The following is a 71577-nucleotide window of genomic DNA, read 5'->3' on the forward strand; positions in this document are numbered from 1 at the left end:
CAGAGATAACTCATTATGTGGAAAAAACGACATAACTTTAGAGTTTTTATTGAACGATGCAATGTATATTTTCCATTGAGTAACGCCGCAGGCTATATAAAGCATCTACATTGGAAATAAGAAGTTGGTGTTGAGAGCAAGCATAAAAGAATGAAACTTACTCTCTTTTCATTATTTAAAAACTCTGGGGAAATAGGTAAGTGACTAAATAAAGAGTCTTACTTGATTCATTAACAATATATTGTTTGGGGAAAATCGTTTAATTAAAATACCGCAAAGGTAGTCCTCTAAATAAACCATTTTAAACAGCAGACAACAGGTCAATACATTGCATTTCATCCAACGTACATCAAGCTAAACCCATATAAATTAATTAATTTATAGACGGCCGGACAGACAGATAGAACTTTTGCAATATTAATGTGTATTGCATATTCAATTTCAAACCCTAATCATCTTACTGGATGCTCCGTTTAATCCATGGAAACGGAAATAAGTAGCATATGCAGATCATAAATGTGAATTAAATTCCAGGCGCAATTCTGCTTACGCAAACCTTTTGGCCACCCACCTTGATCCGCACTTGTTGATTTTGGGTTTCTCACAGTAAAGAAACGGCGACATCTTGTGGTAGAATAAAGAATAATCAGAACAGAGTAGCTCACCGCTTTTTATTGGTTCACGCTAAAAAAAAAAAATCCGAAGAATGGGACAGAATGTTTCGTTAATATGAAGGAAAAAATGTCTACCTTATAGGATTTTTTCCTGGTTTTTTTAGGCTTAGTGACTATATTGATGTTGTTTAGAGTTGATGGAAATGTCTTCTGTAAAATTAAGGGATATGGCTTCTGTTCTATTAAAAGTATAATGATTAATTAAGTAGCTATCTTGTAGGCTATGAGAAATGTATTTGTGGAATACATTTCATTTTATCAGCTTCCAAATCTCGGTCTGTTTTTTAAGATTTTGTTACTCAGGAAACATCATAACTATTTTTAATACAATGAACCAAGATTTATCTTCATCCAGGGTTTTAAATCAGGTTTTAAACTAAGCCTTCTTTTCAGTGCCTCCAGATAGTTCAGGTCACTGCATGTAGACTTTCATGCAAACACACTGTAGCAGATGCACAAAATGTTGACATCCAACAAAAATAATTAACCGTTTATTAAAATGTCCTAATGTTCTAAAATGATTGATAAATGTCAGATTGCAATATTTTGTCACACTATAAAAGTGTTTTTAACTTGTAAACAACATTTATTGGGGTATTTTGTTATTTGAGATTAAGGAAATATAGTCGTCCTATATGTATATAATAAAATAAAATAAAGTATAATATAATAACAGTTTTTCTCATTCCAAATTTCACATTTTTAAAAAATGCATCCCATTTGTTATAGTGCAGAAGAGAAGTAAAGATTTAGTCTGGGAAGAGGCATAAGCCAAAATAAGCATGAATAATAAATATATTAGGCCTAGAATTATAGGTAGTGCTTGATTATTATTTACCATAATAATAATAATAATTAAAGGTATTCAAATGCTCTTAAAGTGTTCTCTCTTGTTGTGTGTCAGTCGTACTTGCCACTGTCCTTGGTGCTGAAGTCATGGATAAACAAGGATAATATCATCTTCACAGGTCTCACTGAAATAACAGGATTAAGACTTTTAGTACTTTTAGTACATGTTTCATTACTGATTCATTTTGCAGCATCCACATTTATTAAATTCAACTGGACTGAGATGGATAAAGGCACCTTGATTCACAATTTATCAAATTTAAAAAGTCCAACCCGTCGCTGTTGACGGTATATTCACACGCTTCTTTTAAAGTCTTAAAAAGCCCAAATCGCCTTATATATCACTGAGACGATTATAACGACAATGTTTTCAAAAACTTGCACTTATTAAATCCGTTTACAAAAGCCCATAAACCCCAAAGATGCATGAGTACATTAGGATAGTCTACATAAGTAGGCCTATACATTAAAGGTTTTATTTATTTAAACTCATAGTCTTTTGGGGCGACACGGTGGCTTAGTGGTTAGCACTGTCACTTCACAGCAAGAAGGTCGCTGGTTCGACTCCCGGCTGGGTCAGTTGGCGTTTCTGTCTGGAGTTTGCATGTTCTCCCCGTGATCACGTGGGTTTCCTCCGGGTGCTGCGGTTTCCCCCACAGTCCAAAGACATGCGCTAGTCTGACATTGCATCGCTGAGTGATGCAATCTCAGCTTGCATCATATAGGCTGCATCCAGATACTATTGGCCATAGTGTATGTGTGTAAATGTGTGTATGGGTGTCTCCCACTACTGGGTTGCAGCTGAAAGGGCATTCACTCCTTAAAACAAATGCTGGATAAGGTTGGCGGTTCATTCCACTGTGGCGATCCCTGATGAATAAAGGGACTAAGCCGATTGAAATGAATGAATTTGATGACTTTTGCGTCCATTCTGTTATTTTTATTTTATTTTCCTTTTTGATTATACTCTTTGAGATATTGTAGCACCCCATCACATGACACCCTGTGTAGAATGGTGGCAGCACATCTCTCCATACAGACTTTTATTTAGCACACAGGTGTTGTGGGTGGTTTCCCATTTGCGTGGTTTAAGAATAGTTCTGATTTTTCCAACAGTGTTGGGTTTCATTGGTGTCACGTAGGCACAATGGATTTTTCTGACTGACCCACTGATGATGAGTCACAGAGAGAGCCTGCTTTAGGTCACTTTGAAAAAAAGGAAGTGAAAATGTGCACGCAAGTCAGCATCGCGCTTTTCATCCGTGTCCTTAATCTAATAACACCGATTAACTTCTTTAATTTAAAAAACCCCGTCTGTAACGATCTGCATAGACCTCCTGAAATGTATTTTTACTTACCACAAACAACTATTGGTTGTTCCCACGCGCAATGAAACTGTCACTATCGGTTTGTTACACAAAAAGCACGCGTTCATCATCCTATTCAATCTAGCCTGTGCATCATATTTTGGAGGGTAATGAGAAGTAACTCATAAAAGCGACTCAGAGTTGTGGACTGACAGGCAGTGCATGTGTTGTGGTAAACATAGGAAGTAAACTGTTTCCTCTCCTATAAAGAGATCTGTGTGCGATTATAACTGTGCAAAAATATTTCCTTTTTATGCGTGGGGGTTGCCGAAACTTTAAAATTATAGGGTAGATCCGGTATTGGTTGGCAAGAATAAATAATTCATTCATTCATTCATTCATTCATTCATTCATTCATTCATGTAAACCGTACTTTGATGTTGTTATAATAATAATAATAATAATAATAATAATAATAATAATTATTATTATTATTATTATTAACCTATTATTATTATTATTATTATTATTATTAGCCTATTATTATTATTATTATTATTATTATTATTATTATTATTATTATTATTATTATTATTATTATTATTATTATTATTATTATTATTATTATTAACCTATTATTATTATTATTATTATTATTATTATTATTATTATTATTATTATTATTAGCCTATTATTATTATTATCATTACTATTATTATTATTATTAGTCTATTTTTATTAGCCTATTATTATTATTATTATTATTATTATTATTATTATTATTATTATTATTATAGTTTGTAATATAGTTTTATATCATTTCTAAGAATAGCTATAGCTCTTTCAGAACATATTTCAGTGTTCAACATTTTATTAACCGTTTAGGTGTCATTAACCAAGTTTACAAAAGGACGTGAAATACGCCGAATGGGTGGGGCTACTCATGCGCTAAGCTTATAGAAGTGTAGTAACTCATCTGTGAAGTGTGAATGAAGAGGCGCACAGGGAAGGTAGGCAGATGTTTATAAATTTACTTTTAGAAATAAACGCTTTTATGTGAATTTCAAGGCACAGAAATCTGCATTTTAAGTTCTTAGGCACAATTACTATACTATAATTAGGCTACTATGTTTTCTGTGTAGTGTATTTTGATTAACTTTATTATCCAAAATATTAAGAGAATAAAACAATGGCAATGCAACTTTTAATTTAACTTATTGTATTGATGACAGCAGTGGATCTAAAATATCAGTCTTATTGTTGAAAAAAATGTACATTTTAACATTATATGTTGACGGTCCTTTATAATGTAATCAATATTAGTGTTTTATAATGTTAAACATTAAACAAAGCACTTATAATAAGGTTGCACTTATAATATTTAATATATTTACAATATTTAACTTACATATATTTGTTAATGTTTAAAAAAAATATTTTTCTGCTCACCGTGGCTATATTCATTTTTTTTTAAATAACAGTAAGATTAAAAAGTATTATTTTAATTTAAAATGATTGTTTTTCTATTCCGTTATTTTAAAAAGTAATTCATTCCTGTGATTTAAATCTGAATTCTTATCATTATTTCTCCAGTCTTTGTTGTCACATAAAATATTAATGTTTGCAAACTTTTGACCATTGCTGTGAGTAAAATATAATTAATAATTGAAAAAGTGTTTCTATCAATCATTATTAAGCACTGAATCAAGAATGTTTAAAAAATAAAATCCCTTAAAAAATGATGTATTTACAGACATTTACAGACATACAATAATAATACAGACAATAATAATAATAATAATATTAATAATAATAATAATAATAATAATAATAATAATAATAATAATAATAATAATAATAATAATAATAATAATAACAATAATTAATGGCTGATGCAGTGGTGCAGTAGGTAGTGGTGTCACCTCACAGCAAGAAGGTCACTGGTTCGAGCCTCGGCTGGGTAGCTTGGTGTTTCTGTGTGGAGTTTGCATGTTCTCCCTGCATTCGCTTGGGTTTCCACCGGGTGCTCCGGTTTCCCCCACAGTCCAAAGACATGTGGTACAGGTGAATTGGGAAGACTAAAGTGTCCGTTGTGTATGAGTGTGAGTCTGAGTGTATGGATGTTTCCCAGAGATGGGTTGCGGCTGGAAGGGCATAAGTTGGCGGTTCATTCTGCTGTGGCGACCCCAGATTAATAAAGGGACTAAGCAAAAAGAAAATAAATGAATGAAATGATAATAATTAATATTAGAGTGATTTCTGAAGGATCATGTGACTCTGAGGACTGAAGTAGTGAAGCTGAAAATTCATCTTTAAATCACTGGAATAAATTATTAAATTAAATTATAAACTACTTTTGAACAGTTGTTTTATAGTGCAATAACATTTCACAATTTTACAATATTAACTGTATTTTTGATTAAATAAATCCAGCCTTAGTGTGCATGATAAGAAACACTTATATTAAAACATTTAAAAATCACACTGACCACAAACTTTTGACCGGTAGTGTATATCTATACATATGCATGTATGTATATATATTTATATATCCTTATATGTCCCTAACTGGTGCTGAAGGAAGAAAGGAGGTGGGGAATTATCCCACTGGCCCACAGTTGGTGCAGGGCAGAGTACCTGTAAAGGAGGGCCAGTTGCGATGGTCCCATCATATTTTGCATATTCTTTTCTGGGTGACCCAGCGACCACTTGGAAAGACAAGTTGGCGACCGAGGAAGAACGGTGACAGCAAGGAAAAACAGCTGACATTTGGGAAAGTCCAAAACTGGGGAGGCTTGGCAGACTGAAACACTACCTCTGTGAGGAGGAACCCGTTGTTTACCGTTATGGAAAGGTATATAATTAGATAACCCCAGGGTCGAGCGAGAGCAGGGGAGAATGATCAACCCACAGGACAGACCAGTGTTATGACCACTCATGATGGACAATTGACTAGGGAACAGCCAAGCGATTTATCCCGGGTCTGCAGATGTGGGAGAATATGCAAAAATGAGAGGGGTCTGAAGATACATCAGTCAAAGATGAAGTGCTTGCAACCTGATCTTAATGTGCAACGCACAGGTTGAGACAGGGGAGAGGCAGGAGGCAAACCACAGTCCCCAGAATCTGCAGGCACATGATGAAGATGGGAACAGGAACAGAGGCATTGGTGTGTCAGAGGACACAAGGCACCAGGTAGTGGAGGGCACACAGGACATTATTCAACTGCAACAAGAGACATGTGTAGGAGTGGTCCGAAAGGAATAGGTGAACTGGCCGTCTGCAGTGGCAATTAAGGAGTGGGAAAAATTTGATCAAGATGTGGATAAGGTGCTGGAAGCAGCCCTGGCAGGAGATGTAGGAAAAAAGCTCAAGGCAATGGCTGCCATTATGTAGAGCATGGGAGCTGATCGCTTTGGAAAGAAAGAGTTGAAGGTGAAAGCAGGGATCCATCTAAAAGAAAATAGATATATGAAGGAAATATCAATGCTCAGAGGAGACCTGCGAAGAGTGAGGAAGGCATTTCGTGAAGCACCAGCAAATGAGATACCAGCGCTCTCAGAGATTCGTGACAACTTGAGGGAGCGCATTAAGACTGCGCAGAGCTGAGTGTCATCGCAGGGACATGCGGAAACTAATGAAGGCGTGGACAGAGTTTGTCAGGAACCCTTTCAAAAACTTGTCGAATATTCTGGGTGAAGTAAGATCAGGGCAGCTGGATGCAAAAAAAGGAGGAGGTGGAAGAGCATCTCCGACAGGCACATAGTGATCCTAGAATGGAGAAAGGGTTGGAGGAGATGGAGAAACTTATAAAACCAACAGCACCAAGTATCCCTTTTAGATCTGAGAAACTAAGCTGGCAAGAGGAACCAAGGAAGGCTAGAGCAAAATCAGCTCCAGGGCCGAATGACATTCCACACAAGGTGTATAAATGTTGTGAAAGGCTGAGGAGACAAATGTGGAAGCTAATGAGAGTGGCATGGAAGAAGGATTTTCTAGCTGATAGTTCGCTGGTGGCTGAGGGATGTTTCATCCCTAAGGAAGGAAATTCCGCAGGAATCAAGTAATTTCTAACTATTTCACTTCTTAAACGTCGAAGGAAAGATTTTTCTTGGGATTCTGGCAAAGAGATTAACATCTTTCATGATGGACAATGGATAGTTGGATACAATATTACCAGAGTAATCACCAAGATCATTGAAGATGCGAAAAAGAAATGTGGTGATCTGGCAGTTTTGTGGCTTGATTTAACAACCTACCATGTCCCAGAGCGATTTGTATAGGTCAGACCTTAATGATAAGGAAAGCTTGAGGTAAATGATTGTCCAAGTAGATACCTGGATGACATCTTTAGAGAAGAGTGGCCTACCTGGCAAATATAAGGCCTGGGGGTACCAGCATGGAGTACTTCCTAGACTGCTCTGGCCTCTACTTGTTTATGAGGTGCCTGTCTCTACAGTGGAAGGACTGGAAAGGAAGATGAACACTTATCTACGACGGTGGTTGGGTGTGCCAAGAAGCTTCTGCTCCATTTGTCTACATAGCACAGACTGCAAGCTACAGCTGCCAGGCAGACATTGCGGTTAGAGCAGGCCACAAATGGTCAGCTAATAAAGCACTATGGGGAGCTGAGGAACGACTGCAGCATGTTGAAATTGTTGGGAAAGTAGCGAAGGGAAGGCTTGGACTGGGCTGCTTCACTAGCACGAGCTGGAACAAAGCAGAGGAGGAAACTTAGCGAGTTAAAGCTGTTGGCATGGAAAAGCAGGGCAGCTGGACAAGATGGGAGGGCGTAAGAGAAAGGACCCTGTCATGGCAAGACATTTGGAGCATGGAAGGACAACGAATAAAGTTCCTGCTGTGTTCGGTCTATGATATTCTGCCGACTCCGTCAAACCTTCAAATCTGGGGGATGGTAGAGAGGCCAAGCTGCTCACTGTGTGGAAAGCAGGCAAATCTTGACCGTGTCCTATCAGCATGCCAGTCAAGTTTGGCAGACGGGAAATTCCAGTGGCAGCATGATAAAATCCTCTCTCAGTTGGAGGATGGATTGGAGCAGGCAAGGAAGAAGGTGAAACAACATTCTGATGGGCATTGCTTTATTCAGTTTATTAGGTCAGGAGAGAGGACTGCAGCAGGATGAAGGAGAGGAGGGGTTCTGACCTCACCAAAGGATTGGGAAATGCGGGCAGACCTTAAAAAGCAGCTTAAATACCCAGAGGAAAAGCACACACTAGCCTCAGACCAGATATTGTCCTCTGGTCTAGAGGCACCGAACAGGTGGTGCTTATAGAATTTACAATACCCTGGGAAGAAAGATTGGAGGAGCCCATGAATGCAAGCTCAAGAAATATCAAAGTCTTATACATGAGAGCCAGGAGAATAGATAGAAGGCCTGGAATTTACCAGTAGAGGTGGGTTGTTGGGGGTTTGCGAGGCAGTCACTCTGGAGAGCCCTCGGAGTGCTGGGAATTGAAGGAATGACCAAGAAACGGCTGGTAGGAAAGGTCACTGAAGAGGCAGAAGCAACATCTCGCTGGATTTGGCTACAAAGGGAGGTTCGGTGGAAAAGCAAACCTGTTGAAAGACAAACCATATCATAGAGTTGTGTGTGTGTGTGTGTGTGTGTGTGTGTGCGTGCGTGCGTGCGTGCGTGCGTGCGTGCGTGCGAGTGTGCGAGTGTGTGTGCGTGTGTGTGCGTGTGTGTGTGTGTGTGTGTGTGTGTTTGAAAGCCCTGCATTGATAATTATTTTACCCGCTATTGTTCTCAGTTCTGTTTCTGTAAGTTTTAATTGGCCAGTAATATGAAACCAGAAGTTGAACACATCCTTATTTAAAGAATGTCAGAACAATGTATGAATGTGTCTCAGTGTAATAATCTAATCAATAAAACAAAATAATTTAATTAATTTGTTTATTCATGATTTCCAGGATTTATTACTACTATTTTTCAGAAACCTATCAGTCACTAAAAACGTATTAGTGGTCATTCAGTACTGGTATGGTCTTATACACAAAAGGATCAGTATGTTACTTACTGTTTCCTTTTCATCATTTCAAAGGCAGTGTAAAACCTTGGTGGAGCTTGGGTTTTGAGCTTTGCAAAGGTGTGATGTCTGCTTTTATTTGCATAGTAAAAGAGATAAAACACACAGCTTAGTGAGAGATCACCTATAGTAGTCTGTGTGGAGTGTGGGTTTCAGAGTGATGTGGGTTTTTCTGCTGTCCACGCTTTTGAAAGATGAAAAAAAGAGACAGCCTAAAAATATCTGCTTGCTTCATTTAGCCACACATTTGTACAGCAGGAAACGATTGGGTCTCGTTTTCAGTCTGTCAGTGTTCAAAAAAGAGACTGACAGCATGTGTGAATGTGGCTGCAGTAAAGTGTCTGTTTTTTTCCTTTCACCAAAGGCAGGCGGTTCCACAGACAGTTTGAGGAAAAGAGCCTTCTGACGGTCAGGATTAGTCAAATATCTTCTGTCATCACTAGAGGAACAGAATTATTGAAGTTTCAGTGTTTCTCGTGTGAGCAGGAGTTTTATGCGTAGAAGGTAAGCTTGTGGGATGTGCTTTTACTAGCATGTATTTCAACATTATTTTTGTATGTGTAATCAAAGAATAAATTATTAATATATACTATTTTCAGTAGGACAAGAGCATTCTTACTAAAAATGGATGTTTAGAATAAGGAATTAAACAACAAAAGTGTGATTTACTAACATAACATTTTGTTAGTTTTAGTAATCCACAGGGAAGACGTATATAAAATTATGATCAAAGCTGTTTGTTTATGTCAGTTAACTTTCATGGTCTGAACTTCTCATTATTTGAGAGTTGAATTCACCTACAACTGCAAACACTGTAAAGAAATTCTTGTTGCCCTAGTCGTCCCAACTTACCTTAACCAAACGAACTAAAATATTAAGTTCAATTTTGTATAACTTAAAAAAATTTTACTGAAACCTGCTTAACTTATTAAAATATGTTACATAAAACAACATAAAGCAACATAAAACATTTGTCTTTACTCTTTGACATATATACATATACATACAGTACATACATTATATTTATATATATATATTGCTTTATAGTGTACTTTATATTTATTTAGATAATTCACCCAGTAATCTTCATTTTCTCAACAGTCAACCGGATTTCTAAACACGTTTGAGTGTCTTTCTTTTGTTGAACACAAAAAAAGATGTTTTGAAGAATGTTAGAAACCAGTAGCCAATAACTTCCAATATATTATGGTGGTCAATAGCTACTGGTTTCCAATATTCTTCAAAATATTTTCTTTTATGTTCAATAGCAGAAAGAAACTCAGACATGTTTAGAACAAGCAGAATCAGAGACAATCCTACGCTCTATGTGGCCCTACGAGGCCTTCTGTAACTTGCGGGGACCTAAGCACTGTGCAAAATCTGAGCGGAGAGCAAGTAAAAGATGGCAGAATTTTCATTTTTGGGTGAACTATCCTTAACTATCCCTTAATATATGGTAGTATATTGCTGTAGTGCTTTATATGCTTTACCAATTAAAATTTGGGAAGAAATCAAAAATGTATTAGCCATGTCATTAAATAACAATTTACTAATTACTGTAAAGTGTTTGACATACAGTAAATAACAAAAGAAATTGGAAGATTTTTCTTCTCTCTTTTAGAAGCTGCGTGTTTAGTTTGCTAGTTTTCGAGACTTTATGATTAGCTGTATTTTATGATTTGAATTTTGTATTGTATTATTGTATTATATTGTGCTGTTGTAGCCGAAATAAAACTAAAAATGTCGTAGGAAATTCTTTGAAAAATTTCTTGCTCTGTTAAAGATCATTTGGGAAATATTAAAATAAAAAAATATACACGGTTGATAATAACTTTGTCTTCAACTATATACTGTATATATACACTATGTACTATAACTATAACTATATATATATATATATAGTTATAGTTATAGTACATAGTGTATATATACAGTATATAGTTAAAGTCAAAGTTATTAGCATATATATACATATATATATATGTATATATATATATATATATATATATATATATATATATATATATATATATATATATATATATATATATATATATATATATATACACACATATGAAGAGTTCCAACTCTAAAACCTCTAAGTGCCATCTGAAATTTCTTCTAAAATTACTGAAATTAGCATTTTTCTCAGGCTGCTATGTCTTGATTCAGTAATTTCATTGTTATGGCAAAGAATAGGCTATTTTCATCGATAATAACATGAAAAAACTGAACATAAACATAAGAGCCAGAGGATAGCAGATATATATATATATGTACAGTTGAAGTCAGAATTATTATTAGTCCTCCTGAATTATTAGCCCCTCTATATATTTTTTCCTCATTTTCTGTTTAACGGAAAGAAGATTTTTTTTCAACACATTTCTAAATAATTGTTTTAATAGCTAATTTATAAATAACTGATTTATTTTATCTTTGCCGTGATGATGGTACATAATATTTTACTAGATATTTATATTACTGTAGTACTTTAGTATAAATTTCGCATTTAAAAGTTTAATTTAAAAGTTAGGAACAAAGTTGGAAACAAACCAAAAAAGTATTAGTCATGTCATTAAATAACAATTTACTAATTACTATAAAGGCTTTGACATAAATAACAAAAGAAATTAGATGATTTTTCTTCTCTCATTTAGAAGCTCCGTATTTATTTTGCTAGTTTTCGTATTTTATGACTTGTATTTCTGAGAATTAAATTTCTCATTGTTTTGTCCCTGCAATCTGTGACATGCAACACAATAATGGTTGAGAAGGTGTGTGTTTTAGTTGTATAAATAAGAATATACAACTCAATGTAGCACATCATTTATGAGAAATAACAACATTTCTCTCGTGCAACATAAAACCCCAGAGGTTTTCACCCTTTTGAGTTCTGCTTCCTGTGCCGAGAACTGTGGGGGTCTTTTCTTCATCCGTGTTGTGCTTTCTAAATCGAAATTGATCTTAACTGCAGGAAATCTCAATGTAGGTGATGGCAGAAAAGGTATATCTTGCTAAAGAGATAATATGATCAAGTTTGATCTAATGTCAGATATATAATTGCTTTTTTTTTTTTTTGCCTTTTTTTTTTTTGCATTGCAAAAGATGCCTTTTCACAGTAGACCTTGAATGTGTGTACACACTTACACAAGTGCATGTTCTCTTTTGTGTGCTTGCAGACATGAAGGAGCTTTCTAACTGACTCATCAATGTCATGTGGATTTTATCTGAGCTGTGAACCCCACCATGGAAGAAACATGTACTAAAAGCATTCTTTCTTCACACTTGTTGCGTCACACTTTTTGAGTTGCATTTTATCGGTTATGTCAGTTCAATGGGGTCAGTTTATGGAAATATTTCTTTCAGAGGCTTTGATTTTGATTTTAAAATGATAATAAAATCATAATATTATTAATATACGGTCATAATATTTAATATTTTTATATGTATATTATATTTAATTAATAATGACAGGATAAATTAATTTTGTCAAAAGGGGAAGTTGCATTATTTTATTTAAAATACGAAAAAGAATCTTGAAAAAGTGCATATATAAAGTTTATTGGCATTATGTTAAGCTGATTTCAACATTGATGATTGAACAGCCAGTTTGATTATACAGACATTTGTAGTATTAAAATGATTTGAAAAGATTGAAGTAATGATCCTGTAAAGTCAGCTTTTTTTATTTTATATTTTTATATATTTCAATACAAAGCAGTCATTTACATTACAACATTATTTCATATGATTGCAGATTTGAGTGTATTTTTGATTAAATAAACGCAGCCTTGGTGAGCATAGGATGATTTTTGATCAGTAGCGTGCTTCTTGTATTTATTTCTTCCTCTAAAATCAGCTAAATCAGCTATTGAACACACTTGTTCATGAACTGAATGTGTTGTGTGAACTGTTTTGCAGTCGGTGGTGTGTCACCAGTTGTGGTTTCTAGTCTCTACCACAATATCTACTCCATCCTCAGAGAACTGGACTGTAAACCCCAAGCGGGATGCGCCTCCAATAAAGGTGCTTGCTTTCTTCAAACTAAACTAAAATGTATTACAAATATATACTTATATATTAAATGTGTATATAGACCGTAGATATCATGTTTTTCATTATGTTCAATGAGATGGTTAATGGTACCTAAAATGAAGATTTTATTTCTCCAAAACCGTCCACTTTTGTAGTTGCCTTTGCAGCATTATTATTTTATTTTATTGTTATTGCAGATCTACATCATATGACAGCTTATGCTAATCACACCTACATATACTGTGGTTGAAGTCAGAATTATTAGCCCCCCTGAATTATTAGCCCCTTTGTGCATTTTTTCCCCCATTTTCTGTTTAACGGAGAGCGGATGTTTTTCAACACATTTCTAAAATATTTTTAATAACTTATTTCTAATAACTGATTTATTTTATCTTTTCCATGATGACAATAAATAATGTTTTACTACATATTTTTAAGACACTTCTTTACAGCTTAAAGTGACATTTAAAGGCTTTACTAGGCTAATTATGTTAACTAGGCAGGTTAGGGTAATTAGGCAAGTTATTTTAAAACGATTTGATTTGTTTTGTTCTGTAGACTTTGAAAAATATATATAGCTTAAAGGGGCTAATAATTTTGACCTTAAAATGGTTCATAAAAAATTAAAAACTGCTTTTATTCTAGCTGAAATAAAACAAATATAACTTTCTCCAGAAGATAAAATATTATCAGACATACTGTGAAAATTTCCTTGCTCTGTTAAACATCGTTTGAGAAATATTTAAAAAAGAAAAAATATAAAAGGGGGGCTAATAATTCTGACTTCAACTGTATATATATATATATATATATATATATAGAGAGAGAGAGAGAGAGAGAGAGAGAGAGAGAGAGAGAGAGAGAGAGAGAGAGAGAGAGAGAGAGAGAGAGAGAGAGAGTGTGTACTGTTCATTCATTTTCTTTTCGGCTTAGTCCCTTTATTAATCTGTGGTTGCCACAGCGGAATGAACCGCCAACTTATCCAGCATTTGTTTTATGCAGCGGATGCCCTTCCAGCTGCAACCCATCACTGGGAAACACATACACACTTATTCACACACACATACACTACGGACAATTTAGCCTACCCAATTCACCTGTACCGCATGTCTTTGGACTGTGGGGGAAACCGGAGCACCCGGAGGAAACCCACGCGAATGCAGGGAGAACATGCAAACTCCACACAGAAACACCAACTGACCCAGCCCAAGCTCGAACAAGCGACCTTCTTGCTGTGAGGCGACAGCACTACCTACTGTGCCACTGCCTCGCCTTGAGTGTACTGTAATAAGTAATGAAAAAATAGATGAAAAGCAATCATTTAAAGTTCATTTCTTTAAGTATACTTAATGCACATTTATAAGTATATTTTATGTACAAAAGTGTGATGTTATTTTTGTACTAGTGGTATACCTGTAAGTATACAATTTCAATAGTACCTGGGACTAAACTGACCCACTTTTTAGTTCATAAATGCACATTTTTAATTACAATTTAAGTGTCACAGCTGCAGATTTTAGTATGCAAATGGTCATTTGTACTGTAACTATTCTATAAACAAATGTGAAATATAAAATATAACTTGTTAAATACTTAAAGCACAGTTTATCGTTTAAGAGATTAATAATTATATTAGTCTTGTAGTTTTTATACTGCAAGTATAAAAGTTTTTCTAAATATGGTTGACCCAAAACATAAGGATTTACTCACTCTCCGGCCACCAAAGATGTTGATTATTAAAATAAACACGCTTAAGGTTATATATACGTACAATCTAAAATGTGGTTTGAGAAGTCTTGGTTAATTTAGCATTGTGCAGCTACCTTTTTAACAAACAGAGAGTAGAAGATAGATGTAGAATAGAATAGCAAGTGCTATAGTTGAAGGATCGAGTGTTAACTTGTTTTTCAATGTAAACTTGTAGCTGAAAAAATATTTAATAGGCTATTGATTCAGTAGTAAACACAACTACAAGATAAATATAGTGAAAATACTTTTCTGTCCTTTTAAGTATATTTTGATTTTAAAAACTTGATTTCAAGTCAAGCAATACTGTAATTTTAAGTTCTTTAAAGAAATACATAAGAAGAACACATTTTTTTATTTTTACTCCATTTTGATAATGAATATTTTTATCCATTTCTCAGTGAATATAGGCAGTGTATTTTGGTGCATTTAAACAAAACAGATTAATTAAACAGATATTTATTAAAATAATGTTTTAGTCACCAAACATATTTAGAAATTGAAAGATAAAACAATTAAAGCAAGTAAAGTAAGCAAGCAAAATATTGCAAAAAAATACAACCCTCAAAATTTCAACTACTTTTTTTATTATTATTAAATTCTTTTTGCTTTTCTTGATTTTTCCTCTTTTTTTATTTGTATTTAATATTTTTCTATAACATACATTTGGGTGTACTAGTTTTTGGACTGTTATTGTAAGTTATTTTGTTAGATAAGCTCGAGATTTGGCTTCAGTACTGACTAATCTAATGTATATGTTATTCAAAATATGAATTTTAAAGAGATTTGTGAGGGGTGTACTTATATATGCTGAGCACTGTATATATTACCATATAAAATGATTCATAATGATTAAATGATTCATAAAATCTGATTTACTACAGTTTGCGGTAGTCAGTTTTCTGGTATTGATGTCATATTTTCATACCCAATAAAGCATGTTCTGAACTATTTTGCACTTAAGCATGCTGGAGAAGATGAAATGCAGAATATAGTAGAAAAGAGAGTCATTTTTCCACTTGTGTTCATTTGTTTGGAATGTCAGAAATCATTAACATACCAATTACTAAGCCACATTATTTTTCATTTGCACTAGATTACCAAAAAAATATGCATCTTTAGTCAAATGATTTATGGAATTGATTGAATTCTGATTTTAATTGTGTTAATTGTTTGTTTTATTATTGCATATATTTCAAAGCTGTCTCATCTGTTTTCCTATAGGCATGTTGAGATGGACTCTTCATAACCGGGTGGACAGAAATCCATCTATCAGTGTCCCTCTGGTCAGGGTTCTGATAAAAGAGCTTGAAAAGGTTTGATCCTCAAATATTTTTTATCCTGCTGTTCCAAACATGCAAAGATTTCACAATAAGAGTCACGGTCATGCTGTTTTTGCTGTGAATGATGAGCTGTTGAATCTTTCTCTCGTTTTCTCTGATTTTACTCCAGGCGGAGAGAATCGATTCCAAGATTCGCATCATTCCTTTACTTCACACACTTGTCTACACAGTCCTGCAGGTCTGACTTCCAGCTTTGTTTGTTTCCGTCTGTGAATGTTTTCTTTGTTTTGTTTTGCTATTGTTGTACAATCACTGATATGGAACACATCTGTAAAGCAGGTTCCCGTCACAGTTGTTATAGTAACCTTGTATCTAAAGGGGAAATCAACATTGGTTTGTTTTTCAGCCATGTGCAATGCATGTTTCTCATCAGGTTCTCTGCTTTATTTCAGTCTGTATTTATTCCTGAAGACCTCTATCGAAGAATATATTTATGCCTGAAACGTTTAGTTCTGTTACCTGCACCATACAGTGCAATCGCACTTGACTATGCAAGACAGATGAAAATGGAGCAAAGTGCACCAGGTAACACAGAAAAAAATAAATAAAAGCATTCGTGGTCATTGTTTTGTATGTCGTGTGATGAAAGGACTAGTGGTGAATAAACCTTTAATTGTTTCGGCCACACTTTACAATAAGGTTTCATTAGGTAATGTACAGTATTTGCTAAGAATAACTTATAATGAACAATACACATATTGTACAGCGGTTATTAACCCTCGTTTGATTTCCTATTGCATTGGTAAAATGCTACTTCATGCTTGTTGACATTAGTTAATGCACTGAAAGTTTACATGAACTAACAATGAACAACTTTATTTCCATTAACTAACATTAACAAACAGTGAAATAAATGCATTGCTCACTGTTTGTTCATGTTAGTAAATAAATGACCTAACATTAACTTATAAAGCTTATTGAAAAATGTTACCGTTAATTCTGTATACCTAAAAATAGTTGCCATCATATTTAGGACAATAATCAATTGATTATATATTACAAGTGAAGCGCCAACATACAATTTAACTGTCATTTAAAATCTTTATGCTTTGCCACTATCCTTCAAAACACTTGGTTTTATAATTTGTTTCTAAAGTAGTTTTTATTCATTTAAATTTATTCGTTTGTCAATTTGTTTACAAGTACATGTTGTTTTCTTTTGACTCATTAAAGGTCTCGTGAAGTGCTTTAAATTGTGCATTTTTATTTGATGTTTGACGTAATCTCAACTGAAAAATGAAGAATTTTTAAAAAGTAGTCAATAGCGTTTTGTTTAACATTCCATTTAGACAGAAGTGACAAACTGCAAGCTTTGCATGTTTATATTGGTTTTATATCTTCTAAACGCAAATTTTGTCAGTGCTTTGAAGCACATCAACTTATAAATTACTAACAGACTGAAACTAACATCTACATTTTTTTATTTTAATTTCATGGGACCTTTAATGAGAATTAAGAAACATTAAAGACATGTTTATATTTAGTAACAGTTTTCTAAAAAACAAACTTGATGCAGATGGATCTTCAGATTTTTTTTCTGGTGACATTTACAGTAATGTACATTTATTATCAGCGGTGGAAAGAGTATTGTAAAGCCTTACTCAAGTAAAATGTAGTGCAAGTAGAGTAAAAAAATCTGCTGTGAATATTACTCAAAGTATGAGTAAAAAGTATAAAAATGTTGTAAATATAAAAACAGTAAAAAGTATATCTTATATTAAAAAGAGTTATGAGTAGTACAGTAACAGTATTATACTGTGAAATGCCTTTACATGCAATTTGTGCGTATATGTGTGTGAAAACATACTTAAGTGAATTAAGTGATTGTCCATAAGGCCATTAGGCCATTTCAGACATCATACATAAGTCATCCAGTTAAAACAGTCTCTGGGACATTGCGTGTGATGCTTTTGGGCGTCTTCTTGGACACTTTTAATCCATTCAGATGGTTTGCTGCATTTATATAGCGCCCATGTCTTGAGGTTGTTCAGTATGATGTAATTAAGTTTCTATGTGTGATTTGATTGGACAGGAATCACAGGACTTTTTGTTCTACTTTAGCCAATCCCCATAGGCAAGAAAAAATTAAGTAGTCACTGCAGGTTGAAGGAAAGTAGTGGAGTAAAAGTACCAATACAGCACTAAACATGTACTCAAGGGAGAGTAAAAGTACAAGTTTTTAAAACTACTTGGCAAATTACAATTCCTGAGAAAACCTACTCAATTACAGTAGTTTGAGTTTTAATTTGTTACTTTACACCACTGCTTATTATACCTGATTAAATTTACTTCTAAAAGAAGTTTTTTACATTGGTGCATCATTTTTGGACATTTACTTCATTCGAAAGAAACAGCATGGGCTCAAACGTGCCCTTTTTGAAACTAGTTTCTTCATTTGTGCATTTCATTCTGTGGAAGTCCCATCATGTCACATTATTCAGGTGATGCTTTCAATTTCTTATTTCCAGGAATACTGTATCAGCGGAGAGTCATTGCTGAACACAACCTATGTAATGATCTTTATCCACTCCATGAGAAGTAAGTACAATATTTCTGTCACATTTTACACTATTCCACTTAATGATTTTAAATGACAGTGTATTAATTATTTTGATGCTTCATTGTGGTCCCTAAAATGAGTCTTTTAACATCTAATTAAATGATCATTGTCCTACATATGCTGCTTTCATGCTGTTGTCACACTGATTGACCTTTTTTTGGGTGTTTCTTCTCAAAATATGCAAAAATCTTAAGCAACACGACTTTGTCAGCATTGATAATATTCAGAAATGTTTCTTGACCACTAAATCAGCCTAGAATAATTTCTAAAAGGTCATGTGACACTTAAGACTTGAGTTATATTGCTAAAAATCAACAAAGATATGTTTAAAATATATTGTAAATGCTATAAATGTAAAACCAGATGTTTCTTTTTCACTTTGTCCTTCCAGTTTTCTTAATCTATTAATAAATGTATAGTCTGATTTAGATCTTATTTCAGTTCCTCATTATTTCATATTATTATTTATAGATGTTTGAGGTAGATTCTTATTAGTGACTGGGAATAGCTATAGTACGTATTTAAATGCTACCCGCATTACCAGCCCACATCGGTCTGTAAGTGAAACCGTAGTGACTCATTTATGACTTTATCATACATTTCTCAGCATTCTCAGATATTTTGCTTCATTTGTGGTATGCATACCTGTTATTTTCAGTCATATGTTGGGCCTTTAAACAAGCAGTAACTGACTATGCGTGATTAGTTGCTTTTTTATCGTCTTTGTATTGATCTTGTGCAACCCTCTCGCTGTGTTTCTTTCATCAGGGTGTTTGTGTTCATAGATCCCGCTGTGTTTCCTCTGTCTCTGGTAAACGCGCTCAAAGCTGAGGTGGAGTGCGGGGATCCTGCTGGGGACCCACTGATGTACAAACGCAGAACTTTACTGCACACGATGCTGGCTGGGTTAGGAAAACAGTGCAGGATTGACAGGCTCACACAGGCTCTAGAGGTTTGTGCTTGCTTTAAGTCATTTGTAGAGCATCACTGCATTCATGATCTACCGAAATTGAGAATATATATTATGTATGGTTCAAAGACAGGACATCACCATGAAATTATAGTACAAAAATGATTGTAAATTGTGATTACAAAAGTGAAGCATTTTTAATATGTAAAAATCATTTGTGCAAAAATAAAAGGTCAAAATACAATCACCAGCCACTTTATTAGGAACTCAATGCATTTAGGCATGTAGACATGGTCAAGACGATCTGCTGCAGTTTAAACTGAGCATCAGAATGGGGAAAAAAGTTGATTTAAGTGACTTTGATTGTGACATGGTTGCTGGTGCCAGACGGGCTGGTCTTAGTATTTCAGAAACTGCTGATCTACTGGGATTTTCACGCACAACCATCTCTTATAGAGAATGGTCCCAAAAAGAGAAAATATCCAGTGTGCAGCAGTTCTGTGGGCGCAAATGCCTTGTTGATGCCAGAAGTCAGAGGAGAATGGCCAGACCGGTTGGAGCTGATAGAAAGGCAACAGTTACTCAAATAACCACTGGTTACAACCGAGGTCTGCAGAAAAGCATCTCTGAATGCACAACATGACTCATATTTTTGTCAAATTCTCCAATTTTAAAATACCAAAGTTGTATAAAATAAAGTGCTGCCATGTTTTCAGCCATGTTTATATTCAGTTTTAGACAATATCATTTGTTTTAAGGCAAAACCAATGTTGTATGAAATCAATAATTGGTGAACCTAATGACACCAAATGAAAGTATTTGTTATTCTGACCAATTGTCATTTCATGATAAAAAGATTTTATTTATTTGACAGTTGAAGAAAATGTTATCAAATCCTTAAAATGACCCAAATATTAACATTTTACTCAAAGCCACACCTAATAAATAAAGAGTAACTGAAACCTTCCAAATGGTCATTCTATTTTTCTATATCTGTACAGGGCAGTTTTTCTCAACCATGTTCCTAAAGGACCACCAGCTCTGTACATTTCCATGTCTCCATCTCTCCTAACACACCTGATTCAGATCATCAGCTCATTAGAAGACCGAAAGACCTGTAATGGGTGTGACAGACAAATGAGACATACAAAACATGCAGCATTGGTGGTCCTCCATGAACATGGTTGAGAAGCACTGCAGTAGGACTTACATGAAGTCTAATTATGATCCTCATAGTCTAAGACGTCCATTAAGCCCTAATTTTTTTTCATTTCAGCATTCAGGTGATGACTTAGAGCTGTACTTCCAGGATCTAGTCTCCCTCTTAGAGCAGAGAGCAGAAGATGGAGCTTCAGATGATAACCAGTACAACACACGGTTACAAGAGATCTACCAAGACATCCTGAGCTCTGCCAAAGGTAGAAATGTCCTCATCACAATCCAATAAGACAATATTGAATCCAAGCTGATGTCTAGTCTTTTAACACTTCTGATCTGTTAAGATCCATCATGTCCCGCATTTCAAGTGGAAACTCAGCTGCCTGGTCCTGAGGTCAGCTTCCACGTGTGGACCAAAGAGGATGAGATATGTGAGCTCAACCACTTTTCCTTCAACAAATGCTTAAAGTGTCTCTAATATGCTTTTTCAGAGCTTTCAAATTTCATATTGGCGTTTTTTTACAATTGGTTTACATTCATACAAGGTCAAAAACACTTTCTTTTTCTCATAATATACACTGCAGCATCAGCTCATTCCTCACAGTGTCTGAAACAAATTGTTCTCTCTTAACTCTGCCTTTCTGAGACTCTACACCGCTTTGGTTTGCCAGATGGCTCAATTTGTTTAGATTGCTTTGCCACTTACAGCTAATAGGAAACCAAACATTCATTACTTTATCTGTATTTCAGCTCTTCTTCAGCAACTGTAAACATAGTAAGGGGTCGTTTACATGCATGTTCTTAACCCAGTTATACTTAACCCATTGCTTCCCACACATAGACTTTACTTTGGTGGGCCGCCCAGGTTTATTAACGGCCGCCCAAGTATATTTGGTGGTGACACACGAAAAATACTATTATTTTCATCCTTTTACACTCCAAGAAAACCAAACATTCTGCGATTGATTAACCAGTGGAAAATGTCTCACTCTGCACGTTTTCTACTGCTGGTTCTGTGAGCGCGAGAAATGTCAACACTCGCATCTCATGTGCTTTGCAGATCCCACAGAAATGCCCCTTTTGTGCCAAAATGCATCCGAACTTAGTTTCTGAATCTCCTAAAATATCCGGGTTTCAGGTTTTACTTTCGCTTTCTAAAGTTGCCGCTATTTGTATGCATTTTACAATATGCATTACGTTTTCACAGCTGACTGCGCATGCACAGCCCCAAGAGAAACATTAAATGATTAATCATTTAATAAACAACTTCAAAAAATTGTACTATATACTCGGAGAGAACAAAATATACTGGCTGCAAAACATTTGTACATCATTAGAAATGGCTAATCAACTAATTTGCCTTGTTTAAATAATCTACACCTTTTATTCTAGTAATTATTTCTAAAGCACTGCTTAACCCTTTCACATGTGAGTTTTAATTTTGAAATTCATTTAAGTTTCATTATGAAAGTAAGTTTTATTTATGAAAAACCCTGTGTGCTTATTTCTATGGCTCAATACGAGCCAGCAGATGTTTTGCAGTAAGGGAGGAGAAAATAAACCTCAATCTTAGATGCTTTCTTGAGGCAAATAATTATCAAAATTCAATTCAATTCAATTCACCTTTATTTGTAAAGCGCTTTTACAATGTAGTTTGTGTCAAAGCAGCTTCACATAGAAGATTCAGTAAATTGAAATAGTGTAGTTCAGGTTTCAGTGTTTAAGTTCAGTTCAGTTTAGCTCAGTTCAGTGTGGTTTAATAATCACTACTGAGAGTCCAAACACTGAAGAGCAAATCCATCGATGCGCAGCTCTACAGATCCCGAACCATGCAAGCTAGTGGTGACAGCGGCGAGTAAAAAACTTCACCAATTGCCGAAAGTGAAGAATCAAAAACCTCGAGAGAAACCAGGCTCAGTTGGGCACGACCATTTGTCCACTGGCCAAATGTCTTGTGCAGATCTGCAGTCAAGGCGCCGGAGGCTGGAAGCTGGACCTCAGCGAAGACTCGTCTGTCCCTGGAGCATCGCAGGAATCAGTCTCATGCTCTCCACTCCTCCATGACCACCACAGCAGCTGCTCAAAATAAGGTCCAGGATAAGGAAACCTTGGGATCATCTCGTCGCTGGTCTTGGATCGAACCAGTGGCGCTGTGTAGTCTGAGGGCCTCAGAATGAGTATCCCCAGGTGGAAATAGAAAATAAAGAGAATAATTAGCGTAGCAATGTGTTCGCAACTCATGCAGCAGAATTTGAAGAGCTACATTCAAAAAACTTGAAACGATAATATATGACACTGACAAAAGCAAATTGGCAAAACATGTCCTTTTTTAATTTCCTGCTTTAACTGAAGTAAAAATGAGTGACTGTATTATTATTGATTATTGTCTTGTTATATTAGGATAATAAATGAGCCATATGTTTCCAGCAGTAGTGACACTCCTTTTTGGTTATTAATGAATTATTGAACATGACGATTACTGAACATTCAAAAAGCTGATTTTTGTGAGTAATCGGCATATTAGTGTGCATGTAAACATGCTTGGTGATACGAACAGTATGGGGTTTATTTGATCAGAAATTGATTTAACTTTTAGAAGTTCATAAAAGAGGATGTGCTCCTTTCATAGCCGAAAAACTATTTGTTGTTCATCTATTTGTAAATCTCTGACTATAGTTAAAACAACTTGTATATTATGTTCATAGTACAACCATCTGCAAATAATACCCACAGTTTTTGATAATTGCACTTAGAACTACTAAATTATCCCTATATTCTGCACTTCCCGCTATTGCACGCCTGGTTAGACCTAAACTGCATTTCGTTGCCTTGTACTTGTACATGTGTAATAACAATAAAGTTTAAACTAATATATTAAAAGAACTGTATCATTTTGACATGTTGACAATACAAATCAGGCTTCAACTACATTGTTTGAAGGTCAGAGTGTAGACATTATTTGCTGGCATCCAATAAACATCATAGACTGACAAAATGTAAATGTGTGACGACTCTTTTCAGTTCAGACAGTTCAGAATCACATCATGCAGTTGTATCTTTAAAGCTTTGCAGACCTTTCACAAGCTACAAACATCTGAAAAAGCATAATGAGGCACTTTTAAACAGATCTGCTATTGCGTAAGGTCTCAGTGCTTTAAATACATTATTATTTGAAACAGGGAATGAGCTGGTTAACTATGCCCTGATGGTTCCTGCCGACCGAAGCTCTGCTTACCTGGACGAGGACGATCTGAAGCGTAACTCTGTCATGTCCACCGTGTCCACAGACAGTGGCATTGAGGGAGACATGCCCATCAGTGAGCTTTCTTCTCTGATGATGGACCTTCAGAGCAGTTCAGATGACCAGAGCAGATCCCAGTCTTTCTACAGGAGGCCGTGTGTGCGGTGGCCCAAATCAGGCAACAGAATGACGCTCATGATGGAGGCCATTAAGGGGAATGGAGGATGTACCCTCACTAAAGAGGAAAGAAACCTGACGGCTCGCATTGTTATAATGGGTGATGACAGAACGTTGGGACGGCTAGCTAAGACTCTCTACACAATACGGTGAGATGCATTATTTTAAGTATAGTTTGATGTTTTCATCTTGACCCTGGACAGCAACAAAGACAAAGAGATTTATGCATGACTGGAAGCTGAGTTCATATGCTTTGTTGTTATAGGATGATACTTGCCCTTACAAAAAAATACTGCAGTTTTTTTTAAAGAATACTGCAGTTTTAGTAGTCTTTGGTTTAGTGGACACAAAAAACTGCATTAAGTAAATTGCAGTACTGCAGTACATCTACTGCAATACAACTGAAGTACTACTACAGTACAAATGCAGTACAACTACTGGAATTCAACTGAATTACTACTACAGTGCAGCTACTGCAATAGCACTGAAGTGATACTACTACTAAAATGCAATACAACTACTGCAATGGTACTGAAGTACTACAACTACTATTATACAGCACTGCTACTGCAATACAACTGAAGTACTAATACAGTACAACTGCCATACCGCTATTGCAACACAACTGAAGTACTTCTACAATACAACTGCAGTACAGCTACTTTCCTGCTCGATGGACAATGGTTTCCAAATGAGGTTTTAGTACTTCAGTTTTTCGGTTTCAGTATTGCTGAAGAACTACCACAATATATTGTATTGCACTTTTCAGAAGTATAACTATCTACAGAAATACATCTACTATACTGCAATACATAATAAAGCTAAAGTGCACTTTTAATACTTATGTACCTAAGTGCAATATATATAACGAATCACTATATTGCCCCGCTCAGTTTATTTAATGTTACTTCAGTTGTACTGCAGATTTTACTGCTGTTGAACATTATTGCATTGTAGTTGAACTGTGTTTATACCTCATTGTACTACAATTTTGCAATTTTAATTCTTCATTTTTGCAAATAAACTCTTTAAATTCTAATAAAAAAATTTATTGAATCCAAAAAACATTCCTGAAAAAAACTACTAAAATATTCTTGAATATGTTGAAGAACAAACCCCTGGGAACACAAGTGGAGTACAGTTCTTACCACACCATTGGCATATTAAACTACAGCAGCACAAGTGCTGTAATAATGGAGTTTACTTGTTTTGCTCCAGTATACTGTAACTTATACTGCTGTTGAACTTTATTGTATTGTTTATACTTCATTGTATCGCAATTTTGCTATTTTTACTTATTTTTACTGCAGTTATATTTCTATGCTGCAGTACTGCAGTTGCACTACAGTTTTAATTTAATTTACTGCAGTTATTTTTTGTAAGGGAGGTATTTTGTGGAGATACAATTATTTAAATATCTGGAATTGGAGGGTCAGATTATCAGAATCTGATCACTTTGATTCACAAAGTTAATTTTTGTAATTTCCAACATATACAGTAAATGTGCAATTTAAGACTGCTTTTTGGTGTCCAGGCTCACATATTTGAAAATCGGAAATCTGCAGGTTAAAAAAATCCAAATTAAGTTCTTATCCATGCATTTTACTAAATAAACATTAAGTTTTTTAATTTAAAAAACATGTTCATGAAACATGATCTTTACTTTGATTTAAGTCATAAAATGAAAAATTCATACAACGTATTTTGGGCTCATGCAACATAAGGCTGATTTTGTAGTCCAGGGTCACATTTGAATACATTGAATACATTATAAAGTGTATTTATTCCTTTGATGAATTAGCTTCTCTTTTTGCATACTTCAGTGTCACATGATCCTTTAGAAATCCCTCTTAAAATACTGATTTGATTCTTAAAATGATTTCTTATTATTAGCAATATTGAAAATACTTATGGTGCGTAATGTTTTTGTTGTGGATACTGTGAATAGCCTTTATTAAATATACTGTAGAAATATTTACTGTTACATTTGGTCACTTTCATGCTTCTGAAGAAGAATAAGCTAAACAAATTCTGAACATTTCTAAACAAGGACATTTATATCTTGTTCATGCTCAGGAAAAGGGAGGCACGGCATCTGCTGCTAACAAAGAGAGTGAATATGGAGATGTATTACATTCCAGTGACTGACCAGCCACCTTTAGTTCAGGTAACAGTTTTTTCAGTTTTAAAGAAAAAAGGGATAATTAGCTGTGGATTCTGTTCTATGGATAAGCTGCACTCTTTGTCCTGAAAGACTCTAGTAGGGGTGTGCATTATTTATAGCTTACAAATATATTGTAAAATTGCTTGTCAATGACTTTAAAAACACTGATTGTGTGATGAAGGCTGTTAGAATGTAATTAGAATGACCCTGTAAGGCTGTAATTCAAGTCATGAATGCAAACAACATGCAAATAAGTGCATATGGAAAATATTGACTGTGTCATGGCAAATAATGTTTATTTATTTATTTATTCTATTTTATGATTATTTATTATTTGCAAAGATTTTTAAACAAACTTCTGTGACTTTTTTATGGTATTGAAAAATTATGAATTTAATCCATTTTACAATAAAAGTTTCTACAACAAATTGTGGAAAATGTTAAGTAATATCACAGTAGTAAGAGTAAACCCCCACCCCCTCTAATATCAGTGTGTGAGTGCAATCGCAAATGATCATTTATATCATTACAAATAACACTTCAACGAACAAGTTGATATTGGGTGATTTACATTTTAGACACAATGTTGTCAGTTTTTTTCTGTTTTGTCAGTAAACAACAAGTTTGTACGTCTCAGCAACACTGCAGTGTTTCTGTTGAATTAATCTGTTTTGATAAATCAGTGATGCTTTCATAAAACCCATATAGAAAACTGATATATGCCAATATATGCAAATGATGTATATGGCATCTTGACAAGTTCACGATTGGATTTTTACATATATAAAATCTGTTATATAAGCAAAAACTGTATTTTGTATAATATTAACATTTTTTGTACATGTTAAATATATTTAAATATGTCAGCTGTAATTTTTTTGTGTGTATATATATATATATATATATATATATATATATATATATATATATATATATATATATATATATATATATATATATATATATATATATACACACACACACTGTAAAACCCAGCAGTCAACTCAAAATTTACTGAAAGTTAATTCTACTCATTTGAAAAGAACTCTTAAAAAATAATGTGTTAAAAGTAATGAGTTGACTAAATACTTCATTACGTCAACTTACTGTAAATGGAGTCAGTTCACAATACTCATATGGATTAGTTTTATTAACTCAAATGGTTTGTTGCAATTGGTTTCCTCAAACGAGTTGAGTTGCCTTAACTTATTGGGTTTTACAGTACTCAGTTGGTTTGAGTTCTTTTCATTTACTGAGTTTTACTGTGGTTAAATTGCTTTGTTTACTCAAATGGATTAAGTTCACAGTACTCATTAGGATCAGTTATTAAACTTAAATGGTTTGTTGTTTCCTCAAATGGATTTACCTTAACTTTTTGGGTTTTACAGTGTATTTATATTATATATCAGATTTCCATATAAAAGAACTTTTTTCAGTTCTAAATTATTTGCCCTTTTAAACTAATTGTTTAAATAAATTAATCTAGCCACCCCCTGTTGGCAGTTTTAGTGTCTTTATTTAACCATAAAAAGGCCTCAGCCACCAAAAATACCGGCAGAAAAACACGTTGGACTATTACTATTACTATTGTCCAAAAATTTACTTAATATTGCCCATTCATAGACTCTAGAGCCTTCCATTTAAGATGCACCCCAGTGTCTCACTCCAATACCTCTGTTTTCCAGGAGGGTGTTCCTGAAGACATGCTGACACTAGCAGGATATTTGGGAAGTGTGGATCCCTGGTATGACAGTAACATCAACGGCTTAGGGGCCATGATTCTGAAACTGGCAGAAATGGTAATGTTTAACACTTCTCACTAGTCCCAGAATTAGAAACAGGAATCACCATATCTGGTTCCAGTTCCTCTTTTATATTCCATATTCTTATCGATTCAGCAATGAGATAATTTAACTTATAAATAACTTTAAAACAGTCATTGCAGGACTTTTTTTCCACCTCCAGTCCTTCGTGTTTTAGTATGATTGCATTCAATGTCTTTTTCAAGTGACATTTACAGCGACGTTAGTAACAAAAACAAATATAGAAAAAAAGATTAATAAGAATGAAAGGAAAACATTTTTAAATGATCTACAAATCCGAGTTGAAACTTCTGAAATGTTCTCTATATTCAAGATCAGTTTGATTCCATCAGTTTATTTTAAACCTTCATCTTAATCGGTGTCATTGTAGCAGTCAAGTCAGAGTGAATCTTCACAACCCAACACCTTCCTGCTAGATATCATCTCATACTACACACGAGTCAGCCAGCATCCGCTGCATCTTCCCATCTACTCTGTCAAGGTTAGATTGTGTCACGCATCAATTTTCTTGATTATCTGAGTTTACTGAATGAATGGATGCTTATTTAAATAAGAAATGGTCTTGTTGTTACCAGAAGCAGATCATGATTGCGGACACTGTGGTGTGTTTTTCTGCTAATGTGTGTGTGTGTTGTCGTGTGTAGATCTGCTTCTCTGGCATCAGTTCACCCTCAGTGGAGGAAGTGTTTGTAGCTCAGCTCAAGATGAACTTCCCCGAGGTCAAACACTACAGAGCCACATTTAAAGACACCATCAAAGGTGCCTATGTGTTGTACTATTACTACATGATATGTCTAGATGTCGTTTCATCTGCTTCTACTAAATGTTTGTCATCATGTTGCATTGCAGGTTCAGTGCGTCACAGAAAATATAACCCTCAAGAATATCAGGGTGCTGTCGTGTCAGTTAATTACAGGAAGGTGAGTTTTCAAAACAATATTGGCCTAATTTAGAGCAGTTATTGTCTTTAAGTAAAATGTTTAAATGTTTGTACATCATCAGAATATTTTTAATATTGGAAATTTTACTTTTAATTCCCAACATGTATAATATAGATCTTTTTATTTGTTAGAGCTGATTCAATATACCTGTTCATGAATTACATTGAATGGTTTGTTTGTGAATCAAGTCTCCAGTTAATGATTCACAGATTCAAATGATCCGTTCAGAGTGAGCCTCCAGTTTGTGATTCCCTGATTTAAATGATCTGGTCAGATTGAGTCTCTAGGGCCCAGTGTTTTAAAAGTGATCCAGTGGTATTTTGGATCACGGATTGGATTTAATCTTTGAAATGGGTTTTTTAAAAATAACTGAGGGATTTTGTATTAAGATCAGACCATGTAATCCAGTCTTACATTTGATTTGGATAAAACCTGCTCTTAGAGTTATTTAAAGCTTTGAACTCAGATTGGGATCTATTTGATTAAAAAAAAAACAGGATTATCCTGACCCCATCAGAACTGGATTCAGTTGTGATTTCCTTGAGCTAAATTAACTAAATCATTTTTTTAAAGGTTTTAAAAAGTACTTTTTAAGTGAATGATCACAAACTTAATAATTTCTGATGATATATAAATTCCTTCATATTTAAAGCCTATATGAAGCATGTCACATCTAATGAGATATGGTAAACAACAACAACAAAACAATATCAAAGCAGTATTGTATTAGAACAAACTAAAACATGTTAAATGTTTGTTGATTACAGTGTTTCTGTTTCTTACCATTAAAACAAATAATGGGACACTGCTCGCTGCAGAGCCATTTGAGCTCCAGCGAGGGGGAGCTTGAGCTCACACTCCTCCTCCTGTAAGCTGTTTTAATGCGTACACCCACCCCACCCTTAACCCCAACCCCCAGTGACATCACTCGTAGAAGAAGTGCAAGGAAGGAGGAGCTGGAGCTCAAGCTCCCCCTTGCTGGAGCTCAGCTCTGCCCAAGTGGCTCTGCAGTGAGCACCACTTGGGAGAGGGAGGGGTGTTTGTGTCCACTGGTGTTTTGCCTACCTGTTGTTCTTTGCTAAGCCCGTAGGCTACACTGTTGGTTCCATTTAAGGCTTCGGTAAACAAGATTTGGTAATCCTAAAATTTGGTATTTGGATCACAGTGATCCAACCCAATGTTCATTTAAAAATCTAGACCAATCTGATCCATATTTACTTTTTTGAAAAACTGGGCCCTGTTAATCTGGTGTTAAGTCGTGATATATCGGTGACGTCTGTTTCCGGGTCCAAGCCGCTGCTCATTTGAATTGAGGAAATATTCGTTTATGACCACTTTTTAGACATATCACACATTAAAGTGATTTTATTATAAAATTATGGCACACACAACTGTCTCTGGACTTGCTGCATCACAGACACCAATATTTTAACAATTTATAAAAATTTAATCACATTCTATCCATCTGATATTTGGCAAGGATATATATATGTGTATATATATATATATATATATATATATAGTGATCATGATTTCTAAAAGTATTACGTCACTTTGTAAACGTTTATTATTGACATCTGTTGAGCCTCCCCATACAGTTTGACAACAGCCGCTTCGTATGACGACACACTTAACAAGTGGATTATTCACTGATTCAAATGATCAGAGTGACAGTTTGATCCAAATGAGATATACAGTATATCGTCCTCTGAAGGGTACTTTAAAAGCTCTATATTGAAGTGTCGTTCCAAACCGAAGTGAGCCTCCTCATACAAATGAAGGATTTTAAAAGGTAAAACTGATAGACACTTCATACCCTGCCTTGATAGGTTTCACAAACCTGGCTTATGAATGGATTATTGCACAGGGATGAGCTCTTCTGAATGGAAAACAGTGTAGTATTAAAGATTCTCTGACTCAAATGATATGGTCAGAGCGATTCGTTCGTTATTCAAATGATGTAGTCTAATCAAGTCTCCACAAAACAACTAACTGATTCAATTAACCCTGGTTAAAAGTAAAGCCATTACCATAAAAGTTGGACCTTGTGAACAAAACTGTCTAATGATATTTTTGGGAAATAAAGTCGTCAATTAATGACTCGCTAAGTCAAATGATCTAGTCAAAGCAAGTTTCTTGTTTACTTCTCATCAATTTAAGTGATCAGGTCAGAGCGAGTCTCTAGCAAGGATTCACTGATTCAAAGCATTCAGTCAGAGCAAGTGTCCAGTTCATGAATCTCTAAATCAAAGGATTTGATCTATATGAGTCTTCAGTAAATAGTTTACTGATTCAAATGATCCTTTCTGAGTGAATCTCCAATTAAGGATTCACTGATCTGTTCAGAGCAAGACTCCCATAAATGATTACTTTAGTGTATGAATATTTTCTTTTGATAAGCATCTATGCTATAAATATTGTTGTTTACATTTCTCCCAGGCCTCAATAAGTGACAGAGAACAGGAAAAGGGAATGTCTTTGACCACAAGCGGTGTGATGATCAGTGTTTTGCCTTCCTGCAGAGTCAAAAGTATGTCACGTGTTTATTTAAAATAAGACAATATTTCAGTTGTTTGTATAATGGCAGTCAGGATATTGTGGCAGTGTTGTATGTTTTTGGTGTATGTATTAATATTTATTGATACTAATACATTCCATTTTATATTGAGTTAGTAATAGTGTTGTTATTATTATTGTATGTTTTGTGTTTATTTTATGTTGTATTTATTCATATATTTATTTATTGGTTATTTTAGCAGCTGAAATAAATTATGTTTAATATTTATCCTACGTATGTATAGAAATTTCAGTGAATGTTAATGTTTTTTATATTTTGGTTAGAATTTTGTTAATTTCACTGGCTCATAGCTAAAGAGTCTTATCACTGATCATGTAATTTCCCCAGTAACAAGTTTCCGATGCATATTTTTGCTAAGGAAGAGAAATAATTAATGAAGTTCCTTGTTTGAATAATTGCCACTTTGTTTTTGCAGGTCTACATAGTGTCAATATAAGTTTCCAAGATATGAATCCCTTGAGGCCAAGCAAAGTAAGTGGATGTGTTGACAGAATATCTAAAAGACTGATTTAGTAACTTTTTAAAGTTGTATTTATTCATTTTAAGGAAAATAAAAAATAATATGTTCTGTCCAGCCTTCAATCAGAGCTGTTAGCGTCAATATCAGAGTTCTGGAGAAGCAGACATTCACAGTATGTCTGGATAAAGACCCACAAAAAACATTCAAGAAAGTCCAGAGGTGAACAATCAGATTAAGTCCTTTTATATATAAAACATTAATATCTTGAGCTTTTACTAATAGTCAACATGACCTGTTAGATGAAACATAAACACTCCAGAGTCGTCATGTAAAATCACATGTCATCTTTTGCACACAGTATTGAAGTTTCTCCATGCTTGGATCCGGGATACTGCCAACAAGCGAGTACTAAGTCCAAGTACAGTTTGAGAGAAGGAGGAGAATCACTGAATAAATACCTGAATAAAACTCTCACGCTACCAATCAACACCTTCTGTGGCTCCGAACAATAACATTATGACTTGTTTTCTATGACACAAGCACTTGAGTCAGAAGAAAAACTGAAATTTGACTCCGCACGGTAGCTTTTGAGTGTGTTTTATGTGTGTTCGTTTCCTCTTTTAAGCTCTTGAAATACATGTAACCTCGAGAGGCCATGGCTTCCTGTTGAACTGTGAACAGATATGCTGTTAAGCCTGAGACTGTTTGAATGTGCATATTATCTGTCTGAAGATTGACCTTGATCTAAAGTGCATGATTGTGATCTTAATCTAAATCAATTTCAACATCCTGCAGTATGCACAATCACAAAACATGTTTACACTACTTTTATGACAGTACTGTGTTTGTATGACACTTGGATATAATTTAACACTTTGGAAGCATTATGGTGTTTATTTGATGCTTGCCATTTATGAAAATGGATAGTTCGCACAAAAACGAAGATTAATCATCCTTAAGCCCTGTTCAGATCACGCGATTTTTATTGTCTGTTACAAAAGTCAAATTATGTGATTTGTCTTGACAAATGGCACGGCTAACAAATGTGCCAGATTACACGTTCCTTCACAATCAATCATCCTGGGAGGTCTACAACAAGTGTTATTTCCCAAAGCAGTCACAAGTGTTTTTCCGCGAGTGAGATGGAGAAAATGAAAGCACATCAGCACTGAGGAAAAACAGATGCTCAAGACAAAATAATGACATGTTAAAAAAAAAGTGGTGTTCACTGCAGAGCCACTTGGGCAGAGCTCAGCTCCAGCAAGTGGGAGCTTGACCTCCAGCTCCTCCTTCCTTCCACTTCTTCTACAAGTTATGTCAATGGGGGCTGGGGTTAGGGGTGGGTGTACGCATTAAAACAGCTTACAGGAGGAGGAGTGAGAGCTCAAGCTACCCCTCGCTGGAGCTCAAATGGCTCTGCAGCGAGCAGTGTCTCAATAAATGACAAAGGTTTGGGATACAACAATTACAGTGAAGCAGTAACTAAATACTTAATTTTCATGAAGAGGAACAAATCATCCACCTGCACAGATGAGTAGTGGATTGGCTCAAACTAAAAAGTAATTTGTATATTTTTATTTCTGAAAGAAAGGTTTGGTATAATTTGTATCTTAATTTTATTGTATTTTTTGTTGGTCAGTTATCCACTAGATAAATAACAAATAGCATCTGAGGTGAAGTGCTTTAAAACCAGTCCACTATAGGCTTTAGCACCAAAGCATGAACTGGTTTGTTAAATAAAATAATAATCCAGCCTAAATAAAATTACAGTGAAATATTCAGTTTCAGAGAAGGCTACTGTATATTATACTGTTTTCATCCTGTTGACAAAAACAACCGTTGCCTGTGAGTTTCAATAGAATTTGTTTAATCAAGTAATTTGAATAAGCAAGACAGGCTTTTACAATGTATTAGCAGCACTGAAATGTTTCCAGATAATCTTGGTGGGGAGGGTGAGAAAACCATTCTGTTCGAGGCGTCACAGGCATGGTATTGGTTGTCATGAACTGTGCCACATTACAAGAGAAGAAACAATTGAATCTTGTGTCACAAGCTCATTTGTTGTTTACGACTTCCCACAACATCCTACGTCAAGGAAATCGTGTCGAAATCGTGTGATCTGACCAGGGCTTTGGGCTTTCCAATATGTAGGTGGCATTTTTTTTTCTTTAATAGAAAATAAAAAGGATTAGATCTGAAACTGTGTTCCTTGCTGATTTATACATTGTCAAGTCAATGGCTGCACTTGAAAGTCAAAAAACACATTCAAGCCAAACTGAATTAATACTTAATTAGTTAAGCTCCTGATTTAATGTTGATGAAAGATTGCAGCGAAAGATTGGTCTGTGTAAGAAAATAAACATAGTTTCAGCCATTGATGTTTACAACCTGAAGCAATCCAAAAATTTTATTGACAGTCTGGAGAGATTATTTGTTGCTTTGCTTTGCCTGTATGTGCTTTTTTTACTGTCAACGTGCCAGAAGCCAATGACTTTCATTTATGAATCACCAACCACAGATTGAGTTAAAATAATTGTTACTGTTCTCCTGAAGAGAAAAAAGTCACCTACAGTACATCAAGATAGCATGAGGGTGATTAAATTAACAGAAAAGGTAAAATTTTAGGGTGAACTATGTCTTAAACGTTTAGAAACTGTAATGTTGTATGTACGGACACCTGTTACATATGCCAAAATGTCTACAACAGAGCACACTATTATATGGTAAATTGTTCCACAATGCATTGCGCGCGTCTTTTATTTACTGTGGGACATGCGCTGATTTTATGATTTTAAAAAGTTTTCATTTCCATGATTGTGAGTAGCTGTAAAGTATTTTACTCGTTTAATTAAACACATATCACATTAAATAGTTCATGTGATCATTATAATCATTTTATTTTTAAAGCTTAAGTTCGTGCTCTCACCAACAGAGGGCGCTGCGAACTCACGAAACACTAATATGTGTACTGGTCTGTGCGGATGTCGGCCATTGGTTGTTCGTCAAAAGGGAAAGAAAACTTGTTTCACCTCACCTGGATACGGCATGAACACGAGAACCTAAAGAAAACTTCCATCAACATTTTTGTCGAACAAATCATGATTTTACGGATTCTGCAGATCTCAGGTAAATATAACATGCACTGCAATGTCGTGACGTGTTACAACAGGTGCATAATTCTGAATTACCTGATACTGAAAGTGTGTCGTGTACTGAGAGGTAACGTAGCGTAAACTGGAAAGTTTGTGTTTGCTAACGAGTGAAGTAAAATGAAGTTTACAGACTTTCAGGGAGTTAATCTTCTTAAACTCTGTTAAAACACTGGGAATTTTTTTATATAATTTCGATACAGGCTGCGCGTTCTCGTCCGTATGTTTACAAAGATCATGTATGCTTAATTTCCCAGAACAGTCTTGTTTTTTAAACGAGTAAGACAGGATCTGTACACAAGAGTTTAATCCACTCGATCAGGAAAATAGGGTCAATATGGACTAATAATAGATAGAATTGCAATTTATGTTGTGATTTGTTATGTTATGCAATGTAAAAAGATGATGTCATTTCATGGTATTGTATATGAAGCGCCTCAAACCGTCATATAAATACTATAGTACAGTTGAGTGATACAATTATTATAAATAGAAAATCAGCCATAAAAATGTATTTGTATTGTCTGTGTGTGTGAGTATGTATATGTATATATATATATGCATAAAACTATTTGAAATCATTTATATTTGATAATGTTTAATTAAAAGTAAATGATATCATGCAAGTAGGAATAATAAGTTATACAATATCTGTACAATAAAAAAAAAATTTACATCTCAAAAAAAGTACCTTATTATTTTTGAAATACTATACTTATTTGTTCCCAGAGATGGGTTGAGGCCGGAAGGGCATCCGCTGCGTAAAAAAACATGCTGGATAAGTTGGCGGTTCATTCCGCTGTGGCGATCTCGGATTAATAAAGGGACTAAGCCGAAAAGAAAATGAATGAATGAATGTACTTATTTATTTAATTATTATTTTTTTAAAACCAGGCAGCACCAAGTGAATACAAAGGTGCATGAATGTGGCAGTCATTCAATATCAAGGTACATATCAAAGTACAGTGTATTTGCAATCTGATAAAACAACTTTACCACACTATTACAGTACTTCATTGCCTTAAGCTGATATATCATTTTAAATTTTTTCTCAAAACCACACAGACCGCTAACTCAAGTTGACAACCACGATGAAGAAGGGGGCGATGCAGAAGAGCAAGCAGTGGAACGTGAAGGGAGCCGTGCGGCTGGCAGGTGTCTTTCACTTCCTCCATTCCTGTGGCTCCGGATGCCTTCTTCCCTTCCTGACCCTCTACTTCCGGCATCTGGGCCTCAGCGCCGCCATGATTGGAATCATCATGGCATCCAAGCACCTGCTGGCCTTGTTGTGGCGCCCGTTCTCCAGTGTTCTTGCCAGGCAGTATGACAAACGGCGTACAGTCATAGTGGGCTCCTTGCTCAGCTCGGCACTGGTGGTTTTGCCTCTTCTGCTCTTCCCGTCTGCAGGGATCCCAGCCGAAAGTGGACGGTGTAACACCAGTCAACCTGATGCTGATCCTACCTCACCGCTCTCCATCCTAGAGCAAATGACAGTCCCAGTAGACTCAAATGCAACTGTGTACTCAGTAAACCAAACATCTGTAAGCACCGAACAAACTCTGGAAGATAACACACTTGTAAACCACAGCAGGTCAGCAAGAGGCTTGAGATCTTTAAAGAAGGAAGAAGAACCTCACAGTGAATTTTTGGGGAGCCTGAAAGTTATGGATGCCCAGCATCAGATGTTCTTTCTGGTGCTCATTGTGACTGCCTTGTGGGAGTTAGTTGCCGTCCCGCTGGAATGGACGGCGGATGATGGACTCTATGAATACTTGGATTTCGTAGATGCCACTGACCGCTATGGTGGTGTGAAGGTCTGGAAGCATATTGGGGCTGCTTTTGGCAGCTGTCTGGTTGGTGTTCTTGTGACCAACTTGTTCTGCCGGATTGGAAGTACGGTGGAGTTTTATTCGTACACAGTACTCATGATCCTAACCATACCAGCAGCCGCCCTGCTGCCAATCTATCTCCGAAAGCGTGAGCGCCCCACTAGTGGTGGCTTTAAGGCACTGCAGTTGGTGCATGGGAATCCACAGGCGATACTTTGTGCAGTCACTGTTATTTTGACAGGCATGGTGACCTCAGCTGTGTCAGATTTTTTCTTATGGCTGATGCAGGACTGTGGTGCCATGGAAATCCACATGGGAATCTGTTTAGCATTGGCGCACTTAAGCCACACTGGCTTTTCGCCAATTGCTGGCCATCTATCCCGATTTCTAAAGTACCACGGTTGGATGTTGGTATTCGCTGTTGTTGGTTTAGCCATGCAGTGCCTTTATTATTCCTTCTTATGGAGCCCATGGGCTGTAATGCCAGCTCAACTGTTGGCAGGCGTCAGCACTGGTGCCCTCTGGTGGTCCGTAGCATCACAAAGTGAAGATATTGCCACTCCTGGCACCGAAAAGACTATTTTAAGGCTTTTTGAGGCCTTATCTTTTGACGTAGGAGCTGCGTTCGGCAGTCTGACAGCAGGGTTTGTGGTGCAAAAGTTTGGAGTCAATGTGCTTTTCCAAGGTGCAGCGGTCATGCTGGCTGTGTGGAGTAGTGCTCTCGCTGTACTGAAGTGGAAGATCCCTCGACAGCGCCGGATAAACTACTCACGACTGCTGGCTGCGGACACTGAAGTGAGCGAGTCGGAGTCTGACCAGGAGAAAGACTGGCTGGAGACGGCAATGGAAGATGCCGGAAGCAATAACAAGTGGACAGTGAATAAGTCTTAATAGAAGTGAAGAGTGGCTTGTTAACTGCTTTAGAGGGCAAATTAAAGCTGCAAGAGAAATACTACACTGAAACGTTGCCAATGTTTCTTACTCAGTATTTTTTTGTCTGATCATCTATATAAACGTTCTTCAATTAAAATGCTAAATTGAAGGACTTGAAGGGATAGTTAACCCAAAAATGTCAATTCTGTCATCGCCCTTCACTAGTCATGAACCTGTTTGAGTTTCTTTCTTTTCTTTGATATTGTTTGGCCATTGACTTCCTTAGTATTTGCTTTTTGTGTTCAACAGAAAAAAGAAACCCATATCAGTTTGGAACCACTGAGGAGTCAGTAAAAGATTATAATAATTTCATTGTTGGGTGAACTATCCCTTTAAGTTTTTGTAATATGCCTCAAAATTAAGTTGCTTATAATGAAAATTCATTAGTCAATGGGGTTAGAAAAAATGTCAAAAACAAAAATCTCACCCTTAACATCTGGTTGGTGTTCTTGTAAACAACCTTTTCTGCTGAATTGGAAGTGCGGTGGAGTTTAATTCATACACCGTACTCATGATCCTAACCATACAATCTATCTCCAAAATCGTGAGCGCCTCACTAGTTGTGGCTTTAAGGCACTGAGTTGGTGCATGGGAATCCACAGGCGATACTTTGTGCAGTCACTGTTACTTTGATAGCCATGGTGAGCTCACCTGTGTCGGATTTACTCTTATAACTAGGCCCACACGGAATCTGCGCACGCAGAATTCCGTAGATTTTAAGCCCATCATTAATTCTGTTTATTTACTTAAGTAAATGTGTGTAAATCTATATTTATTCAGTTTTTAAATTAATTACAGTAATATTATTGACAAATATGAAAATGTTCATCTTATTTATGTACAATGCAGTTTGTAAAGGAATATTTTCTGTCTTTTAGTATATTATATGAGAGACTTGCTTTGTTTACCAAATGAAGTGAATCTAATTGGATTTGCATTTTCAGCAATAAATAAAAGTTAAAAAGATATTATTTTTTATTTTACATATTAAGGTTTTAGTTATGATACTCCCAAAATAATTCCGCAGAAATCTGCAGATTTTTACCAAAATTCTCAGCAGAAATAGCAAAAAACGGCCGCAGATTCCGTCTGGCCCTACTTATGACTGATGCAGTCAATGGGGATAGAAAAAATCTGAAAAACCAAAATCTCACCCTTAATATCTACCCACTTAATATCTTAAGTCATTCTGCCTCTCAAGTATCTTGATTTAGAAATATTTGTAATTGATAACAAGACAAAAAACCTAAGAAACCATCTATTGCTGGGTAGGACTTTGAAAGTGCTTCATGTTTTCATTAATCTTCACAATATCCATTGGATAAAGATATGTCTGTTAATTATACTCTCGAGCTAGATAAATCTATCTGGGACCATTTAAGGTATGAGAAAAGTATTAACTCAAATACCAGTATACTTGAATATCCTCAAATGTGCATTATGTGCATTGTTTTACTGGTTAGCCATTTTGTAAACTGAAGAACTATGTGGTTTGTTTGCTTACAGTAAGCATGTCAACTCTGCCAAACAGCAATAATCATGTGAGCAAACAATGCCTATTGTTTTTAACATCTTCACACCCCTTCTTTAACCCTTATTGTTGTGTTATAAATAGATCTGGAGGGTTTTTTATTTATTGTGTGTGAGGTACTCATGTTTTATAGAGTTCATCTTTATGTCAGTTTAACAGGAGTGGGTTTATTGAGGATATACTAATAGTATCACATTTGCAGTTTTGGAAACAAGAAGCTTGGATGAGATGTGAAGTTTGCCAAACCTGTATAGAAAACTTCCCAAACTTGTTCTTGAGTAAATTTGTTTTTGAGGTAAAGATTGTAGAGTGCTCCATATGTGGCTGACATATCTTTTTTTTTTTTTTTTTTTTTTTGTATATAAAGGATATAAAGGAAAGGAATAAATATTCTTAACATTTCATATCAAGCCAAGAACATCCATTAAAGGATCGTTTCTCCTTTCAACTAAAAGTCAAGTGTTCATTTCGTCTACAATATATTTTTATTCTTCATCACCACAAGAAGTGGTGTACTTTGCCCCTGTTGATCAAGCATTAATCATTTTATGACATGAATTTGCAATGTTGACATTTAATGGCATAGCAATGGGTCATGTCACTCGTTTTTCCGACTCAAATCTAACAGTTGTTGACATTAGGATCAGGTCACATAGAAAAGCAGTGTTAAGAAAAGTGCTTTCTTTAAAGCTTGAAATACATAATCTGTCAATGATATCAGACTTTTAATGGTTCAGCAATAGTACCACTTCAAACCATAACACTTCTTTAAGCTGAAACTCAACCCATGCAAACGTTTAAGCCTCATTCACAGTCGTAAAGTATAGTATATTTAAAGAAATCCAAAAAATGAAACTATTTACTCACCATTAGCGATGGTTCACACAAAAATGAAACTCTCTTCAGTGTTTACTCATTCTTAAGTGGTTTCAAATGTTTTTAAATGTCTTATCTTGAACACTGAATGTTGTAAACCAGCAGTCATTGGCATCTATAGTGGGAACATAAATACTGTACAGAAAGAATAATTTGAGTGATAAACTCAAAGATGTTTGAATTAAATGAAGGTTGAGTAAATAAAGGTGAACTATCACGTTTAGTGGTTCCAAACCTGTCTTGCCTTTCTTCTGTTGAACACAAAAGAAGATTATTTGAAGAGTGGTAATCAAGCATTTGACCTCCTTTTTTCCCACAACACAGAAGTCAGTGGTTAACATGCTTACCAACATTCTTCAAAATATCACCTTTTGTGTTCAACAGAGCTCATAAATGGTTGGAACAAGGGAAGGCTAAGCAAATGCAGACAATACATTTTTTCTATTTAAATTTAAGTGCTGTCTAGTATAAACCACATGATTTACCATTCAAATTATTTTAAACACATGCTCGTGTTATCACATCAAAACCTGTTTTGCATTAGTCTGCGCTGATAAAACACTTCTAAACGGTTGTCTGGTGAATTTCTTTTGCAGTCTAGGACTGTTCATCATTGCCAGTCTTTAAGCTGTATTGAACATGCTTATGTATATATGTTGCAGTACCTGTCTGTTTTTTACTCAGTAAACTGACCATACAAAAATACCCAAAGGCTGAGAGTGGTGCACATTTTAAAGGTAAGAACAGAGTTGTTTAGCTTTCCAATTTTTCAATGTTTTATTTATTTTTATTTTGTACAAATGTAAAACAGCCAAATTTGTGATATATACAAGGTGATTCAAAAAGAATACCACAACTTTCGGGACAATGTCACTCGAATGTCTGGAAGGGGTCATATTGAAAATCTATGAACTTCTTTTCTACTTTAGGTACTCTTCACATTGATTATTTACCCAAGGTTCCATCATGTTTTTATGATTTAATACTGATTTTCAAAGTTGTGGTATTCTTTTTGAATCACCCTGTGCGTTCACCCATAAGTTAGTAGATAATGGTATGTTCAGAGGTTTTTTTTTCTGTGGTAATTGCTTGTCTTTGGCTTCATAAGCAATATTGTTATTCCTGACTGCTAATTAGAGGGATTAAATATTTTGATTAGGATTTTAAGCCATGAGCAAATTATATTTGAGGTTGTCATTGGCCTACATTTTGAAAAATTCTTGTCACATTTAGTTCTAAATTAATTAAGTAAATTATAAATGTAATATTTTTAAAATGAAGGGCCCACCATATATGTATTTATAAACAGTGACGCTTTCTTTAATATGATTGGTCTCAGTCACGGTGATATTGATTTGAACTTGCTAGCAGATCAACCTCTCACAATATTAACTTAAAAATGTATCATCAACAAACATGGCCGCATTAATATCAATAGGCTATCCAGATTTACAGCTGTTAACAAAACAAAAGGTTACACTTTGGTATAAAACACAAACGTTGGTGGATATTTGAGGCTGTATGTTTGTTTTAATGCAACCCTCTTGCCAAAATTCGTCAATAATGTGTAGTTAAATTTAGTTTTTAACCTTAGCCTGATAAGCATTACACTGTATAGCTTAGTATTTACAATACTTTTTAAATTACAGCACACTGTAGTATTAAATAGTGAACTGAAAATCTAATAAATACTGCATTAAAATTTATTTCACCTTTTTTGTAATGTAACAAACCAAATAGAAAACTATTAAAAGATTTTTTTGTTGAATCTGTGGTTCTTGCTGATTTAAGCTGCTTTGAGGGTAAAAAAAAAACTATACACTCAAAACAAAAGTATCCTACATTCTGATCAAAATCAGAAAGAGCTTTATTGGCAGGTATGTTCATTCATACGTGGAATTTGTTTTCGTGGCAGAGCTTCTACAGTGCAACAGAATTACAGAGACAGGACAAAAAAAACAGATAATATATTTTTATTATTTTATTCTGATGATACATTGAGCACTTATGAAGTCAAATTATTGGTCTAAAAAAACAGACCAATAATTTACCTGTAATCCACAGCTGGAAAGACCTCATAAGACATCACAAGTGTATTAGAGAACATCTCTAATTCTACAACCAAACAGTTATAGAAAAATATTATTGGGTAATTTGTTTATATTGCTATATTTGTTTATATTCGTCACCACACAATTTACTATAGTAGGGTTCAAAAGCACTGGTTATACTACACTCTCAGAAATAAAGGTACAAGATCTGTCACTGGGGTGGTACCTTTTCAAAAGGTACAAATTTGTACCTAAAAGGTCCATATTAATAACTCAAGGGCACATATTGGGACCTAAAAAGTACAAAAGTGTTCCTTTTCAAATTTGAAGGTACTTATATATATACTTTTGAGGTACCAAAATGGACCCTTCAAGTACAAATGTGTACCTTTTGAAAAGGTACCACCCCAGTGACCGCTGTCATACCTTTATTTCTAGACCATTTAAATGTGGTAATTTCCTCCTTGTTATACTATTTCATAATTAACAAGAGGCAAATCAATTTTAACTTCATGTTAAAACAGCTATCATAACATTATTTATCAATACATGGACCTTTTTGGATTCTCAGAAGCTATAGAAATTTAAACATGTAAAACAGTAAACACATTAGAACCATTGTTATTGTTTACATCCCTCAAAATAGTCTATAAACCAGCTACTGTGGTGTAAAAAGAGTAATAATTTTGAAGGCAGATTTCATTTTTATTTGAATTTCATGTCGTTTTTCTCGTTTTTCACAGGGTGGCGCTTTCAGGTAACGTGAGCACACTTGTGTTGAGCATCACTACAATGTGTCACACACTCGCAGCATCACCGAGGACATGGAGTTTAAAAGCTCCGTCCGTCAAACCGCGCTTTAATTCACCGGCTGAGGACCGAAGCAGCCACAGTCTCCTCCGGCTCAAACTTAAAGTGTCCTGTGGAGCCACACAGCATGGAAAAAGGACGAAGCACCCCGAAACAGTACGGATCCCTAGATCAAACGGAGCTGTGCGAAGACACTGGCAAACAAGGTGAGAATGTTATGCTGAAATTCGTAACGTTTTCGAAGCTATATTTGACTTCAGTTTGACGTGTGCGCGTGACACTTGATGCAGTTCTGTTTAACACTGGCAAGTCGATGAGAAATGTTAAGATTGTTGCTTCAGTCCATAGTAACAGAGAGCTAAACCTGCATGTAAATGTGGTTATTTCAATTAATTCAGTCTGTTGAGAGATTAACTGATTCATTTTTCTGATTCATTCATTTTTTTCTACTTAAAATTCTAATTTAGTCCAGTGACTGTTAAAAGTATAGCCTCACTCTTTTGAACAAATCGTGAAACGTTTTTTATACAGTATTTAACGTTGTTGTATTATTATTATTATTATTATTATTATTATTATTATTGTTATTTTAAACTTAAAAATAATTCAATTTTCATTATTAGCTATTTGCTAAAAATAGCAAGACTGCAGTGGTTTCTTTTGGCTGACGTGACTGATTCTGCCTAAAGAAATCCCAACAACAAACAGACCTCATAAGGCTCACAAGTTGAGATTAATTATCAATAAATACAGGTTGGTGGATGGCGGTATGCCAAGTTATTCCTTTACAGCACTGGTGTCAAACTCTGGAAGGCACTGCATCAACATACCTGTCTGTAGGTATCAAACAAGCTTAAAGCACTCAATTAGTTAGATCAGGTGTGTTTAATTAGGGTTGGAACTAAACTCTGAAGAGCTTTGGCCCTCCAGGAACTGAGTTTGACACCTGTGCTTTACAGGGTTCATCTAAAATGCAAAATGCTGTTTATTTGCCAACATGTAGATTAAATTTTCCTTCAGTTTTAAATATTTTAGTTGAATCTGTGGTCCTTGGTGATTTTAAGCTGCTTTGAGAGTGAAAAAAACTGTTTACAGGCAAAACTAAATAAAAAGTAGTAAAACTACTTATGAGGTGAAATTATTGGTCTAAAAAGCCAAACCTAACATTTACCTGTAATCCCCAGCCTCAAGAAAAACCTCAAACGACATCACTAATGTATCATCAGGTGACTCTGAAAGTAAAAGTATAGGCAGGCCTGCGTGTTAAAACCTAAATCACTATTTAAAAAAAACTCTTCCTTAAGCAACCCCCCTCCACAAGTGTTTCTGTACAATATATTATTTCTAACATAAGCCATTGTGAAAATGTCCCCAGGGATACATTTCTGTGAACTGATGTGCCTCGGGATAAATAATGGCAGCATTTTGTATGTAAAAACAAATGCTACCGGGTGGAACTTCTCACAGCTTAACTCCGCATGCACAGCTTTTTCAGAGTGACTGGTTTGATCTGTAGCTCGTAGTAAACACTGTGACTTGGGAGGTGAAGTGAAGTGACTGGGGTTTGAGTCTGCCAAAAGATGGTTCCACAAACCAGGTAAAATGAAACCCAAAAAAAGAGCAGTCTAATGCTGTGGTAAAAGCATGTTGCCGCAAAAGCTTTTCACTTCTAGTTTGTTTTAGAAAACACTATTGATTGGGTTAAGGGAAGGGGATGTGTGGGTCAGTCGATATCAAGCTGATATGTTATGCACAATGGCAATCCAACCGGCTCTCTGAGGGACACACACCAGAAGAACATTGAGAGATGGCCAGAAACCTACACAGCACATATGAGAAAATGTATCCTTTGATTCGTATTTGAAATTGTCAGAAATGTACACAGCGTCCACTACTAAATGTAGTCCAGGGTAGAGCTGTAATCGGGCCATAAAAGTTAGACTCGATAGGGCCCGAGCTCGAAAGAATTTGGCCCGAGCCCAACAAGTACATTTGAATTGACAGCTTTTTAAAAGCCCGAATCCGTTTAAAGCCTGGCATTATTCAAATGTGCGTTTACACATGTACACAGCTCTTTTGCATTTTTTTTTTTGCATTTATTTATTCATAACAAACGTAGCCTATAGGCCACTTGGAAGATGGAACAAAGAAACAAAATAAGTCCTCTGTAACATCGTCTCAGCACTCTAAATAGGCCTAGGTCCATACACTTAGCCTTTAATTAAATAAAAAATAAGTCTTTCTCAACAAATTAAATTAAAATACATTATGACGGGTATTTGGCAATGACGAAATTCAAAATAAAGTCTCTGTGGGTTTTGTTTCGCCACTTCTCTTCCCAATCTGCTGTTATGGCGACGGTGAAGCTGAATTACAATGGAATAATGCCAATACTAGCTTATGTATTCATTATGATTTTATGGTTTAATTAATATTTAGTTGTAATTTGAAAATCCCTTACCCACTCAAGATTAGGCTACGTGTTGTTGTGGAGGAACATTGTTGAATTCACTGTAGATGGCATTAGCGCAGTGAACACCCTTTCACTGCTGCTGCTACTACCTGAAAGATCTTCAGCTCTAGTCCAACGTACATATTTCTTGTTTTTTAAAAATGTAGCCCTGGACACACACTTCCAATGAGGCTGGATTGGTTACTTCAGTAGTTGTAACTAAGACAACAGACTTGTGTCTCTTGATCTTTTAGTAATTTTAGGATTACCTGTTTGGTCACAGTAGAGTGTAATCTGTTTACTTGGGGTGTGTAGTTTATTTAACTAAAGACTGAATAAAATTGAGTGATTATAAGTGATGGAAGATTAAAGACACTGAAATCAAATAAAAGTTAATACATTTTTTACATTTCTGTGTAGAGTTTGCATGTTCTCCCTGTGTTGTGTTGGCGTGGGTTTCCTCCAAGTGCTCCGGTTTCCCCAACAGTCCAAAGACATGCAGTATAAGTGAATTTAATAAACTAAACTGGCTGCAGTGTTTGAGTGAGTGTGTAAATGTGAGAGTGTATAGTTGGCGGTTCGTTCCGCTGTTGCAACCCCTGATAATCAGAGACTAAGCCGAAGGAAAATTAATGAATTTATTAATTTTAAAAAGTAATCCTTGTAGTCCTTGTAAAAATATATATATATGTCTGTACTCAAATCCACTTCTGCAGCAACATCTCTTATAAGGTGTTTTTTTGCTGCAAGGGTGAGACAACCTGTCAATCACATGAAATTGACCAATAGCAAACCATAAAATCAACAATACCTGATGAACAAAGTCTACACCCACCCAACAAAAAAGGAGAGACTAGGAGGACAACTTCAAGGAGATCAAGTACAGATATTCAACCTAAAACTGAATAGTTCATAATAGGGATTATACTGTCCCTTTTTTCACACAGAGGCTTTTAAAACTCACAAACAACAGAAAAAAAAACATGAATTGAAGCCATTATTGTGTGAACCAGTCTACTGTATGAGTTGAACTCAAGAACTGAACATTCCAGTTTGTGAACACGTTGGAAATAGTCAAGATAGTGCTTGTGTCCCACATTAAAGAGACATTCTTTTACAGAAGGTGCACCTATAATATATGATTATGCCAAGAATAACCGTTCTGTTAATGTCAAATCATTATATTTCTCATCACGAGGTGCAATATAGCAAGACAGCAAATTTAGACCATGCAATTAAATCAGTGAGAGAAACATTCAGCTTTTTTATCAGAAAGAAAACTGTTCTCCACATGACTATATGCAACAGAAAACAGCCTTGTGGATGCTTAACAGCCTTGTGGATGCTTAAGTCAGTGTGCAGCGCTCAAGAGATTTTTATGCAAAGCGGCTGAGCAAATTGAAAACTGTCTTTGTGATGCAGCTTTTCTGCATGACATAACTGAATATCTGAGTAAATTGAATAAGAATAAGAGAACTCGGAGGAGGTTCATCACAGATGGACGAGTCTGTTAAAGGCTTTTGGTTTAATCCAATGTTGTCTGAATAGTCTCTACTTATAGACCAAACCATAGTACACAACTTATGTAAGACAAGTTCAAAAACGAACACAAATCACTTTAATTAATGCATCTGTACTGAAGTTGACTTCATTCAGAAGTTTTGTCTTCTGTCATACTTGCATTGTCCATTCTTTGCAAGCCATAGAGATGTTGCAAGACTCGTTTCAGTTACTGCAACTTTCACTGCTGGAATTGAAGTTGGTTTTAAATGCAAAAAAATAAATATATGGTTTTTAATTGCAGTCGTACAAAATATCAACATTCTTAACCCTGCTGGGGCACTGTATTGAAAGAATAAACAATGATACATATTTGGACATATGGCTTGATGAATAGTTGGGTTTTAATATCCATATTGCAAATCTCATAAAGAAGCTCAGTCCTAAATTGGGTTTTCTTTTTCGTATTAAGAAGGGCCTTCCTTTCAAAGCAAGAAAAAGAAATTATCCAAAGCTGTTTCCTTTCAGTGATTGATTATGGAGATGTAGTTTATATGCATGCAAACCTGTTGTATTTAAAAAGCTGGACCGTATATATCATGCTGCAATGCGATTTGTGACGAATGCATCTTAAAGTACTCATCATTGTATTTTGTAAAAATTAGTTGGATGGTTTTCCCTTCACCAAAGGAGAAAAATACATATGCTTCTATCCTCTGCTAGGGCATTATTGGGTAAATTGCCATCTTATATTTTTAACCTTTAATCATATTATACTTGTAGTTATAGTTCACGAAATTCTTATAAATTATATTTAACGGTTCCTAGAGTGTGTGCGGAGTTTGGTAAAACAGGGTTTTCCTCCTCTGGCCATACATTATGGAATGAAATGCAGAGTGTTATCATGTTAGAAACAATTCCATCTCTAAATATTTTTAAAAATCGTTTGAAGTCTTACCTGGAAGAATCTTTGGAATGTTGTGTGAAAATTTTAAAATGGGATATTTTATGTGTGTCTAATTATGTATTTGAAACTTTTTGTGCTGCTTTTTTGGCTACGACCCCCTGGTAGAAAAGATGCATATCTCAATGGGAAATTCCTTGTAAAATAAAGGATAAATAAAATACTTCTGTTGCTGCTAAACATTTTTTGCTTTTCAACACTGTTAAATTTAAAACACGTTCAAATTAGTTTTTAATCGTCCATACCAAAAGTGAATCAGTTTAATATTGTTTTCTGAACTATGTTAATATTGACACTTTATTATAGGCTGTTAGCATGCTAAAAATCTGAATTAAAGCAATCTTAGAGAAAGTTTGACTTTGCTCCAAACAAAAGCTCTTTGCTCCAGGCAGAATCATGCAAATCCACTTTCCACCAATCGCACACACTGATGTGTCAGCTACAAAAGAGCTCTGACTATCAGTGAAGCACAGATGAAAAAAAAAAACTCAGATCAAATCTGGAATGTGTTTTTAGACAAGTGTCAGAGAGCTTCAGAGCATAACCTGAAATTTAACCCATATCAGAAATCTGCAGCGAGACCCAAAGACTGCAGTTCACAGCCACTCCTCATTAGACCTGACAGATCTTGACAGAAACTGCCCAGAAATGTCACACATCCTTTGTTTCAGTGCTTTAAATTTGACTTCACTCTTGAAGGTGAAAATGAAGGTTCCTTGAAGAGTCCTTATCATCCGTGCAAGATTTGCATTTCACAGAAGGTTTCCAATACCTAAAAAGGAGTTTTTGAGGTCTCCTATAATGTGTTTACATGCATCAAAGGAAAAACAAACCAATTCAGTTTAATCATAACATGCATTTCTTCATCAATGTAGGAAAGGAACAATGTTTTTGAGTTTACAGTATGTTCAATGATGAAACTGAGATTAAAGTAACTAGTTAATCAACCCATTTTTTCATCACAAACAATATACTTGAGCAGAATTTTCTCATTTACTAAGTGTGTATTACATTGTGACGGTTCAATTTCTCTGTTTCACCATTAAAAATCCATCAGTGTCAAAGTTAACATGCATAAGAAATTTAAAGATCAGACAGCAAAAAAAAATATGCTGCACTATTTAATTCACCCCCTTTGATTGTTATTACTCGATTGAATGGGCATTATCAGTGCAGTGGTTATCAGCGGATAGATAATGGCCAGTAGGGGCCTTCGGCACCTATTAGTAGCTCAAAAGGCTGTTATCATCAATCCACATAGTTAATCAGCTATACTAATAGAGAAGCCTCCAGATCCAGATCTGTTTTTACATTACTGTGACGGTTGGGGTAGGGGTAGACGTTAATAAAATTCAATTAATGGGAAATTCATTGAATAATATTAATAATTCTTGTTAAGTTTCGCCTGCAGCCGTATGTGATCTATAGCTGATTAACCATGTGGATGGATGATAACAGCTTTCTGAGCCCCTACTGGCCCATATCTATCAGCTGATAACCACTGATAACGCCCATTCAATCAAGTGATAACATTGGCTGATTTAATTGCCACGGTTTAAAGTGAAATATAAAAATGCACAGTGAAAAATGTCATTTTGCCTCATTACATTTAGATTGACACGTCACATTAGATTTCTGCATTAGGTTTGTTGAATGCTACAGATATGATGCAGTTTCGAAGCAAGTCGTTAATTTGACAGCTTCAGTGGTTATTACTGGAGTTTTTTCATTAATCGCTCAAGAATAAATGTTTTGTCTAAACAATAACTGCTTCCTGTCATGATATTGACAGCATGAACTAATTAAGGCGTTAGCTGGTAAAAGTAGATGTTGTGTTGTGTTGTGTTTGCAGCAAATTAAGAGGATATGCTGGAATTATGGAAAGCTTTTACTGTACAAACCCTTGTGGATCTGTTACAGAGGTGAAAATGAAGTTTAGTATTGGTTCTTGAATCAATTAGCACTTTAAAATGCTCTTCACACTAAGTAATATTCATTTAAATGGTGACAGAATACATGCTATCTGCAATCTGATGTTTTAAATGCTTAAGCTCTATAAAGCAAGATGAATTCTGATGTCAGTACATGCTTATTCAGCTTAAGTTTATAAGTGATTCCAGTCATGTTGTTATTTTCTGGCATTACTGTTAAAGTTGTGGTGTGGATTCTACTGTGAATTTGCAATGGTAACTCCTCTTTGCACAGGGTTTAAGAGTGTAGGATCAGATGCAGTGACAGTAATGGTTAACTGTCTGTAGGTATAAACACAAAACATTAAAAAGTTTCCCTCCCAGCTCATGGGTTTTGCTGGATAATAAGGCTAGAGTGCATGATCTATAATACTTTGATGCTGTTGGTGTAGCGGGTGCGCAGGCGGGGAAAAAAACATGTGCTTTTTAATTATATCTAAGCACAGAGGGTTGGTTACAGTGACCTGGTGAACAGCTTTGATTATGAGGACTAATAAGCTAGAGAGATAGAGAAATTAATTATATTCCATTTTCATTATAGTTTCACATTAAGTTCAAAGTGATCATTTATTATTTTTGGTGCAATTTTGCAATGTTTGTTATTAATGATAGAAAATTCATTGGTGCTCGTAGGCTTTAATCAAAACACTTCTCTCTTGAACATTTGTTCTCTCATGATCTGATTGCTGGCGTTATGGTGGGATTTTCCCGTCAGTTATTTAAGATCCACCAATAGAAAGCAACTGCCAATGGATAAATCTCTACAAAACTTTACTTTTTTTGTTGTTTGAAAAGCAAATTCACACTTTAGTAATGACTTTAAAAGTCCTTTGTGCTTTCCAATGTGCATTTTTATTCAGTGTTTGACATAATTTTAAGTTTAACAGGCACATAGAGTAGCCCAATAGTATTCCATTTATATCACAACTCTCTCAGAGCTGTTGAGGTCAAGTGCATCAGACTCAAGACAGCCACAGTGTACAATAGTACTGAATCCGACTCACCCTATCTTCACTTTAAGATGCAGCTTTCTGCAAAATTCAAATGCAGTTGTGTTGTATCTCTGGTATGTTTTGTGGTCTGTGCTTACCACAAAACAGTGCGCATATGATCTGCTCAGTGCTGCAACTTTCTGGGCTGAAAGTGAATGATTCTCATGAAATTAACTTGAAAGCAGACATTATTTATGGAGCCAAACTAGTCTCAAAATAATACATTTAGAAAAAAAAAATTGTATGTGCACAGCACAATTCACATTTCTAAAATCCAATTTGTAAATTCAGAACACGATTCATAAATACAAAGATCAAATTTGTAAGTTCAAAATACAGTTTATAAATACACAAATCCAATTTGTAAATTCAAAACACAGTTCATAAATACGCAATTCAATTCATAAATTCAAAACACAGTTCATAAATACACAATTCCGATTCGTGATTTTAAAACACAGTTCATAAATACGCAATTCCAATTGGTAAATTCAAAACACAGTTCATAAATACACAATTCCGATTCGTAATTTCAAAACACAGTTCATAAATACGCAATTCTGATTTGTAAATTCAAAACACAGTTCATAAATACGCAATTCCGATTCGTAAATTCAAAACACAGTTCATAAATACGCAATTCTGAGTTGTAAATTCAAAACACAGTTCATAAATACACAATTCCGATTCGTAAATTCAAAACACAGTTTATAAATACGCAAAAAACAAAGAAGGTCAAGATGCTCCAGGATTGGCCAGCCCAATCACCAGATATGAACATTATTGAGCATGTCTGGGGTAAGATGGAGGATGCATTGAAGATGAATCCAAAGAATCATGTTGAACTCTGGGAGTCCTGCAAGAACACTTTCTTTGCTATACCAGATGACTTTATTAATAAGTTATTTGAGTCATTGCAGAGATGTATGGATGCAGTCCTTCAAGCTCATGGAGGTCATACACAATTTTCTACTGCACCATCACTTTATATTAGACTTTTGTCTAAGCATAATCAGACCTTACTGTCATGATTATATTTTATTTTGGTGAAATAAGCGCAATCTAGAGGGCTTTGCCTTCATATAAGCCACTTCTGATACCAAATGATCAACTAGAAGTCAAGTTATTATTTGTTGTTCCTAAAATGTGGATAGGCGACAAGACCTTTGTCAGATTTGTCACCTTTGTATATTTCTACTATATATTATGTACTGTGTGAGTGTGTTTGTATGGTTGAAGGCAAATCAATAGACCTCCTGTGCAGTAAATTAAGCCAATGGTCAATTTGTGAATGCGATAAATTTACATTTTTCATTTGATTGTGAATGTGAAAATGTATGGTATAGTATTCACCTATACAGTGCTCAACATACATGTATGAGGACATCACTCGTAAATCTCTGATTTAAATTATTATGTTCTATAGGAAGCTGTATAATATTATGTTTGTGCATATACTGTACATTATATCAGTCAGTATTAAACTCAAACTCTGAGGTTATTTAAGAAAATAAAATACGAAAACAGTCCAAAAATAAGTACACCGAAATTGATATGTTAGAGAAAAATACACAATTCCGATTCGTGATTTTAAAACACAGTTCATAAATACGCAATTCCGATTGGTAAATTCAAAACACAGTTCATAAATACACAATTCCGATTCGTAATTTCAAAACACAGTTCATAAATACGCAATTCTGATTCGTAAATTCAAAACACAGTTCATAAATACGCAATTTTGAGTTGTAAATTCAAAACACAGTTCATAAATACACAATTCCGATTCGTAAATTCAAAACACAGTTTATAAATACGCAATTCTGATTTGTAAATTCAAAACACAGTTCATAAATATGCTATTCCAATTCGTAAATTCAAAACACAGTTCATAAATATGCAATTCAATTTTGTAAATTCAAAACACAGTTCATAAATACGCAATTCGATTTGCAAATTCAAAACACAGTTCATAAATATGCAATTCAATTCGTAAATTCAAAACACAGTTCATAAATACGCAATTCGATTCGTAAATTCCAAACACAGTTCATAAATATGCAATTCGATTCGTAAATTCCAAACACAGTTCATAAATACGCAATTCGATTCATAAATTCAAAACACAGTTCATAAATACGCAATTCGATTCATAAATTCAAAACACAGTTCATAAATACGCAAGTCCATAAATACACAATTCCGATTCGTGATTTCAAAACACAGTTCATAAATACGCAATTCCGATTCGTAAATTCAAAACACAGTTCATAAATACGCAATTCCGATTCGTAAATTCAAAACACAGTTCATAAATACACAATTCCGATTTGTAAATTCAAAACACAGTTCATAAATAAGCAATTCCAATTCGTAAATTCAAAACACAGTTCATAAATACACAATTCCGATTCGTGATTTCAAAACACAGTTCATAAATACACAATTCCGATTCGTAAATTCAAAACACAGTTCATTAATACACAATTCCGATTCGTAAATTCAAAACACAGTTCATAAATACACAATTCCGATTTGTAAATTCAAAACACAGTTCATAAATACGCAATTCCGATTCGTAAATTCAAAACACAGTTCATAAATACACAATTCCGATTCGTAAATTCAAAACACAGTTCATAAATACACAATTCCGATTTGTAAATTCAAAACACAGTTCATAAATACGCAATTCTGATTCGTAAATTCAAAACACAGTTCATAAATATGCAATTCCAATTCATACATTCAAAACACAGCTCATAAATACACAAATACAATTAACTTGGGGAAATATTAATAATTTTTACTTGAGAACTCACAAATTATGTTATATTTATGAAGTGTGTTTTGAATTTACATGAATTTTATTTTGTATGTGTAATAATTTGGAGACTGATCTGGCTCTATATTTATTCACCCCAAAGGAATTCGTATTTACACTGTCTGTCAGCATCCCTATATACTATTTACCAAACAAAAAGAAAAAAAGAAATGATATGCTGAGTAACAGATTTATCTTTGAATCTCCTAATTTCCTGTATGCTGACTTTGTATATTTGTATGCGGTGTATTTTCCCTTTTGAGGCTTGCCATTTCCTAATGACTAATACGGAGTTAACTTAGTTTGGCTATTGTTTGTTATTTTCTTATATTTGCAAGAGATTTGGTAACTGGATGTATCGAATGTTAGAGAGAGCATTTGATCGGTCGGAAGACTTGATGAAATCTGAAGTTTGAGTTGACAACAAATCCATTCAAGTTTCTTCATTTTACTAGAATTACAAACCTACAGTATAGATTTGTATGGTTATGTCTTTTAAATGGATAATGCATATTTTGTCACTGTTTGGAGCACACTGGCTTATAGTATACCTTAAGACTAACATATTTATACTAAAATCTAAGAAAAAACTTTAAAATGCTCCAAATGTTTTCTTGATTACTCTGCTTGTATCACTGGATGGTTAAACATTTTATAGAGTTTTAAAGAAAGTTATTGTGATAATGCTGTGTTACTGCATGAGCTGGTGTAGGTGTCTGCTGAAACTGTGAAGACTGATTGACACTGTGAGTTAGTGTGAGATCCCAACGCCTCCACTGTTCCGTCAGGAATGACGTACATTTACAATCTCCAGGTTTAAGGGATTCTCAAGCGTAGGAGAACAGACTTATCTGTTGTTGTCACATTAATGTTTTAAAAGCTGTTGATCAAGCAACTATTATTGTTCACAATGTATTACTGCTTATTGAAAAACGTATTTGCAGTTAATTATTGTGCTTTTGACCATGAAAAGTGCATAGCATGAATGCTGATCTGAATACAGAATCACCCTGAGCCCTCTGACTTCCTTAAATACCTGGACCCAGTCAGAATATCCTTCAAGTATAGAGGTGTTTGACATAGCATATGAAATTTGCTTAAAGCAGCATGCTCGATCTGCAGAGTTCTGAGGGGAACAGCAGGTAATTTGAATGTACTGTAAGACCCAAAAGAGCACACTGTGAGTCAAGCAATCCTCAAACTACAAATCTTTATGATAATGCCTATGTTGGAATGAAAACACAAAATAAATCCAAGTATCTGAGGATTCTTCCAACTATACACTACCTGACAAAAGCCTTATCATCGATTCCAGTTGTAAGAGCAACAAATAATAACTTGACTTCTAGTTGATCATTTGGAACAGCGGCAGAAGCTATAGATTTTTCCAGTTTATCATCTGTTGAACTCCATCCCACAGGAGAGGGCGAGTTCTTCAGCAGGATAGCACTCCTTCTCATAATTCAGCCTCTACATCAAAGTTCCTAAAAACAAAGAAGGTCAAGATGCTCCAGGATTGGCAAGCCCAATCACCAGATATGAACATTATTGAGCATGTCTGGGGTAAGATGGAGGATGCATTGAAGATGAATCCAAAGAATCATGTTGAACTCTGGGAGTCCTGCAAGAACACTTTCTTTGCTATACCAGATGACTTTATTAATAAGTTATTTGAGTCATTGCAGAGATGTATGGATGCAGTCCTTCAAGCTCATGGAGGTCATACACAATTTTCTACTGCACCATCACTTTATATTAGACTTTTGTCTAAGCATAATCAGACCTTACTGTCATGATTATATTTTATTTTGGTGAAATAAGCGCAATCTAGAGGGCTTTGCCTTCATATAAGCCACTTCTGATACCAAATGATCAACTAGAAGTCAAGTTATTATTTGTTGTTCCTAAAATGTGGATAGGCGACAAGACCTTTGTCAGATTTGTCACCTTTGTATATTTCTACTATATATTATGTACTGTGTGAGTGTGTTTGTATGGTTGAAGGCAAATCAATAGACCTCCTGTGCAGTAAATTAAGCCAATGGTCAATTTGTGAATGCGATAAATTTACATTTTTCATTTGATTGTGAATGTGAAAATGTATGGTATAGTATTCACCTATACAGTGCTCAACATACATGTATGAGGACATCACTCGTAAATCTCTGATTTAAATTATTATGTTCTATAGGAAGCTGTATAATATTATGTTTGTGCATATACTGTACATTATATCAGTCAGTATTAAACTCAAACTCTGAGGTTATTTAAGAAAATAAAATACGAAAACAGTCCAAAAATAAGTACACCGAAATTGATATGTTAGAGAAAAATATTAAATTAAACATTTAAAAAGAGCAAAATTCAAGAGAAACAAAAAAAGTATGTTTCGTTGAAATTTTGTCCTTTATTTTCCAATATTTCACATGAATTTAAATATATTATCGTTCTATTTCTAAAGATGTTCAGTAACTAAAATATTATTTTAATAAAGATTCTACTTTGTTCAAATGCACCCTAGATAAAAAATATTTATTTTCAAAATGGGGTGTACTCATTTATGTTGAGAACTGTATATATAAATGTCCAAAGAAGGTTTGTGTTGTATACAGAACATCTATAATCAAAAAATCTAGTGCAAAATCTTGTTATGGACACTATTAACTATTAACTCTCAGCATTCAAAAGTGATTTATGCCACCATCAGACACTTTTGTTCATTTCACACAGCTTTAAAAAACTAGACTGCTCTCATTGGACTGCAGAATCTCTACAGTCTCCATCTCCGTTTGAATCCTCTCCAACTCCCCACCTGTTCCCTGTTGGTCTACTTTTGATGTATAAATCTGTGAATTCACGTCCGGTCTCCAGAGATTGGTGCAAGTGAGACCAAGCAGGCCTGTGCTGAACTGACACATGAGAATAAAACTGTCAGCACTGATCTGAAACAAACAAACACACACACATACTGACCAGACCACATCAGGCTGTCCCATATTCCCCCTCTTGATTTATTAGCCCTGCTTTCCATCACTTTTGTTTTCCCTTGGTGGGAATGTGGATGCGGTTTGTTTGGACGTCTTTTCACACTGACTGTCAGGCAATTAAAAGCCAATATCTGCTCAGCGCGGTGAGGTGAGTCATAGCTTATAGTGTTTCCGAGGGCAGAGAGAGAGGAAAGGCATTGAAGTGGAGAGATGGAAGGATAAAAGATGTACCTTATATCGGAACGATGTGTTCGCTCTGTATAGCCTTAGGAAGGTGTCTGTGTCAGCAGCCACTGGCATAAGAAACACAGACAGCAACTTCTGTAAGCCAGTCAGCTCACCTGGATATTCTGTTCACCAGCGGGTTTAAAATATTAACTTTTTAAAGAATACAATGTTGAATTGTTTACTTTTAATGATTCAGTTTTTTTAGATTCAACGTCCAAACACACATCAAAATGTTTTGTTCAATGGGTGATGGAAGACACTAAATCATTTACAAAGATTTTCAAAAAAAAAAAGAATAAAAAAATATAGTAATTTAACATAAATAAATGATTAATATAAATTCATTAGATTAAATTCAATTCTGGTGCAATTTATTATGATTATAATTTATTATCACTTTTTATTATAACATGTTTTATTAAATTTATTCTCATCGTCTGTATGAAAATAAATAAATAGTTTATTATTATTTTCAATGTTGGTATAAATTGATCATTTTTTATGGAAATTAATCATCATACTGTACATTTTCAGAAATAAAGGTGCGCGAGCTGTCACTGGTGTGGTACCTTTTAAAATGGTACAAATTTGTACCCAAAAGGTCCATTATTAATACCTCAAGGGTACATTCAGTTGAAGTCAGAATTATTAGCCCCTCTGTTTATTTTTTTCCCCAATTTCTGTTTAACGGAGAGAAGTTTTTTTCAACACATTTATAAACATAATAGTTTTAATAATTGATATCTAATCAATGATTTATTTTATCTTTGTCATGATGACAGTAAATAATATTTGACTAGATATTCTTCAAGACACTTCTATACAGCTTAAAGTGACATTTAAAGACTTAACTAGGTTAATTAAGTTAATTAGGCAGGTTATGGTAATTAATCATAATAAAAATAATAAAAGCAAGTTATTGTATAACAATGGTTTGTTCTGTAGACTATCGGGAAAAAATATAGCTTAAAGGGGCTAATAATTTTGACCTTAAAATGGTTCTTAAAAAATTTAAAACTGCTTTTATTCTAGTCGAAATAAAACAAACAACACTTTCTCTAGAAGAAAAAATATTATCAGACATACTGTGAAAATTTCCTTGCTCTGTTAAACATCATTTGGGAAGTATTTAAAAAAAGAAAAATAATTCAAAGGGGGGCTAATAATTCTGACTTCAACTGCATTACTACCTAAAAAGTACAAAAGAGTTCCTCTTAAAATGTTTAGGTACTAATATACTTTTGAGGTACCAATATGGACTAATGGAATAAGTACAAATGTGTACCTTTTAAAAAAAGTACTACCACCTCAGTGACGGTTCGCGTACCTTTATTTCTGAGAGTGTAGTGTTCCTTTATTCTGGCTCTTGTTGAGACATGAGTCGACTAATATCACACTGACCTTTTGCTAAGTAAATCCACACGAGATCAAATATAAACCAGATTTGCCATTAGAGAGATATTGTTCACTGAAGACTCATAAATCATCATAACCGGATAAGTATCGAGCCTTATAACAGCAGAATCCCCTAATAAAGATGAGTTTGTTACCCAATGGAAATGAACCTCATGCTCATGACTTTTTAAGCTTACATCAACTGAAAAAAATCATAATAATGATAATCTTATAAATCTCTTATTTTTCAACCTGCTTTGAAATGTTACACAGTCCACAATGATGACAGTCCAGTTCACAGTTCAGATGCATTTGAGTTTCTTTGTTCCGCTGAACACAATAGAAGATATTTTGATAAAGGCCGAAACGCCGTTGAGTTCCATAGTATTGTTTATAATGATTCAATGATTACCAGTTTCCAACATTCTTTAAAGTATCATCTTTTATGTTCAAAAGAAGAAATAAATTCATAAAGGTTTAGAATCCCTTTAGGGTGAGTAAATAGTGAATAAATATTCATTCAAATATGCCTTTAACAATATCAGTGCACTTTTAAGATATACAGTTGAAGTCAGAATTATTAGCCCCCCTACTTATTTTTTTCCCCAATTTCTGTTTAACAGGAAGATTTTTTAACACATTTCTAAACAAAAACTCATTTCTAATAACTGATTTATTTAATCTTTGATGACAGTAAATAATATTTTACTAGATATTTTTCAAGACACTTCAGTACAGCTTAAAGTGACATTTAAAGGCTTAACTAGGCACATTAGGCTAACTAGGCAGGTTGGGGTAATTAGGCAAGTTATTGTATATCAGCGGTTTGGTCTGTAGACTATCGAAAAAAATATAGCCAAAAGGGGCTAATAATTTTGACCTTAAAATGGGTTTAAATAAATTACAAACTGCTTTTATTCTAGCTGAAATAAAACAAATACGACTTTCTCCAGAGGAAAAAATTATGTCTGTTAAACATCATTTGGTAAATATATATAAAACAAAAAAAATTCAAAGGGGGGGCTAATAATTGAACTGTATATTTAGTTCATATTAATTTTTGTTGAATGCTTATCAAGACAATTGGACTTTATTGAAAAATTTCTGTGTATATACCAGCCCAGATACATTAAAAAACTTTAAACCCATTAAAAATGCAACTTTGTGTGATGCAATGTGGATGGATGTAGAAAACTTATTATAGCTTATTATATATTAAGACCCTTTAATCTGCATGTCTCTGCACACAGAACATGGTTTGAACAGTTCTGGTTGCTCAAACCTGCTCGGGAGCAGGCTTATTACATATAAACAGGATTAGATCAGGTCTTTTCAAGATACTAAAGGTGTGTATCGAATTCTGATATTTTCTCACAGTAGTAATTATATACACTTGAGTAAACGGTAAATAGTTTTTAAAACAATACATCAAGAAGGTTCGAGTCCTGGCTGGGTCAGTTGGCATTTCTGTGTGGAGCTTGCACAGTCCAAAAGACATGTGGTATAGGTGAATTGGGTTGGCTAAATTGTCAGTAGTGTATATTTGTGTGTGAATAAGAGTGTATGGGGTGTTTCCCAGTGATGGGTTGCAGCTGGAAGGGCATCCGCTGGGTGAAATATATGCTGGATAAGTTGGCGGTTTTTTCCGCTGTGGCGACCCCTGAATAATAAAGGGACTAAGCCAAAAAGAAAGTAAATGAATGACTGAATAAATAATAATAATTGATTACACGTTTTGACAGCTGATATGCAGGTGATTTGCTGTTTCGCAAAAGTTGCTGACACTTTTACCAATATCAAAATGCTTTTTTGATGCAAAAATAATTTAAGCCATTGTAAATTATTCCTTAAGCCAACTAAGTAACTTAAATAGACCTTCTATAATAAAAAATACACTTTAAATGTAAAACTAAATAAATTGCTAAATGAAAGTGTAAAGCCTGCAGCCCACAACAAATGTGTAAAGTTATTGCATATCATATTTAACAAACAGTTATGTAATTTTGCTCACATGAATAATTGAATATTAATCAGATGTCATTACGCTGCTGCCAAGAGCCAGTCGTTGCATTGCTGATCATGATTTCGAGGATCAACAGATCCGTCCTTCACAACACACAGCGATCTCAGATCAGTTCATCCAGACATTTTAGTCTGATTCGCGGACTTGTTTAAAAAACCAAATTATCCAAAGATCAGTTATCAAGATTAAAAGATCCAGGATCTGATGAATCATTTTAGATCATTTAAGCGAGGTATGAAGAATGGACCCCTTTTGTCTGTGTGAGACTTGTTCTGTTGTTTCTGTAAATTTCCGCCACATCTCAAAAGCAGCAGCTCGTTTGAATTTAAACGGACACACAAAAAACAGTGTGGTCTTTTTTTCTCACACCAAAATAGGGGCAAAACTCATTCATTCATTTATTTTCCTTTAGCTTAGTCCCTTTATTCATTTGGTTCTCCACAGCGGAATGAACCACAAGCCTATCCAGCAAATGTTTTATGCAGTGGAAAGGGACAAAGTTGAGAAGTTCTAATAATAATCTTAGCATTTAAAGTTGAAATCCACAGAAACATTCTGGTCACACCAAAGATTTAGTTCATATCTAATGAAAAGGAGCATCATGTGTTCTCTCTAAGTAGGTGTGAAATAATGCTCTGTGGATGTGCTCTGGGAGCGGCAGTGATGCCCCTGGATTTGGGGGTCAATCCAATTGTTTTGAAATCCAATATCTGTGTAAAACTGAAGACCTGGACTGTTGCCATAGAGACAGAACTTAGTTTATGAGGCATTGCAGTTGTTGTACGCATCATCGGATGAGCCGAATGAGTCGGATGAGTCATCGGAGGACACGCATCACTCTCTTTTTAGGAAGGGAAAAAAACAAAACAAAAAAATAACACTTGGCCTTCTCCGCTGATCTCCACAAGGCCAAACCTATTTGAAATGCATACTTCAGTTTAAGGAATTGTAAAAAGTCGATAAATTAATAATAGTAATTAAAAATGAAAAAGCAATCTGTGCATAGAATTTTTTTTTAATTAAAATTAATTGTTAAGGGAATGTTGGTCTAGATCAGAGATACCCAAATTAGGGCCTGCGGGCAAAAGTTGGCCCTTGGTAAGCTTTAATTTGGCCCGCCATCCAATCTTAAAAGAGGTGTAGTTTCTTGTGGTAGTTTGTTTTATTGTTAAGCTACAAAAACAGCAAATAACTGAATACAAAAAACTGAAAATAATGTTTCAATTAAATGTTGTAAATTAATCGGATAAAAAAAATAACGCTGTCACTGATGGATAGAAGACAACTCAGAAGACATCAGCAGAGTCAGGTGCAGCTTTACTAGTGTATTCAGCTTTGTTCTCTATTGTGTTAAAAAGGAATTGTGTTTTTATTGTAATAAGTTCTATAAAAATTCTATTTCATTATTTAATATGATTAAATCTATTTATTTATTCAGTTTATTTATTAACAATATCTAATAAATTAAGAAATGAACCATGGCAACTGTAATAAACACTCAAAAAAAATATTTTGCTGCTTGTTCGACCTACTTATGTAAAATGAGCTCATACAACACAATTCTTGAGATTTTTTTGGGACAACTTAATTGTTTTATGTTTAATCCACTTAAATGTGTTAACTTAATTGATTTGTGTTGGGACAACCTGAACGAATTGTGTGGAATCCTACATTTTATACTGTGCAGTTTGGTATGTTTACCTTCTGCCCACAACCCTCACTTAAGTTTGGTTTTTGGCCCTTTATAAAAAAAAGTTTTGGGCACCCCTGCTCTAGATGACTCAACAGACTTCAAGCCAAGGTATATGACTGTTGAATTATAAAGCATCAACTATATTTACATCCACAGTATTGAATAGTAACATTGTTTTAAGTTTGTACTACAGTTACATTGTCTGTAACTGTAACGTGCTCCTGATGGATTCTGATTGGCCTTTGGTGTTTTAATCACTCAAAGGGGTTCTGAAAAAGACAATATATAGTTATTGTTATGGCTTTAAATTGTACTGCATTTGACACTTGTAGTTTTAATTTTGTTGACAAACTATTCACATTTTTTATGTTTATAAAGGGGTAACTATAATTGAAAACTTCTGTATACCATTTACCCAGACTAGAGTGGTTCTAAACATTAAAAACAAAAGTGGTTCTAGACTGCTGAACACTAAACAAGATTATTAGAAGAGTTTTGTAAACCAACATTGTCATTGACATCCATAGTAGAAACAAAAAATAGTAAGTCAAATCCTGCTGCTTTCTAACATTTTTCAGAATATCTTCCTTTGTGTTTAACAGAAGAAAGAAACTCCAACAGGTTTGGAACAAGTAGAGGAGAGTAATTTATGACAGAATTGTAAATTTTGGGCAAACTGTCCTTTTAAATATATTTTATTTTAATAAAATAAAAATACAAAAAATATTTCCACACTTGTAATAATATTTTATGCAAGTTTTAATAGATGTTATAATTTCTAGTAATATTATTTAAGTTTGATTTATAAATTTAATGCAAATTTTATTATGCAATCATTAACTAAATTATTTATTTCACCTCAAAAAACTGTTTTCATCTACTGAAACTAAACTAATTAATTTTTAAAAAGTAAAAAAGAAATCTTTCTTCTTTATTATTTGTTCTTTACATTTGTGGCAAAAAAAAATGCAAATAAAGCTAGACAAATTAATGCAACTAATCAAAACCGTTTTCTACAGTGGCAGTTTGTAATGTGTAATGTGAAATATGTCTCCATAAATAACTCTGCATCATTGTCCAATTAGTTTTTCACAGGTTTTTTTTTCAGTGTTATTGCTGTCTGTTTCATCAAGTTGTCTAAAACACAACCAAGTAATGATGCGGTGGATTTAGTGAATCAGTGCTGTATGATGAACCGAACACGGAGGTCGATCAGACGTTATTGTCAGCCTCCCTCGGACTCATGCCGAGTTCAGTAATAATAGTTAACAGATTGAAGATCACCATCATCATCTTCATCCGCAGCTCCTGCTTTGAAATGTAGCCGCTCAACACCAGATCGCTTGTTAGCGGAGTCCACATCACAGAAGTCCGGCTTCTGAACAAATGTGTGATCGTGCTATTATTTTTATCTTCAAGCGGAAGAAGACAAACTGGAAAAACAGCATAACTATGTTCAGTAACTAATACACTGGTTCACCATGGTTTGATGTTGGTGCCTTAGGTTTAGCTGTGTATGGTTACTAAACAAAAAAAAAAAAAAAATCTAGGACCATGTAGTACACATGAAAATAATAAATAAATAAATAAATATCATGTTTTCACTTCAGAAGAGTTAAGAAATACATTTTTGGTTGAATAACCCTGATTTACACGAAATGAATACATTTGTTTTTCTGACTTTGTGTCGTTTTCTGCTAAAAAACAAAACAAAACTATGTATTTTTTATTTGAAATTTTAAAGAAATGTTGACAAATGAACTAAAGCAAATGCATATTATAGAATAAAACAATAAAATAATTATTGTTTTATTATTAGAATTTTGTTTTAATGGAAACATTTTAATTATTTAAAGTTACATTTTCCATTACAAATTTGGTAATATGTTTCCTACATTAATAGTAAATTACTATAATTTAATTATAAAACAGTCAACTTTATCAAATGAAATGAGTGTAGTTAACTTAAAATTGACTGAAAGTTAAATCTACTCATTTGAAAAAAGTTTTGAACTCAGTGTTGAAGGTAATGAGTTAATGAAATACCTCATTACTTCAACTTAAATGCAGTAAGTTCACAGTTTAACTTAAATGGTTTGTTGTAATCGGTTTTCTCAAATGGTTTGCGTTACCTTAACTTTTTGGGTTTTACAGTGTGCATACCCTATTAAGTTATACCCTGTTTACACCATTTCAGTTTATACTGTATATAGAAGAGCTAAAATAGAGCTAAAAACTCAAAATATTTTGAAAGTGCTTCTTCAGATGAAAATAATGTAATGTGTTTTTGTTGTCGATCACAGCTGAAGATGACGTGGTGTCTATGGCTGATTCCACCATCACTGTGGAGGACATCGAGGGAGAGCTCTTTAAAATCGAGAGGATAAAAGATGCACTCGTGCGCAAAGAGTCTGAGCTCAGATATATGTGAGTCTGCCTTTTTAGACTGAGTCTGACTGTGCTTTCTTGCTATGATAGAACCACAGGTGGCTGCCTCAATTGCATAGAAGAAACTGGCATAGCTGTTTTCACACAAATAAATTTTTGAAAATACTTTACACTTTAAGTGAAACTTTTAAAGCAAGGGAGACAAATTAGGACATTTTGCCATTAAGAGGTACACTGAAAAAAATATTCGAACATGATTACTTGGATTTACAATTTTTTTTTAAGCTAAGTGGTTGTAAACATTTTATTTGGGTTGAATATAAACAAACAAATTAAGTTGAACATTACTGAACTTAATTTAATTGTTTAAATTCAACCCATACTTTATATATTTTCAAAGATTCATCATCATTATTAACAGACTAAGTCTAGTTCAGGACATTTTTTAATCCACAAAGCAAATTAATTATACAAACAAAGCTGTACAATAAAAGTTGAACAGCTTTGGTCACCATTACATCTATTATATGAAAAAGCAGCTTTTACATCCTGCAAATTGGGGTTTATTTATAAGTAACTACATGTCTTTTAAGGCATCGTTCACCCAAAAAAAAAATAGCCTACTCACAATTTACAAACTCTCAAGTGGTTCTAAACCTGTTCAAGTTTTTTTCTTCTGTTGAACACAAGATAAGATATTCTGAAGAATGTTGGAAATCGGCAGCCATTGACATCCATTGGAACAAAATACACTATGGAAGTGAATGGTTATTCGTTTTCAACATTTATCAAAATATCTTCTTTTGTGTTCAACAGCAAAAAGAAACAAATTTTTCATTCAGGGACCATTTGAACAAAATGCATCTGTCCAGTGCAGAAATGTAAGATCTACAGGCATAGATAATGTGATAAAAGCAGGGGAAATTGTTGAGGATGTTTATTGGTTTATTGGAAAGTGAGTTTTATGTGCTGGTGATACAAGTCTGCTTGATCTCGACACCAGCTTCAAATGTATGTGTGTTGTTATTTGTATGATAGCAGTGTGCATAGTACCTATCAAACCATATTATGTGTAATTTCATTGCCAAACCGACTCCTTTAGCATCAATCAATGAAATCTGTTTTGATAAATTTATGCTGTTCGCTCTTACCTTGACTTCTGTCTGAAAAATATGTTGTGTTGAACAATACTGTGGATCTAAGAACATGAAGGACAATCTGAGGAGAGCTGGAAATTGGTTTTGCATTTATTTCTTGTAGAGAGAAAACTACATTTTTTGACTGGTAATTTAAAGCGTTCCTAAGGGTTATTAGTTATGTTTTATGTTTTGGGAGACTTTTATCCCATATATAGTGTATATATATATATATATATATATATATATATATATATATATATATATATATATATATATATATATATATATATATATATATATATATATATATATTTCGTCTCAGTATGGACCAACGTTTATCCTTTTCTCATCATCCTGTTTCTCATTATTTTTATTAAAGATGATTATTAATTAATGAATAAAGTTAACACATTGCTTAATATAAGAATGTTCAGTGCATTTGCCTGTCTCTTTATAACTATTTTCAGGAGCCACCAAACTAGGTCAGAGGTCACTGAGACCTTGAGTGGAACTGAAGAGCTGAGGACTGGAAACAACTGTTTCTATTGTTATTTCTATGAGTTATTACTATCTAAAATGTCTAAAGTGATTTTGCAATTTTTACAGGTAATTCTTTTAAGGTGATTTTACTTTTTATTCAAGCTAGACATTGTGTTGTAAGGATATAACTGCCTGAATGTAGATTTATACTGGTTTTTAACCAGTTTTGATAAAGATGGCTGAGAGTAAACGGATTATACTTAAAGTGTGTGTGTTCTACTTGATTGTGGATCCGTTTCACAGGTCTGGAGTCAGCTTTAAAAAGTCTAGTGGATGTTTGATGTTCATGCTTAAAATATTGTTCAGAATTGTACGCACGCACCCATGTGGAAATTTTCCTATTCTATCTGTGTTTTAACCAATCAGGTTAGAACACCTATATGTGTGACGCAGTTAATGACGTTATGTGAGAGTATAATTGTTATTGATTTGTGATTGAAAGCAGAGTGGCCTATGAACTCATTGCGAGTGTTGAAACTGGCTTCTGTTGATGAAACTGCAAACTATCTTCAGTAAACTTTATTTATATATTGGAATCTCTAACTCCGGCCCTTCTTCATCTGACAGACTGGTCATTCTTTGGGTCAAAACTGTTATTAATCCCTACAATATATATATATATATATATATATATATATATATATATATATATATATATATATATATATATATATATATATGCACATGCATACATACATACATACATACATACAGTACATACAGCCTATTGTGATTGGTTGACCATTTACAGCACCTGGTTGAGGGTCAAAGTAGAAATTGTTGAAAGGCAGCAGTAAATCCCATAGACTGAAATATTATAGAGATTTGTTATGAACAGTGTAGGGGAAAGTAATCCATTACAATATTAAGTTACTCCCCAAAAAAGTAACTAGTTGTGTTACTTTGTTACTTTTTATGGTAAATAATACGTTATGTTTATTTTAAGTAACTTTTGCATTACTTTTAAACCAGAAAAAACACTAAAAAGTGAAAATACAAATTTCATGAAGCTTGGTCTCCTAAACATCAGGTCACTAGCACCTAAAGCACTTATCATAAATGAAATAATAACAGATAACAATCTTAATGCACTCTGTCTCACTGAAACCTGGCTGAAACAAAATGACTATATTAGTTTAAATGAGGCAACTCCTCCAGGATTCTTATATAAACATGAGGCTCGTCAAACTGGTCGTGGTGGTGGAGTCGCGTCAATCTTTAGTAATATTCTTAATGTTAATCAGAGAAACGGACCTATGTTTAGCTCCTTTGAAGTACTAGCGCTTAATGTTGTCCTTCCAAACACTATGCAAAAACCTATGTTATCTCTCGCTCTAATCACCATATATAGACCTCCATGACCCTATGTCAATTTTCTAAAAGAGTTTTCTGATTTTATCTCTGACTTGTAGGAGACTTTAACATCCACATAGATGACGCTAACGACACATTAGGGCTCGCGTTTACGGACTTGCTGGTCTCACTAGGAATAAAGCAAAATGTTATTGGTCCAACTCATCGCCTAAAGCATACACTAGATCTAATTCTGTCTTATGGAATTGAGGTCACTAATGTAGACATTATACCACAAAGTGATGATATTACAGACCACTACCTCTTACTATATAAGCTGTGTTTACCTGAAATTAGCAGATCCGCTCCGATATATCGCCCTAGTAGCACTATTGTTCCGTCCACTAAAGATGAATTTATAAATAACTTACCTGATCTTTCTCTACTTCGAAATGCACCCGCAAACGCAAATGACCTTGATGTAGTAACCAGCAGTATGGATGCCATCTTTACTAGCACTCTAAATACTGTGGCACCCATCAAACTAAAAAAGGCTAGAGAGAATAAAACTACACCATGGTATAATAGTCATACCCGCGCTCTCAAAACAGCAGCCCGTGCCCTGGAACGTAAATGGAAAAAAAACTAATTTAGAAGTCTTTCGAATTGCATACAAAGACAGTATGTCCAGCTATAGGAGGGCTTTAAAATCTGCCAGGGCTGAGCACCTCCGCAAACTGATAGAAAATAATCAAAACAATCCTAGATTCTTATTTAACACCATCGCTAAATTAACAAATAATCGGTCATCTTTGGAACAAAACGTTCCACCGCAAATTAGTAGTGATGACTTCATGAATTTTTTCAGTGATAAAATAGAAGGCTTTAGACAGAAAATAGGAGATATTAAACTTTCTGCACCGCCTTATACTTCAGATCCAGTAAACACGTCTCTGAATCTAAATAACCTACAGTGCTTTAAAATCATAGAACAGGAAGAGCTAGACAAAATTATAAATAGCTCTAAATCAGCTACGTGTATATTGGACCCAATTCCAACAAAGTTACTGAAAGAATTGCTACCTGTTATAGGAGAACCTCTTCTTAACATTATCAACTCTTCTTTATCTTTAGGCCATGTTCCAAATCCTTACAAGTTAGCTGTTATTAAACCTATTATTAAGAAACCACAACTGGAACCCAGCAACTTAGCTAATTATAGGCCTATTTCAAACCTTCCATTTATATCTAAAATACTTGAAAAAGTTGTTTCTGCTCAATTATGCTCCTTTCTGCAGACCAACAATGTTTTTGAAGTGTTTCAGTCAGGTTTCAGAGCTCATCACAGTACAGAAACTGCATTAGTGAAAATAACCAACGATTTACTCTTAGCTGCTGACCAAGGGTGCATCTCGCTATTAGTTCTACTCGATCTTAGTGCGGCATTTGACACCATTGACCATGGTATCCTTATTAATCGCTTAAAGTCTACAGGTGTCCAGGGACATGCCCTGCAATGGTTTAAGTCATACTTATCTGACCGTTACCAGTTTGTAAATATAAATGGACAGCCTTCACAAATCAGCCCAGTAAAATACGGGGTGCCTCAAGGATCAGTTTTAGGCCCTTTACTGTTTACAATATACATGCTACCCCTGGGAGACATTATTAGAAGACATGGGATCAGCTTTCACTGCTATGCAGATGATACTCAATTATATATTTCAACTAAACCTGACGAGACGTCTAATCTGTCCAAGCTAACTGAGTGTATTAAAGATGTTAAAGACTGGATGACCAACAATTTTCTTCTCTTAAACTCAGACAAAACAGAATTATTACTTATTGGGCCTAAATACTGTACACAGCAGATCTCACAACTCGACCTACAATTAGAGGGATACAAAGTTAGCGTTAGCTCTACTATAAAAGATCTGGGTGTCATATTAGACAGCAATTTAACTTTTAAAAATCATATTTCCCATGTCACAAAAACTGCTTTCTTTCATCTGAGAAATATAGCTAAGTTACGAAGTATGCTATCCATCTCAGATGCAGAAAAGCTAGTCCATGCTTTTATGACTTCTAGGCTGGACTACTTTAATGCACTGTTTGCTGGCTGCCCAGCATCCTCTATTAACAAACTTCAATTAGTACAAAATGCAGCTGCCAGAGTTCTTACCAGGTCTAGAAAATTTGATCACATCACCCCAATTTTATCCTCCTTACACTGGCTGCCTGTTAAGTTTCGTATTGAATTTAAAATATTGCTTCTTACATATAAAGCTTTAAATAATCTAGCTCCTGTTTATCTAACCAATCTTCTGTCTCGCTACAATCCAACTCGCTCTTTAAGATCTCAAAACTCAGGGCTTCTGGTAGTACCTAGAATAGCAAAGTCGAGTAAAGGAGGTCGAGCCTTCTCATTTATAGCTCCTAAACTCTGGAATAGCCTTCCTGATAACGTCCGAGGCTCAGACACACTCTCCCAATTCAAAACTAGATTAAAGACCTATCTGTTCAGTAAAGCATACACTTAGTGCACCACTTAGGGGGCTTCCACACAGGTTATGCATCTTGCTGATATACACTGTGAACATCAGCTACGCTAATTATTTTCTTTATTCTCCATTTCCACCTGGGGATACTCTTCCCGAGGCCCCCAGACTATGCAGAGTCACTGATTCGATCCAAGACCAACGACGAGATGATCCCAAGGTTTCCATATCCTGGACCTGGCCGAATCCTGAACAACTACTGCGATGGTCATGGAGGAGTGGAAAACATGAGACTGATTCCTGTGACGCTCCAGAGACAGACGAGTCTTCGCTGAGGCCAGCTTCCAGCCTCCGCCACTGAGACTGCAGCTCTGCACAAGACGTTTGGCCAGCGGAGAAATTAAAATGGTCGTGCCCAACTGAGTCTGGTTTCTCTCAAGGTTTTTTTTCTTCACTTCCGCCTTTAGTGAAGTTTTTTTTCCCTCTCCGCTGTCGCCACTGGCTTGCATGGTTCAGGATCTGTAGAGCTGCGCATCGATGGATTTGCTCTTCAGTGTTTGGACTCTCAGTAGTGATTATTAAACCACACTGAACTGAGCTAAACTGAACTGAACTTGAACACTACAAACTGAACTACACTGTTCCTATTTACTGTGACCTTTTATGTGAAGCTGCTTTGACACAATCTACATTGTATAAGCGCTATACAAATAAAGGTGAATTGAATTGAATTGAATTACTTTTCCTTGCCTGCATGACTAAGGCTTGATCCCTTTCAAAGATTGCAGGGTTTATTTTTTATTATTATTTTTTTTAATAGAGGAAGTCTGCTATTAACAACACACTGTATAACCCACACCTTCATTTTACCTTTAAAAAAACACATAAAAATTATATAATTTAGCATGATATCTTCTGAAAACTTCCTAAACACAGAGCTATACATGCCGTTCATACAGAATAATGAAAGATTAAAGCAATGTGTTTAGCACTTTTGTTCTTTTTATTTTATTTGTTTTGTAAAATCACTTTTCACTGAGACAATTCACTTCCACTTTTCTTCAATGCTGTCAAAATAATGAACACATTCTCTCATTGAGTGTGATTCAGCATAGCCATGTTTATTTTAATTTAGCAATTTATTTTTTAAAAAGCTAATTAATTCAAATAAAATTGAACATTCACATTACATTTTAAAAAAAGAAACTCAAATATTATTACTTATTTTTTCAAAGTTATGCGTTACATTACTCATTACTTAATATTAATATGCAATATTATGACGTAACTCACATTAATTGTAATGCATTAGCCTCAACACTGGCTATGAATCTACAGGAAGACTGGAATTACATACTAATTTTAAGCAATTCAGAATTGCTTCTTTCTCCTGAAAGACTTTAACGCCATATTTATAATGCACTTTTACTTTGTAAAACTTATAGATTGACAAACTACTACATCACACACTATATGAAATGTAATATGTGACAAATCAC

At 34.7% G+C, this 71577-nt stretch overlaps 3 protein-coding genes across 4 annotated transcripts in view; all 3 read left to right on the forward strand.

Annotated features, from left to right (window-relative positions):
- Positions 1-9222: 9222 nt before the first annotated feature.
- On the forward strand, positions 9223-33334 carry pik3r6b (phosphoinositide-3-kinase, regulatory subunit 6b). The gene is made up of 20 exons (XM_056450977.1): positions 9223-9381; positions 12057-12136; positions 12799-12903; positions 15883-15974; positions 16111-16179; positions 16394-16526; positions 18470-18539; positions 19330-19513; positions 20748-20889; positions 20974-21060; positions 23809-24196; positions 26124-26214; positions 27897-28010; positions 28405-28515; positions 28679-28793; positions 28884-28954; positions 31415-31505; positions 31969-32024; positions 32129-32232; positions 32372-33334. The coding sequence occupies exons 2-20, from the start codon at positions 12124-12126 to the stop codon at positions 32523-32525; spliced, it is 2190 nt and encodes a 729-aa protein (XP_056306952.1). The 5' UTR covers positions 9223-9381; positions 12057-12123; the 3' UTR covers positions 32526-33334.
- Positions 33335-35005: 1671 nt separating this feature from the next.
- On the forward strand, positions 35006-38816 carry mfsd6l (major facilitator superfamily domain containing 6-like). 2 transcript variants are annotated; one of them, XM_056450983.1, is made up of 3 exons: positions 35006-35139; positions 36057-36110; positions 36228-38816. In XM_056450983.1, the coding sequence occupies exon 3, from the start codon at positions 36254-36256 to the stop codon at positions 37880-37882; it is 1629 nt and encodes a 542-aa protein (XP_056306958.1). In that variant the 5' UTR covers positions 35006-35139; positions 36057-36110; positions 36228-36253; the 3' UTR covers positions 37883-38816. The 2 variants fall into 2 exon arrangements, with proteins under 2 accessions (XP_056306958.1, XP_056306967.1); XM_056450992.1 differs by lacking the exon at positions 36057-36110.
- A 4355-nt stretch (positions 38817-43171) lies between these two features.
- zgc:171844 (uncharacterized protein LOC100151763 homolog) overlaps positions 43172-71577 on the forward strand; it is a 40020-nt gene continuing 11614 nt past the window's right edge. Inside the window, 3 exon segments of the mRNA XM_056453477.1 lie at positions 43172-43398; positions 64524-64670; positions 66531-66569. Coding sequence (XP_056309452.1) covers positions 43320-43398; positions 64524-64670; positions 66531-66569 — 265 coding nt within the window. The 5' untranslated portion in view covers positions 43172-43319.

The sequence above is a fragment of the Danio aesculapii genome, chromosome 3, assembly GCF_903798145.1.
Source record: "Danio aesculapii chromosome 3, fDanAes4.1, whole genome shotgun sequence".
Lineage (NCBI taxonomy): Eukaryota > Metazoa > Chordata > Actinopteri > Cypriniformes > Danionidae > Danio > Danio aesculapii.

What these genes read in the sequence shown, in the direction of transcription:
- pik3r6b (XM_056450977.1), top strand. An exon ending in TTGTCTACACAGTCCTGCAG is followed by an intron (nt 16,180 to 16,393) that starts GTCTGACTTCCA and finishes GCTTTATTTCAG; the next exon opens with TCTGTATTTATTCCTGAAGA. An exon ending in AATGGAGCAAAGTGCACCAG is followed by an intron (nt 16,527 to 18,469) that starts GTAACACAGAAA and finishes TCTTATTTCCAG; the next exon opens with GAATACTGTATCAGCGGAGA.
- mfsd6l (XM_056450983.1), top strand. Translation starts at nt 36,254, where the DNA reads ATGAAGAAGGGGGCGATGCAGAAGAGCAAGCAGTGGAACGTGAAGGGA.